Genomic DNA, 72,089 nt, shown 5'->3' on the forward strand with positions numbered 1-72,089 from the left:
CACCAACAATGGGTTAGGGTACTTTTTACTCTGGATGCCTACCAGCCAGCATTTGTTGTTTGTTGATTTCTGTAAGAAAACCATTCTAACTGGGGTGAGTTGAAACCTCATTGTCATTTTGATTTGCATTTCCCTGATAGCTAGTGATCCTGAATATTTTTTCATGTGTCTGTTGGCCATTGGATTTCCTCTTTTGAAAAATGTCTATTTAAGTCCTTTGCCCATTTCGTCACTAGGTTGTTTGTTCTGTTGTTGTGGAGTTTCTTGATCTCTTCATATATTGTTTTTTAATTAAATAATTTCTGCCATTCTATTCATTTATTCTTCACTTCCCTGAGTGTTTCTATTGAAGTACAAAAGCTTTTCAATTTGACATAATCCAATATGATAATTTTGGCTTTGATTTCCTGTGCCTCTGGGTCTTTTCCAAGAAATCTTCACCTGTGCCAATATCTTCTAGGATTTCCTGAATGTTCTCTAATAATTTGATGGTTTTGGCATCATAAATCTAGGTCTTTAATCCATTTTGCATGGATTTTTGTGTAAGGTGTAAGGTAGGGGTGTTGCTTCATATTTTTGCATGAGGAAATCCAGTTTTCCCAGCACTGTTTTTTTTGAAGACTGTTTTTGCTCTAGGGATTTGTTTTAGCTTCTTGGTCAACTATAACTTGGTTGTAGATGGTTGAATTGAATTCTGGCTTTTCCATTCTGTTCCATTAGTCAATCTATCTGTTCTTATGGCAGTACCAGGCTGTTTTGTTTATAAATGCTTTGTAGTATGTCTTGAATTCTGGTATTGTGATGCCTCCAGTTTTGTTTTTGTTATATAAGGTTGCTTTAACTATTTGAAGTCTCCATGTTTCCATATGAATTCAAGCATCATTTTTTCTATATCCATGTCTTTGGTATTTTGATTGGTATTGCATTGAATCTGTAAATTGCTTTCAGTAGTATGTATGTTTGATGATATTGCAATCAGTGAACATAGCAGATTTTTCCATTTTTTGTATCTTCTATTTCTTTAGTGTTTTATAGTTCTAGTCATAGAGATCTTTGGCATCCTTGGTTAAAATTATTCCAAGGTATTTGATTTCTTTTGTAGCTATTCTGAATGGGATTGATCTTCAAAGTTATTTCTCTGCTTTGGCATTGTCTGTATATACACAGGTTGTTGATTTTTGTGTATGGATTTTATATCTTGCTACTTTACCAAACTCTTCTAAGAGTTCCAATAGTATCTTGATAGATTCTTTTGGATTCCCCAATACATAGAATCAAGTCATCTGCAAGTAGGGATAGTTTGACTTCCTCTTTCCCAAATTGTATCCCTTTGATTTCTTTTTCTTGCCTGATGGTTCTAAAACTTCCAGGACTGTATTGAATAGCAATGGTGAGAATGGGCATCCTTGTCTAGTTCCAGATCTCAGTGGGAATGCCTCCAACTTTTCTTGATTCAATCAGACGCTGGCCATTGGTTTGTCATAAATAGCCTTAATTGTGTTTAGAAATGTTCCTTGTATACCCAATTTGCTTAGAGGTTTCATCATGAAAGGGTGATGTACTTTATGAAATACTTTCAGTGCATCTATTAAGATAATCATCAGTTTGTTAACATGATGTTATCACATTGATTGATTTGCAAATGCTGAATCATTCCTGCATTCCAGGGATAAATCCCATTAGGTTCATGTAAATGATCATTCTGATGTGTTGTTGCATTCTATTGGCCAGCATTTGTTGAGTATTTTTGCGTCTATGTTCCTCAGGGAATTTGATCTGTAGTTCTCTTTTCCTGTTGCATCTTTTCTGAATTTAAGAATTAAGGTGATGCTGGCTAGGTAGAAAGAATTTGGGAGGATTCCCTCTCTTTCAGTTGTTTTTAATAGCATGAGAAGAATTGGCATTAGTTCTTCTTTAAATGTCTGGTAGAATTCAACACTGAAGCTGTCTGGTCCTGGGCTGTTTTTGTTGGAGCGGTCTTTATTAATGATTCAATTTGTCTGGTAATGGGTCTGTTTAGGTTTTCTATGTCTTCATGTCTTAATTTAGGTAGACTGTATGCATCCAGGAATCTATGCATTTCTTCTAGGTTTCCTAGTTTGTTGGCATACAGCTCCTTGTAATAATTTTTGATGATTTTTTTTTATTTCTGTGTTGTGTACTGTTAAATTTCCTTTTTCATCTCTAATTTTATTGATTTGAGTCTGCTCTCTCCTTTTTTTTGGTTAGTTAGACCAATTGTCACAATCTAATGCTGAACTGTTGTGTTCTTTTAGGGGCGTCATTTTGTCTTCCTTATTGTTTCTTGAATTGGTGTGTTTGTTAGTCAGCATTTGTGGAGATACTTGTTGGTTTATTCTTTTTTTTTTTTTTTTTTTTTTTTTTTTTTCACTGTGGTAGCTTTTATCTTTGGACTATATCTGTGTGGATTAGTGGAGTATCTACTCTCTGGGAATGCCTAGAGGCTTGTGGTGGAACTGGCCAAGGAGCTCTGTTCAGTTCTCCAGTGTGAAGGTCATGTCTGTTGTGGTAAATCTCCTTTTAATTTTTTTTTTTTTTTTTTTTTTTTTTTTTTTTTTTTTTTATCAGAGGAGAGGTTTGTTCTTGTCTGTTGACATAGACTCAGTTGAGTTCCTCTCCTCAAAGGAGTTCAGTGCCTGGGATCTAGCCCCAATGGGTATATATATTATTGGTCTACTCTGCCACAAGGTCCACACAAAGGATCTGCGCAGTCTTCAGTATAAGCTCAGATTCTCCAAGAATGTCCCCTGCCAGGTAATGTGCGAGCCCTGATTGTGCATAGCTTCCCACAGTGGCTTTCCAGTGTCCCAGCCACACCTTGAATCCTCCGATGCAGCCTTGATGTTTTCACAATCCTGGCACACAAGCCTCTCACAGTCATGAGCACCCAGACCCCTGTCTGTCCTCCCCAGCAGACACAGATTCTCTGCTTGGCTGGTTGCTTGGTGTGGACATGAGCTGGCACAGCTGTTAAATAAGTCCAAATGGTGCCTGTTCTCTATCATGTTATTACAGGATGTAGTTGCAGGGTGATCAGAGAGAGAAAAAACGTTCCTCCACTTTGTTTTTACTCTTATAGTTTGGCAGGTACGCTATCCCCCATGGGGCTCCAAGTCAGATTCCCTTTAGGCTCTTACTTCAGCTTTTTGGCCAGTGGCTTGGTCTGATGCAGTCTGGTCTGAAAACCTTACTTTCCAATGTTGGTGTGGAGGCTCTTGGCTGCTAAGGTCCTGAGTTGTGTGCGTCCATGCCCTCCGTGTAGGTCTACTGTGTTCTCTAATTTGCATAGTTTCCTCTGCTGTAGTCTCCCTAACTCTTCCCAGAGACTGCACTCTGTACTTTTTTTAAACTGTCTTCTAGACTAGAGCAACAAGCCTCCTCCCTAACTCAACCAATCTTAATCCCCTACTAATATAGTTATTAAATTTGTCTTATTTAAATCAACATAATTGTGTACATGGGGCATGAAGTGATATTAGGATTCATTGATACTATATGGAATAACTAAATTAAAATAAATAATTTATATCAATCACCTCAAATACCTTTTGTTGTGATTACATTTGAAATTTACTGTCAATGATTTTGAAATGTACAGTGCACCATTATTAGCCTGCATTCAGACTGGAGTGAACAGGAACCCAGCTACAAAGAGATACTCTCTCAGCTCCAGGTCCTGTGTTCAGAACTTCCAGTCACAGGGTGCAGGGTTTTCTCTCTCTGCCTTGCAAGCCATCCCATCCCTGGCACCTTCCACAAGACTTCACACTATTCCCTAGTCAGAACAGAGTTTAAGTGGTCAGAGGAGAGGAACCAGTGGGGAGGAGTATGGTTCCCAGTTCTCATGGGGCAGGCCTCCTTATTTATCAGTCTTAGCAGCTTTCCATCCCAGCTGCCCTTTCATCACCGTTTGCTGAGCAGTGGGAAGTGATATGTAAGCCTGGGCTGTGGGATTGCAGATGCCCTGTTGGGCCCAGTTGGACTAGTAGGGCTCAGTCTGCACTGTGAGAATGCAGGGTTGTCTATCTTGGCTGGACTTAAAGCCAGCAAAGAGTATAGAGTTCGTTCACAGTCAGTACTGCTGGTTCATGTTGCTCTCCAGGGTCACAGTGCCACCTTATCTTTTTTATGTTCTCTTTGCTTTTGGCAAGATGGCATTCTGACCGGGAGCCAGAGAGGTAGGAGCTGCAGCTGCCAGCACCAGCAACCACAGTGGTGTATGTGTTTTATCTTCGCTGCTTTATGGTGTTTCTGTGTTGTTCCATAACTGCTTTACTGGCTTCTTTAGCTCTGATGAAGACAGCTAGGTAGGTGAGGAACTGTTCCAACTGCTGACTCTGAGGAGACTTGGAGCTTCTCACTCCGCAGTCTTCGTGCTGCCAACCAGTTCTCTACCTTATTGTGTCTCAAGTTACCATGGACTCCCTGTTAGTACATTAGTGAGAAAGACAACTGTGGAAGATACATAACATGGACACATTTGTAATAACAAAGCAAATCTATGGAGATCTTAGCTCCCTTACATAGTTTGTCCTGATCCAGATTTTGAAGGTAGCTTACATTCAAAGATGGGACCTGACTATTCTATGGGGGTCATTATGCTGGGTGATGTCTTAATAACGTTGTTCAGTATTTTTTTCAATGGTGCTTACTCTGTGCCAAGCATTGCAAAGGTGCTAAATATGCCAAAAGGAAATAATTACAGATAAACTGAGAAAAATTATAAGTATATAGCTGCAAATATATCAAGAATGGGTTTGTAATGGATATGTGCATGCCATTTTGGGTGACTAAAGGCACAAGTGACCTTTTTCAACCTGAGGTTGGAGTAGATGATCAGGAAGGAATTATATGACCTACCATCTTTAGCAATTTTGCTATACTTATTCCACTTATGTCGCTCCCCCTCTTCGTGGAGGAATGACACAGGACCCTGCGCTGTTCTTTCGTCTGCTCGGCCCTCCCCGGGTTTGCTGCTGGTTCTTCCCGGGTTGGCTACCGACCCTTCCACCTCCGTGGAAGGGCGGTTCCCCCTAGCCACTTTCCCCACTTCCGCGGGGGAGCAGCACACCGCCAGCCGGCTCTCTCGGGGGCTGCACAGGTGTTCCTTCAGATAGGTGTTCCTGGTGCATGTTGTCTCTCTCCTCCTTTATACTCCTCTTCCACCAATCCCAACTCTGCTACCCATACGCCGAGTACACTGCTCTCCTCCAATCAGGAGCAGGTCCTACAGTTTATTAGTTGAACTGGAGGCAGCTGTGTAGAAGCTGTTTCCTCCTCTCCCAGCGCCATATTGTGGGAGAGCAGATGCATAGAATAAGTCTTAATTCCAGTAACTTAGTCTAGTCCGAGTTGCTCCCAGTTGCTCCCCACAACTTAGAACAAGGTATATTTTTTCTAGTTAATATCAAATCATAGGCAAAACATCTATTATAGTTATATTTTTTGAGAAGAGTTAGCATTATCAGCAATATTACATCATGCATTTTTCCACATCATTTTAAATATGGCTTAGCTGTTGTCAGTTTCCCAAGTGCTTACAAAATGACATTTTACTACCTGAGAATGTTCAGTATAGAAGCAGTTTGAGTGTCAGGAATATCATGTAAATCTAACTACTAGCTTTTTGGCAAGTTTTGTTTCATTCCGTCACTGGTAATGATAAAAATATGCAAAATATTTTGTACTCAGTTTCCTTTATCTTTCAGTTCTTCCTGTCCTCATTTTATTTCTGTAAGGAAATACATTTTTTTTTCCAAATGTAGTTCCTTTTCTAGTGGATTGTCACAGATCTTTTTCCATCTTAGTATTGAAAGAATCCAACACATTCAATGAACAATTTAGAAATGTGAGACTTTTTAGAAATCCGGTCTTAGTAATACAGTGGGAGTTTTTGACATTTAAAGCCACTTAGAAATTATCAAAATGATTTGTGAAGTGACCATGCTATTTTTATCTGCAAAAGCCAGTTTCCTTTCCCGTTCAAATTACTTTGTGTAGTTTTTTTCATTAAGTTCATTTTAACCATTCTCTGACACCTTCCAAAGAAAATTTTACATTCCATCTAGGTCACTGGTTTCCAGAGTAATAAAAATCATTTAACTTTAAGCCTAATAATAGATTATTGAAAAGATTTTTAAACTTTATCTACTTGTTATCTTGCAAAGATAGACACTAACAAATCATGTTGCAATAGCTTATATGATTCAGAAAAACTAGATATGTATTAATGATAAAAGGAGATAAAATTTGAGTAATTTCAATTTATTTAGATCCTAAATGTAAGTTGCAGTCAGCATTATAGTAAGCACCAGAGTTCAGTTGGTGATCTAGGTCTACTGAAAACTTTGACAAAGAAAAAGAATACTTAATAGATGAATAAACATGACTGAGTAATTTATGAAAAAATGAAAGAACAAAGATAGCCTGTCTTTTGCAAAATGGAAGACAAATGGAATGGAATTGTTTTCCATATTACAGCCTTATTTATCCCGATAAACAATACTCACAGATCTTAGTACATTTTCCCTAGAAACCAGTCCTCTGGAACTGCCTCTACATTCACATGCTTGCATACCTACTGATACCCAGTCACAAACATTCGCACCCTTGTGTGGAAATTTACCTTGCTTCTTCCTACTCAAAATTATAGCCACATGAATGTCTTAAGACCACAACCTGCTCCTGGACTTTCCATATCTGAGCAATAATTGAGCACTTGTTAATGTTGGAAAATAAGCCACATGTTTTAATAAGCCGGTATGAATTTAACCTCATGTTTACTCTGTAGAGACTTTTAAAAAGCAGGCCAAATTACTGTTCTTCCTCACTGTGCTCCTTTTCCCATGCATTGTCTTTGTCTATTGTTCCTATATTTATTTTGCACTACTCATTTTTCTGAGTTTATGATAGTGTAAGGAATCAAAGCCCACTGGAAAATACTTTTTCTGAGTGATTGTTTTTAAAGATGTCATTGTGTATGAATGTGTGTTCACAATAGATTTGTCAGTTTAACTCATTTTTGGACCATTTGAATATGGCCACTGTTACTGACTTCCAGTGTCTGTCCCCCACACTCTACCTCCAGGGCTTCATGTGGGAGTATTTGGATATGGAACCTTTGCAAGGTGATTAAACTATGAGAGTGGGATCTTCTTCATTAATGGGATTAGTGTCTTTATGAATGAGATGCTATGTTGCAGATGACACTGACAGCTTGTTGGTGGAATTGCTATAGAACCTCCAAAACTGGGCCAGCGCCACAGCTCAATAGGCTAATCTTCCACCTGTGGCGCTGGCACACGGGATTCTAGTCCATGTTGGGGTGCCGGATTCTGTCCCAGTTGCTCCTCTTCCAGTCCAGCTGTCTGCTGTGGCCCGGGAGTGCAGAGGAGGATGGCCCAAGTGCTTGGGCCCTGCACCCACATGGGAGACCAGGAGAAGCACCTGGCTCCTGGCTTCAGATCAGCGCAGCTCGCCGGCTGCAGTGTGCCAGCCACAGAGGCCATTGGGGGGTGAACCAACAGCAAAAGAAGACCTTTCTCTCTGTCTCTCTTTCACTGTCCACTCTGCCTGTCAAAAAAAAAAAAAAAAGAACCCCCAAAACTGAGTCTGCTCCAGCACACTGTAAGCCAGTTGCTGACATCACAGTGGTGAGAGAAAGTAGGTATTCATTTTAAAGCACAGAACTATGAGTCAAACAAGTATTCCTTAATGCCCTGGCTCCCTGAGTGGTTAGGGATAAGGTTCTTGTAGATTGAAGTTGGTGTTAAGAGAGGCATGTTCAGCCGGCGCAGTGACTCACTAGGCTAATCCTCTCTGCCTGTGGTGCCGGCACTCAGGGTTCTGTCCTGGTTGCACTGCTACCAGTCCAGCTCTCTGCTGTGGCCCAGGAGGGCAGTGGAGGACGGCCCAGGTGCTTGGGCCCTGCACCTGCATGGGAGACCAGGAGGAAGCACCTTGCTCCTGGCTTCGGATCGGCCAGCACGCTGTAGCGGCCATTTGGGTGGTGAACCAATGGGAAGGAAGACCTTTCTCTCTCTCTCTCTCTCACACTGTCTAATTCTGCCTGTCAAAAAAAGAAAAAAAAAAGAGAGAGGCATGTTCAAATTTTGTGAGTTCCTGGTTGTTCCTCATCCTCTGATTGGTGTTCTTTAATGAATTTTGATGATGGCAAAATTGACTCTAGTTAGAATATGGACTGTTTTCAGGTGGTACTTACATACTGCTTCTAGCCTGGGGTTCCTGGAAAGGAAATCCCACCAAAAACTAAACATCAAGATGTTTTTCTTGGGGCTGGCGCTGTGGCTCACTTGGTTAATCCTCTGCCTGTGGTGCCAGCATCCCATATGGGCGCCGGGTTCTAGTCCCGGTTGCTCCTCTTTCAGTACAGCTCTCTGCTGTTGCCCAGGAGTGCAGTGGAGGATGGCCCAAGTGCTTGGGTCCTTGCATCCACGTTGGAGACCAGGAAGAAGCACCTGGCTCCTGGCTTCAGATCAGTGCAGTGCCGTGGCGCAGTAGGTTAATCTTCTGCCTGCAGCGCCAGCATCCCATATGGGTGCTCGTTCTAGTCCCGCCTGCTTCTCTTCTGATCCAGCTCTCTGCTGTGTCCTGGGAAAGCAGTAGATGCTGGCCCAAGTCTTGGGCCCCTGCACCCACATGGGAGACGGGGAAGAAGCACCTGGCTCTTGGCTTCGGATTGGAGCAGCTCCGGCCGTTGCAGCCATCAGGGGAGTGAACCAACGGAAGGAAGACCTTTCTCTATGTTTCTCCCTCTCACTGTCTGTAACTCTACCACTCAAATAAATAAATAAATAATCTTAAAGATGTTATCTTTGGGGGGGCAGATGATAAATGAAATGACGAGTTGCGAGATATAAGAGATTGTAGGGCTGGTTACATCACTCCATCAATTCAGTGAATTAATTTTAATAAAAGCAGGGCAAGGCAAATAGTAAGCTAAAGGGGAGAACACTCGGGGGCCCTGGGAAACTAGGACTTGCCTCGCTTTCTCAAGGCAATGTGTAGAGAATTAGTGATGATTGGAGAGCTCTCTAGCTATTTCCTCCATGGGTACATACAAGACATCAGCTGTCTGCATCCCTACAGTGGGCCCACACTAGAACTCAATCATTCTGACACTCTGATCTTGGGCTTCCAGCCTCCAGAACTGTGAGAAATAAAATTTCCTGTATCAACAACCCAGTCTCTGACAAATTAAAATACTAACAGCAGGAACTGATCAAACCATTAAACTAATATTTGAAAACAGCAAAATCAAGTATAAAATTGTATAGATTGATAATTTATTAGTTGAGAAACTTATGTAAAATACTTCTAGGAAGTCAACATTCTAAGGAATGTTTATGCCCAAGGGATGTGGTTAAGAAATAGTCAAATAATGATTACAATACTAAAGGTAAGATGGAATTTAAAAAATTAGATATTTTAAGCTTGTATAAACTAAAAACATAAAAGGAAAATTAAGAACTCACTGGGATACCTATGACCTCAAAGGACATTTGCTAGAAAACATGCGACTAATTTATTTCTACCATTGAGGTTTCATTTGATAGTGTTTTAGATTTCTCCTGACACATAGTACATTACTAAAACCTTAGAACTTTAAAATAATCTCATAGTTTCTCTGTGTTAGGCATCCAGGTGTGAGTTACCTGTTTTTTTTTTTTTTTTTTTTTTTCCCGCTCAGGGTGCCATATGTTGAAAACCAGATGCCTGCTAGTGCTGTGACTTCATCTACAGCTTGAAGTCCTCCTGCACACTCTGGGCTTGGGTTTTCACAGCCTTTCTTCCCTAGTTGTAGTTGGAAGGGGCTCATGTTCTTGAGACCACACACCAGGTCCCTCACATGGTCCTTTCCACCACATGGCCGTTTGATTTTTAGAACTCTTTAAACTTTTCTCTCTAGTGTCAGCTAAGGCAATTTTTACAGCATGGACTATATATCATGTACAGCAAAGGACTGACTATCCCATTACCTTCCCTGCATTCCAGTGGCTAGAATACCTTTATTGGACATCAGGGATTTACAAGCTATGACTAATACAGGGTGTACAGGGAGTGGGGAGGATGGAGGCCAAACTAGGATTCTACATAACCAGCATGCTTAACTGTAGTCTTCACAGTCTCATAATGAATCTTCAGTTTCCATCAGGATGCTTTTCATTGCAAGGAACAGAACAAATGACAGGTAAGACATGTGGCTTGAAAAAAGGGGCTCTGTTTTTGATCCAGTGCTTTTTATAAATTGAGATAAAATTCACCTAATGCAGTTACCATTGTAGTGTCCATATCGGTGTTACTCCATTTATAGTGTTGTACATGTATCACTTCTGTCTGAAGTTATTACCGTAGAAAACACTCTTGCATCTATTGCATAATCATTCACTGCCCCCCCCCATTTCCACATCCCCTGGCAACCATTTATCTGTTTTCCAGATTCTAGATTTGATTATTGTAGATATTTGTATTAGTGGAATCCTATCTTATGTGGCCTTTAGCTTCTTTATCTTGGGATAGTATTTCTGAGTTTCATCCATGTAGGAGCATGTATCAGTACTTTGGTCCTTTGCATGGCTTGTTTTCACATCAGGCTGGATGTTGTAGTGTGGGGCTGGTTAGCATAGAGCTCTAGTGTTATCAGTGTGGTTTGTCTCCACTAAAACTATTGTTGGAGTTTGATCCCTTTTTTGTGAGGCTTAAAGAGGGTGGAAAATTAAGAGGCTGCTTCTTAGAGGAGAGTCCTTTGGGAAGTGATTAACGTTAAATAATATCAGCAGGATGGGACCTCCATGCTTTTATAAGGAGAGAGAGAAGAATCAGAGAGTGGATATACCAGTGTGCTTCTTGTCTTTTTGCCTTAATTCTCAGCATCTTCCCTAAACTCTTATAGCAAGAAGATTATCACTTGGTGATTTTCAGCTTGAGGCTTGATCCTCACAGAAAGATGGTTGCAACAGCTCTGGACTTAATCCTGCATAACCACATCTAAAGGCAAAGGAGAGGTAGTTTGTTTTTCACATCTTGTAACTGGGCTGTCAAACATCTTCCCAAATGCCTCCAGAAGATTTTCTCTTTCCTTACCCTCTGCCTTCACCACCCAGAAAGTTCTTAATCCTAACCCAGTCAGTGGCCAAGAAGACTCTTGATTTTCCTGATTGTTTTAGAATAATTATAGATCAGTTCCTTAGCATGGGAGGGGCTAACTTCCTATTGCTTCACATGATAAAAACTACCAAAGGATTGAAATATAAAAAACACTAGAAGAACATTGAATATTTTTACCATAAAGAAATGATACATGTTTGACAGATAGATAGTTACCCTGATGAGACATTATGTAATGTATACATGCATTAAAACAATATATCATATCCTATATATATTACATACAATTTGTACCAATTAAAATTTTTAAACATTTTAAAATTAAAATGAGAAATGGGTCATTAGTTAACTAAATAAATATGGCTATCACAGCACTGTTTATGAAAAGCCAATACTTTCAGCACATTTTTGATTTATTGAGTTTTACTTGCAAGGCAGAATGGCATCTTCTGGTTTACTCCCCAAATGTCTACGATAGGCAAGGTTGGGTCTAGCTGAAACCAGGAGCCCAGAATATCATCTGAATCTCCTGTGTGGTTGGCAGGAATGCAAGTACTTGAACAATTGGCTGCCTCACAGGATGCACGTTAGTTGGATTGGAAGCAGATAGACCAGGGCTCCATCTGGCACTGCAATACTGCAATATGGAATGTGGGCTTCCAGAGTTGTGGCTTACTCTTCTATGCCACAACATCTGCCCCTAAAACATTTTAATTGTAATAAAACAATACATATCTAATTTTGATAGCAAATGCCTACTACTACTCTGGCATATAATGAGAAGCGACCTGGGTTACCATAGGAATGTGGAGGACAGCTAACTGGTTTATAAATCAGATCCTTTCCTGCAAGTTGAGACCCTGATTTATTGTCTACAAAGTCTTAGAAAGGAAGAGGCATGCATAGCATGAAGCTGAAGCCATGGGGATCAGATTCAGTGGCCAGGCACTGCACTCCCAGGGCACAGAGGAGACAGGTGAAGTACTCTTGGTGAGCACGTGTCTTTCACTGGGAATGAATTCCCAATTCCTTAGTGCATACCTCAACATCTTTGCTAAGTTGGCTAGTTCTTAGAGCTTCCATTGTGCTAAATCTTCACCAGCAAGTATCCTTTCAACACTGAGGAGCTGAGAGCATCGTCCTATGCTTTCCGGTTATGAAGAATGCACCCACCCGCAACTCTTCTGGAAGGAATATGAATCTAGTTTTATGAGTTTCTACTGTTGGGGACAATAAAATCTTCCAAGAGGAACCATATGCCTGTCTGGATACCAGATCTGAGCTTTCACAGGCACTGACTGCCTTCAGGGGAAGGCACAAAGAGACAATGCCAGAGCACTTCTTAGGCAGCCCTGTTCACAGAGGCAGTGGGGAGAGCTTTGGAGAGAAGACTGGCCTCATTTCTCCCTTAATTTGCTCAGGACCAGTCACCAGGATGGCACTTGTTCTAAGTGCTTTATCCATGAAAGTTGTGGGATACGGACAATCTGAGGAGATGGTTAATTATTCTTAATAATTAAAAACAATTAAAACAACATGGCATAAATTTTAGTGAGATCAGGAACTCAAATTCCTATTGGAGTCATAAAAGAGGCATGTGGGCCACAAAAATTGTTATTCATTCTCTGGTAAGAAAGTGTTCAAAAAAGTGGGTGAACCACATAAAATGTACTGTGAGAATAAGATTTCATATCTTATTAATATAAGTTAATTATATTATTTATTATATATAATTAATATATTATATAGTAATATTAATGTCATGACTTATCCACACTTATATCATATGAAGTTTTTATTCATACTTACCATTTGTATGAAAATTATTTTTAAAAAATATCTAGTCAGCTATTTGTCTATTTTAAATTTTTTTCTTAACTATTGAGTTGTAGGAATTTATTATATATTTTAAATGGTAAACCCTTGTCAGATGAATAGTTTACAAATATTTTCTTTGATTTCTTTTGTTGTTTCCTACTCTGGATTGTTGTTTGCTGTAGAGAAATTTTTAGGTTATTGTAGTCCTGCTTATGTCTTTTTACATTTGCTGTCTGTGTTTTGGTATCATCTCAGAAGTCATAGTTTCTAACACCCATGTTAGAAAACTGTCCACCTTTGTTCTAGAAGTTTATGATTTTTACATTTCAGTGTTCAATCTGTTTGGAGTTAATTTTTGCATATGAGGTAAGACACAGATCCAATTTTTATTCTTCATGTGGCCATAAGGTATATAAAAGATTCTCAACACTATTACCCATCAAGGAAATGTAAATCAAATTCAGAATGAAATAACTCCATTTATCTCTTAATATGGGTATTACATATTTATAAAAATATATATGACTAAAGATGTGGAGAAATTGAAATCCTTGCCTACTGCTGAATTTAAATTGAGATAGCTATTCTATAAAACAATATTGATTCATAAAAAATGGAACTATGGGGCCGGCGCCGCGGCTCAGTAGGCTAATCCTCCACCTAGCGGCGCCGGCACACTGGGTTCTAGTCCCGGTTGGGGAGCCGGATTCTGTCCCGGTTGCCCCTCTTCCAGGCCAGCCCTCTGCTGTGGCCAGGGAGTGCAGTGGAGGATGGCCCAGGTGCTTGGGCCCTGCACCCCATAGGAGACCAGGAAAAGCACCTGGCTCCTGGCTCCTGCCATCGGATCAGCGCGGTGCGCTGGCCGCAGCGTGCCGGCCGCAGCAGCCATTGGAGGGTGAACCAACAGCAAAGGAAGACCTTTCTCTCTGTCTCTCTCTCTCACTGTCCACTCTGCCTGTCAAAAAAACAAAAAAATGGAACTATATGCTCCTATACTACTGAGAACACATTCAAAGGAAATAAGCTAAAGATCTTGAAGACATATCCACACACCAATATTTGTTGCAGAATTCTTTATAATTTCCAAATATGGAAACAGCCCAAATGTCCATCTGCAAATGAGTGGGTATACAAAATGTGGTATATGCCTTAAATGTAATATGATTCAGTCCTATAAGAGAAAATCTTACCATTCATGAGAACATGAAAGAACCTAGATGACATGTGAAATAAACATGTCTCAGAAAGACAAACAACATATTCTGTTTATGTGAAGTTTCTAAAATACTTAAACTCATAGAAGCAGATAATAAGAGTGGCAGTTGACACTTTAAGGGACAGAGGGAATTGAAGCATCATTCAATGGTACCCAAGGTAACTTCAAGAGGTCAGTTGTGAAATATTTATGACATTTAAAATCAGCACTTATTGTGTACTTGAAAATTTAAGCGTGAGCTTTATGTTAAAGGTTTTTACTACAAAAAGGAACAAAGAAAATTTTAGAAGTGGTGGGACGGGCTTATTGGTGTGACTGTGGTGATTACATGTTTATGTGTGTTTCCAAACTCATCACATTGTGTACATTAAATACAGATTTTTATATATGAATTATATACCAATACAGTGTTTAACTGTACCAGCAGTGTCTTTTTTTAAAAAGCAAAATTTTTAAAAAAACCTAATTTTAAAAAGCTGTTTTTGAAACAGTATAGAACCTATTTGGAAGGGGGGAAGACACATATTTCATCCTACCTGCATGAACATAGCTTAAACTGTAATATTACTGCCTTCATATTTTTGTTCAAATATTTTTCTTAATGTTGACTTGAAATTTAAGATGAGACATGACACAGCAAGTGGTCAATTTTTTTTCATGTTACATGTTTTTACATTGTTGTAAAAATTGTCAGCATTTGTATTTTCCTTTGTGTTCAGAGTAAGCAGACATAACTTCTGGCATCTCAAGTTTGTTACCTCTTGTTTTTCTGAATAATTCTGGAAAATGAGATAGAGGATTGCTAGGAAGCAATGAGCTCTCAGACTGTGGGATTGTCACGGGGATATTCACTTTGAAGGGTTCTTCTGCTTTTGCAATACTCAGAATAATGCCTTAGGGACTTCAGCTTAGTTTTATGAAGTGAATCTTACATGCAATTCTTGTACAATTGAATAATACACAGTATTTATGATTATATGCATAATTCAGTTTTTGGTACTCTGCAAAGATGACTTTGAGGAAGAAAATACATAAAATTTGGCTGTTGAAATTGTGGCTGTTGGTAATCATGAAAAATCAGATGTGCTGAGTTTGCATAGAAGTTATGAGATTTTTTTGTATGTAGTTATGCACATATTATACAATAAATATTATGATTCTCATCTTAGTATCCACTATTAGAATGTGAGTACATTGTGAATGGCAGAACTTGGGTAAAAACTATTAGGTTTACCTATCCCAAATCTTAGAAAAAATAGGGAATATAATTCTCTTCTTATTAAGCATAAGATATTTGTAAAACTTCTTTTTAAACAAAGAAATTATATCTTTCCAGTGCTGAATCTGCTAAGTTGTAAATAAAATTAGTAGAAGTTTATTTCAATGCTTTATCTCTAATTAAAAATATATGTTTGGAATAAGAATTCTTGATACTGGTTGACAGTCTTCACAGACGGTGAACAGCCTAGAGAATTATGACATTAAGATATTATTCTTCCGGTAAAGCCCAAATTTCAGATTTGATCTCTAGCAACTTTCTGATATAAACTATTTACAGATCATTCATGGATTTTGCTGAAAACAGTGTCACAGTTCTTTTAAGTAAATGTTTAACTTCCCTTATTAGCCACGTCCATGGTATTGTGGGTACATTGCAGGCAAAGAGGGTTGTTCTGAGGTGTAGTAGGTCCAGTTCATTCACAGTGTTGTGCTGGTCCTCAGTGTTACCATTTCTATCTACTTGTTTTGCCAATTCCTGAAACATGCAGAAATCTCCAACTCTACCTGCAGATTCATCTATATTTATTTTTGTTCTTTTATATTTTGCTTTGTCTGCATTGAAAACTTGTTATTAGCTGTTTTCACATCTAGGGTTACTACTTTGTTCTCAAATAATTAACACTCTGTCTTTACCTTCCTCTGCTAATAACCTTTTCCTTGAATTAAACTTAGTCTCATATTTCTTCTTAAGTATTTGCGTTGTGTGCATCTTTTAGTATTTCCACTTCAACTGGATAAAGAAATTATGGTATTTGTACACTATGGAATATTGCATAGCACAAAAAATGAAATTCTGCCATTTTTAACAAAATGGGTGCAACTAGAAGCCATTATACTTAGTGAAATAAGTCAGTCCCAAGAAGACAAATATTGTATGTTCTCTCTGGTCTGTGGTAACTAATAGAATACCTAAAAGGTAATCTACAGAAGTGAATTGACACTTTGAGATGTGATGACTTTGAACAGCCCTTGTCTCTGCTGTTGAACAGGTTATTTTTCTATATACTATTTGCTGAACTCTTTACTTAGTGCAGGGTTAATCTTATGTATATGGAGTTAATTGAAAATAGATCTTAGTAAAAAAGGAGAATGGTAATAGGAGAGGGAAGAGGAAGAAGGGTGGGAATGCAGATGGAAGGTGTGGTAGGGTGGGAAGAATCACAGTGCTCTTAGATTTGTATATATAAAATGTATAAAGCCTGTATACTTAAAAAAAAATCATTCCACTTTGGACCTATTTGTTTATAAATTTCATCCCTTACAAGCTAATTACTTTTGTGTCTAAATGTTCTTTTGGATTTAATTATCTGAAAGAATGAAAGGGAGAGAGAGGGTGGGAGAGAGGAGAAAACAAACAGACAAAAAGAGCGTACTTCTGTCTGTTGGTTCACTTTCTAAATGGCCACAACAGCTGGGGATGGACTAGGTGGAAGCCAGGTGCCAGGAAATACCGCCTGATTATCGGATGTGAGTTTCAGAGTCCCAGTTACTTGGTCCATCATCTGCAGCTTTCCCAGGGACATTAGCAGGGAGCAGGATCAGAAGCAGAGCAGTTGGGGTTCAAAGTGGTGCTCCAGTATGGCATGCAGATTTTGGCAGCTTAAATTTCTGCACCACAACTCTGTTCCTTTGTGTTTAAACTTTTAAAATCGAATTTGTTTTTATTTTCCTACATGTTTTAAAGTATACAAATTTCATGCATTTCATAAATACAGATTCAGAAACATAATGATACTTCACACCCTACCCTCCCTCCTGCCCGTGCTCACACCCTTCTTTCTCCTCCCTTTCCTATTCCCACTTTTAATTTTTACAAAGACCTATTTTCAGTTTACTTTATACTCATGAGATTAACCCTACACTAAATGACGAGTTCAACAAATAGTATGAAGAAAAATACTGTTCCTTAGGTGTATAGGCAAGGGCTGTAAACCATCATCGAATCTCAAAATGTCAATTTCACACTTAGATATTACCTTTTAGCTACTCTTAGTTACTACAAATCAGGGAATGCAAATGATACTTGCCCTTGGGGACTGGCTTATTTCACTAAGTGTGATTGATGGTTTCCAGTTGCATCCATTTTTTTGCAGAGAGAGGGAGAGACAGAGAAAGGTCTTCCATCTGCTGTCTCACTGCCCAAATGGTGGCAATGGCTGGAGCTGGGCTGATCTGAAGCCAGGAGCCAGGAGCTTCTTCCAGGTCTCCTACATGGGTGCAGGGGCCCAAGCATTTGTGACATCATCTGCTGCTTTCCCGGGCCATAGCAGTCTGGATCAGAAGCAGAGCACCCGGGACTAGAACCTGTGCCCATATATGATGCCAGTGCCACAGGCAGAGGCTTAGCTTACTGTACCAGAGCACTGCTCCCCCACAATTTTTTTTAAACCATTGAAGAAATTCTTTATTCCAAAGCATACACTAGATAATATTTTTGATTATCAAAAATTATATCAGGCCGGCGCCGTGGCTCACTAGGCTAATCCTCTGCCTGTGGCGCCAGCACCCCGGGTTCTAGTCCCGGTCGGGGCGCTGGATTCTGTCCTGGTTGCTCCTCTTCCAGGCCAGCTCTCTGCTGTGGCCCAGGAAGGCAGTGGAGGATGGCCCAAGTGCTTGGGTCCTGCACCCCATGGGAGACTAGGAGGAAGCACCTGGCTCCTGGCTTCGGATCAGCGCAGCACGCTGGCTGTAGCTGCCATTTGGAGGGTGAACCAACGGAAGGAAGACCTTTCTCTCTCTCTCTCGCTCTCACTGTCTAACTCTGCCTGTCAAAAAACAAATAAACAAAAGTTATATAAAATATAATGGCTTTTAGAAGTATGAAATACTAGAAGTGTACTGATATTATAGAAGACTATAGGCCATTATCTTCAATAACTACCTTAATCTAAGAAGATTACATAAATCTATTAAAATGATATTTTAAATGTCCTTAGAAACTCAGAACTTTCTTTTTTAAAAAGATTTATTTATTTGAAAGAGTTACAGAGAGAGAGGGAGAGAGGAAGAGAGAGGAAGAGAGAGAGGAAGAGAGGAGAGGTCTTCCATCTGCTGGTTCACTCCCCAATTGATGGCAATGGCCGGAGCTGCGCCAATCCGGAGCCAGGAGCTTCTTCCGGGTCTCTCATGTGGGTGCAGGGGCCTAAGGACTTGGGCCATCTTGTACTGCTTTTCCAGTCCATAGCAGAGAGCTGGATTGGAAGAGGAGCGGCCGAGACATGAACTGGCGCCCATATGGGATGCCCGCACTGCAGGCAGTGGCTTTGCCTGCTACGCCACAGTGCCAGCCCCTCAGAACTTTCTTAATTTCGGTGGATTTAGTACTGCAATAATAAGCATGACTTTCTGTCCTTAGAAATATGTTTTTAAATTAAAAAATCTAAATTTATTTGATTGGTAGGGGGAGGCATTTGAGAAAGAAGCTGTATCGGGGCGGCGCTGTGATGTAGAGGGTAGGATCGCCGCCTGCAGTGCTGGCATCCTATATGGGCTGCTCCACTTTCAACCCAGCTCTCTGCTGTGGCCTGGGAGAGCATGGAAGATGGCCTAAGTCCTTAGGCCCCTGCACCCACATGGGAGACCTGGAAGAAGCTCCTGGCTCCTGGCTTCAGATTGGCACAGCTCCAGCCATTGTGGCCAATTGGGGAGTGAACAGACAGATGGAAGACCTTTCTCTCTGCCTCTCCCTCTCTCTCTCTGTAACTCTGACTTTCAAATAAATAAATAAATCTTTTAAAAAAAAAACACATATCAGTTGATTGACTTTTCAAATACTCTAAATGGCTGACGCTGTACTGGGGCAAGAGCCAGGATTTGGGAACTTGAACCAGGCCTCCCACATGGGTGTTAGGAACCCAATTGCTTGGGCCAACATTGCTGCTTCCCAGGTTCTGAATTATCAGGAAGCTGAGATCAGGAGCCAGAACCAGCAATCGCACCCAAAACTGATGTTGGATGAGGGCAGCTTAACTGCTTGGCTAAACTCCATTCCCAGTATAAACAATATTTAATGATCCAGCAAGCTCTATATAATGATATCTACCAAAACATGATTAATATATTTTATGTATTATCACTAATGTTCTGAAATTATTATAAAAGTATTTTGGATTATAAACCATTTACTTGAGGTGAAAAAGTCAAATTTGGACTGAGTGCTTATCTCCCAAAGCAATTAATAGGCCTTAAAATACTTGAAGAATGAGATAATTTTTTCACTGAGTAAGTCAGTTAAGAAAATCTAAAAGAAACATGTGGGGAATCCCCCAGGAGTCTAGAAAGAGTGTCACAGATCACCACTTACCTGACCAGCAGAAGGAGGTGAACTGTGGAAACGGCACAGAGAATCCTAGAGTCAAAAACTACCACTATCCACAAAGTGATAGTAAAGAAAAATGGAGTCAATCATGTCAAGCCAGAGACTGATGACATCGCTTATGCTAAGCTGATGCTTGCCAAGAAGGATGCTCTCATCAGACTGAACAGACATCCCTTGGCAGTCTGATAAACGTGTGTGCTATGGACGATAACCTCAAGTTACCGTCCTGCTCGCACGATGGTTGACTGCACCCCGAGAATGAGCTGGAAACACCCTGGCCTAGGCATTGGATTGGTGGCCCCCGAACTGAACAAGCAAGAGAGCTTCCAGGAAAACTTGGATAAAGGAGAGCCTTTGGCACTGCTCTTCATCCTCTCGAGGATCATGGCCCCGTGTGTGTGACCCTCTGGATCTCCACACATCTGGAGCTAAAGAGGCAGCCCATTACTCTGTGAGGAACAGGTGACGGCACAAGCTGACAACAGATGGCTCGGTGCGTGTGAACTTCAGCTCCTCGCACTTGGAGCTGAAGAGTTGAAAGCCAACCCCTTTGCTAAGTGACACAAAGCGACTACGGGATCAAAATTTAAGTGGAGCCGCCACCTTGATGCTCACCTGGACCTCTTATCAGCCTGCTGCCTGACGTGACAGAGAGTTGGACCAGACTTCTCAGCAGGGGACCTCTCCAACTCCTGGCCTTGCTGTCTGCCTGGGTACTCCAAGCCCACTGCCCAGAGTGACGGCCATCCCACAACTTCCTGCCTGAAAGTGACTGTTCTGAGATCCATCTCTCCGAGTGGTAACAGACTTTGGACTCTGGACTTTGAACTTTGACTTTTTGTGACTATGATATAAGCCTTGAGAACACAGCATTTATAATGATATTAGTCATGTGTAATATGAAGGAATGTGCCTCGACCCTATGATTAAGAATAATGTAGTTTGCTTTGCTGCACTTATTATAGTTGGATTGCCTTTGAGACTGCTTTGATGTTATATGTGTGTTATGATTTGTGGAGTAATGAATATAGCTATATATATTGGTATACAGAGTGGTAAAGGCTTAGAGTGAAATCCTATGAACAATAAAAAGCCTTTAATTGGAAAGAAAGTCTTGTGTCGTGTGTTCCTTCTTCCCCGTGCTCCAACACATCACCCCTAAGCCCTGTCGAGCTGTGTGACAGCAGGCACTCACGAGAAAACACAAATTAGGAAATATGAAGGAAAAATAATGAGTACCTGGATGAATATGGAAACACAGAATTAATGACCGACAATATTATTTGGACTGTGAATGATTATTTACAAAGCCAACTTTTATAAAGTTTATGGAATAATGGAACACAAACCAAATATATTTAGGGGAAAATATTTGAAATCTATGCATAGTTTTGTCCATAATACTTACTTTCTGTGATTTTTAAGGCATTTCATGAAAGAACTTAAAAAAAATTTTGGCATTACTATAAATGTTAACACAATTTTCTATATACTTTTTGAAGTATCCTCATGCATCCTGAGGGCATGTTTACTTTCAGGGTTTGGTTCTGCTGCAATTCTGAGACCACAAAGATAATTGTTAGTTAACTTGGCAGTGTAAATAGGTAATTTGCTTTTTGAGTAGAGACAAGTTGATGGAAAATTCTGAATTTTTCTTTGGTTTTGACTTTTTTTCTTGTACTTGTATAAATTTAATAACATTGTGTCCTTTTACAGAGGAAAAGCAATAATAGAAATGTGGGGTACATTTTGCTCACATTCACAATTACACAGATATACACAAATGAACTGCTAGTCATATACATATATGTGGGGAGCAACTCGGACTAGACTAAGTTACTGGAATTAAGACTTGTTCTATGCATCTGCTCTCCTACAATATGGCGCTGGGAGAGGAGTAAACAACTTCTACACAGCTGCCTCCAGTTCGACCAATAATCTGCAGGAGCTGATCCTGCTCCTGATTGGAGGAGAGCAGCGTACTCGGTGTGTGGGTAGCAGAGTTGGGATCGGTGGAAGAGGACTATAAAGGAGGAGAGAGACAACATGCACCAGGAACATCTAAGGGGAACACCTGAGGAACATCTGAGCAGCCCCCGAGAGAGCCGGCCAGCGGTGTGCCGCTCCCCCGCGGAAGTGGGGAAAGTGGCAGGGGGAGCCGCCCCTCCACGGAGGTGGAAGGATCGGCAGCCAACCCGGGAAGGACCAGCAGCAAACCCGGGAAGGGCCGAGCAGACAAAAGAACAACGCAGGGTCCTGTGTCATTCCTCCGCGAAGAGGGGGAGCGACACATATAAATGACATAAACACACATATCCATACATACACATAAATATGCCTGTATTCACATATTTTATGCATGTTGACTATATAGTAAATCATTTGTGCAGTATATGGAAAATGTTAATTACTAAAATAGAATTGTCAAACCTCTTATCAAGATATTTATCAAGATATTTTCAATTCATTTAATTGGAAAAGAATTTTGAAACATTTTAGAACACACATTAAATCCTTATATCATAAAACAATTTTTGACATCTGACATTAGAAACCTACAATTGTAGCAAAACTGTAATATTTCAAAATGGAACCACACAATATTGCCTCCAGTAAGCAATTTAATCCATCAGTGACATTTTGGAAATATACTTACTCTTGTAGAATAAAAATTAAATTGATTTCTTACATTGTGTGTATTTCTTTACTACTTAGGCTTGCCACATTCTTTGCATTCAGTTAGAATTGACAGAGTTTATGGACATTTATTGAGCATCTACTTATCATTAATTTGTTCATTTTGAAAGCTAGATTAGGCGAGCACCGTGGCTCACTAGGCTAATCCTCCACCTGTGGCACTGGCACCCCGTGTTCTAGTCCCAGTTGGGGCACTGGATTCTGTCCCAGTTGCTCCTCTTCCAGTCCAGCTCTCTGCTGTGTCCTGGGAGTGCAGTGGAGGCTGGCCCAAGTGCTTGGGCCGTGCACCTGCATGGGAGACCAGGAGAAGCACCTGGCTCCTGGCTTTGGATCGGCATAGTTCCTGCCATAGCGGCCATTTGGGGGTGAACCAACGGAAGGAAGACCTTTCTCTCTGTCTTCTCTCTCTCTCACTGTCTAACTCTGCCTGTCAAAAAAAAAAAAAAAAAGCTAGATTAATGCTCAGTTCCAAAGAACTCTATTAGAGAATATGATGAGGAAGGCAGGGAAGTGCCTTGCTCTGTTTGGGTTTGTGCTAGTGGTTGATATAGGAAAAAAACAAGAAAGCCGGTGAAATACAAATTAAATTTGTTATTACTGACAATAAAGGGAACCAAAAGACGAGAGAGAAATTAACCAAAATTAAGAATGATCAGGGAAAAATTGTGTGAGACGTAAATTTAAAGAGGAAAATCACATTTGAGTTGGAGGATAGTATATACTGACATCTCAGAATGGGAATAAACATGGCTTTTAGAACAACAGCAGGACGAGAGAATACAATGAGAACAGGGAGAATGGCACGGTGCACAGTGGAATGCTGGGAAAGAGTGATTATTTGGGAGCTTGGAGGCCCAAGTTTTAGGAACTCTGAAGGAGCTTAGCTGAATGGGTGGAGATACGATCTATGTTCTGTTAAAGGAAACACGCTTTGCTATAGTATGAAGAATTGATTGAAGTCAGACAAAAACAGATCCCTGGCAAGAGCCATTTGCAATAATTTAAGCAAAAAATCAGGCTAACAGAATGAAAATGTTGAATGTGGAGATAGAAGAGTGTAGGATGTGAGGATTTGTAAAGCATAAGGGAGTTTGGATGTTTGTTGGATGTTTGAGTTTCTGGTCTGGGTATCCTGGTAGGTGGTGGTCCTATTTTGTGAGTTAAGAAGGCTAGGATTTGATAGAACTTTGGAAGAACAGAGATGAATCTTACTTTATTCATAGAATTATGGGTTTTCTCCCCCTTGGCGTGTGTGTGTGTGTGTGTGTGTGTGTGTATTAGTATTTAGTATTACTTTTTAGTAATACTTTTAGTATTACTTTTGGTACTTAGAATTACTTTATATATATATTTCTAAAAATAGTAGCATATGTTAAGTGTGGATGTCAGAAGGACATGCTGGTTTGTGATTGTTCTGGCAGAGGTAGTGTATGGATCTGTGGGAACTAATTAAGTCATCCAGATAGCAAACATACAGATGAGGAATACCAAGATCCCACTGGGCAATGGACAATGCACAGCATTAAAAAAGAAAAGAAAAAGCAGAAATCATGTGGGGGGAGACAGTGATAAATCAGTGAGGAAGAAGGAAAACCTGGAAGACGGTGTGCCATTAATAAGAAATAACAGGACTGAAAGGAACAAGTTAGCCCTTGATATGATTGCTTTTGAGGATAAAAGGAGATGAGGACAGGGAAGCTTTGTTGACAACCTTGACAAAAGTTGTTTCAATGACATGATGACAGCAAATTACTTTTATCAGGAGATAACAGTTAAGAGAGTTAGAAAAGACGGGAGTAATTTTGCTGTGATATCGAAGAAAAAGACATACTCCAATTAAAAGTTGTGTAGGTTTTTCTTTGAAATACATACTTTTAGATTTTTTATAAAATATGCTTTCCTATAGGATGTATAAAGATATAGAGTTGCTCTTCCATTTACTGTAATTATGTCCAGATAAATTGATTATAAGCTCAAATACTAAGTTGAAAATGCATTGAAGTCGTCTAGCCTGCCAAACATCAGGGTAGCAACACAGTTGTGTCTCCTTATGGTAGTGTGGCTAACTGGGAGCTGCAGGTCACTGTTGCTATTGCTGCTGTCTGGCCTTACAAGAGAATATCACATCACATATTGCTAATCTGGAGAACGTCAACACTCAAAAATCAAAGTGCATTTTTCCTCCATCTACTTTGCTTTTGGATCAAGGTAAAGTTGAAAAATCAATAAATTCAACCACTGTAAGTCAGGTACTTTGTTTGAAACAATAAAATGGTTTAAAATGATTTTTTAAATTACATATTTCTCAGATTTGAGCCTCATTTTTCCCCATTAGAGAACCTGGGAAAAATGTCATCTGCCACAGTCATGGGTTTCATTCAAGATGAGAACAAAGAGCCTCAAGGTGCTTGATGTTTCTGGAAAAAGTCTTGGGATTCCTGAACAGTAGTTAGAAATTCCTCTGGACTTCAATTTTTACAGTCCCTGAAACAATCACATTAAATAGCTATTGGACCCAAGTGTGTGTTTGCTTCTGTATCTCCTCAATATAATGTGAGCTTTGCCAGAACAGGGACATAATTTTGTCTTTGCAACGTGAGTTACATGTGACTCATAACAAACACAAAGATATGGACGGATGTGTTGCAGGATGGAAGGAAGAGATGATATATTGTATGGAAACTGAAAGATAGGTGTGAACATAGCCTGCGGGAATTAATGCAGTGAGCAGGAGAGAGTTACACTCTGGGGAAACAGCCTGACAAAATCGTATGACATGTAAAGTGAAATGGGAGAGGGAGAGTATGGTTCAGAAAACTGCAGAAAAAAAATGGTAAAAGCAACACTGAGGAAGGCTTTGAATGTTCTCAATCAAACATAGGCAGTCAAAACTTTTAAACAGTGCCATAAACTGAAAGGATTTGTATTTAGGACAATAACATAAGCAGTAATTGGATATAGTCAAAAACTCCCATCAGGATAATCAATAGTGAGCTGATATTTAAGCTTGAATACTGACAGACACCATTTGAGAAAGAAGACAAGATTTGAGGTTTTATTATTTTCAGTTTGATGTTCATCTGAAACAGTATCAGCAGTTCTGACATGACTCAATTTTAGAAAAGATGTGAATAATATATGTAATTAGAGTATGCATGATTTTCTCTGGGTGTGTGGAGCGTTCTAGTAAGTACAGTTTCAAAAACTAAAAAGATGTCTGAAACAGAACATTTAGCCAAGAGATAGATATCAACAATGCCTTTAAAAGTTAAATATAAGGAGCTGGTGAGAGTTAAACCACTGCCTGTAACACCAGCATCCCATATAGGCACCTGTTACTGTCCCGGATGCGCCCTTTCTAATCCAGCTCCCTGCTGATGGCCTGGGAATCAGCAGCAGATGGCCCAAGTGCTGGGCCCTTACACCCATGTTGTAGATGCAGATGAAGCTCCTGGCTTCTGCCTGGCCCAAACTTGTCCATTTACAGGAGTGAACCAGTAGATGGAATATCCCTCTCTCTCTTTCAACTATGACTTTTAAATAAATAAATACATCTTTTAAAAATTTAGTGTAAGATGACAACAAAGTTAAAATAATTGAATAAGGAGTCCTGATATGGTCAGATCTACAGGGAGAAGAAGGAAAAACAAACGGTAATGATTAGGATGAAGACTCTGAGCTCTCCAAGACACATAAGAACATTTATTGAGTATTGTCTATCTGGAGGCCAATTTGATGCATGCTTTTTCTTCTAATTGTTGTATTAAACTTGATAATAATTTCTCATTTTAATAGCGCCCCAGAGAAATTTAAAAAAAATCTATCTTAAGTTATAGTTTCTGTCTGACAGTAAGTAATTTAACCCCCATCTGTCTGTATCCTAAGCCTGAGAGAGTAAGATATTGGAATCAGCAGCTAATGTTGATCAAGGCACCCAAAATTAGTGCCCTCCATGTGATCTTGCTAGTGATAATTACAGAACAGCAAACTATATAAATCTGAGTGTTCAATCACTTAAAGTCATATTCTTTTAAAAACATTTTGCCAATTACTATGCTTCTACTAGATAATAGAAATAAACATGTTTAAAATGAGGACTTGGTAATGAGACTCAAAAATGACAGCCCTATATATATGCTTTCATGTGCGTGTATAGATACTCACAACGTTGGGCCATTCAAACCCTGCCTCAGAATATTAGAGCTCTATGACTAATTAGCTTAAAAAATTCTGAAGTAACTGAAATGACACTTATGAGAAAAAATAAGAGGAACAGAATTTTCAAAACAGGAAATAGACATAAATATGTGGCCCCAGAGATGCCTAGGATGATGGAATTGAAATCTACGACTTCGTGTTGACCGCCTTCTCTGGTTTGTTTCCTGAGTTGGGAACTAGATCCAGCAAACATCATTTCCAGTACCTTAGTACCATTGTGAAATCATCACACAGTTTTTGGGGCTCGCTGTTTTTGAGAAACCCTCTGTGGCCTACAGTCTGCACTGGCTTTTGTGAAGAAAACGGGCCCTAGGTCATGATTGTCCTTATGTTAGGTCATGCTTCTTTTTTAGTGTTAATGTCATTTCCAATACCATGAACATAACATAGGCCTTTAAGGGGCCAAATGGCATTTGATTTTTTTTAAGATCTGATAATGGTTTATCTTTATTAGTGCTAGAAATTTTATGATTATAATTTTTTCACACTAATTGAAATGGGGGGGTGGCATAATTTTGTTTTAAATATTGCTAACCTGATGGGAAGTATATTTATAATTCATGATAAAGCAGTTCAATTAACCTTTTGCACATGCTGTGTGTTGGTATAAGCTGCTTATTTCTGCCATCTGCTTCACTTGAGACATTTAATTCTCTGATGCTACTGTCAAATAGAAGGGTTTGGATAATGCTTGATTTATTTGGTGTTTTTATACATAAATGGTTATGTGTGTGTCATTGTGACTATAATTTATAAGGCAAGGATATTGCAGAAGGACACAATTTTTACTTATGAGATAATGCATATTTCAAATTCATCATGATAAATTCACTTAAATTTTTTAAACGCATTTATTTAAAGGGCAGAGACACAGAGATGAAGAGATTGTCCATCTGCTGGTTCCCTCCTCAAATAACTGTAATGGCCGTGGCTGGGCCAGGCTGAAGATGGAAACTGGAACTCCAGCTAAGTCTCCTATGTGGCTGACAGGGGTCCAGGCACTTGAATCATCTTCTGCTTTACCAGGTGTAGTAGCAGGGATCTGAATTGGAAGTGGAGCAGCTGGGACCCAAACTGGCACTAATATTGCATGCTAGTGTTAAAGGCAGCAGCTTAACCTGTGCACCACAATGTCGTCCCCTTAACTTTTTTAAAAAAATGAGTCCTATTGAAGTCTTACTTCCCTTATCAGTGCTTCTCAACTGTTTCATTAAGGAACTATCTAGCTAGAGGCTAAGAACCTCTAATGATGAAATACTGCCTTAGGCTAGAACTTTTTTCTGGCAAACTGTTAGCTACCTTGATTTGAGGAGGCCCCACTAAAAAAATCTTCAGAAGTACTTGTTCATGTCTTCAGAAGTACTTGTTCATGGGGCTGGTGCTTTAGTATTGTAGATTAAACTTCCACTTGTGGCACCAGCATCCCATATGGGTAACAGTTCGTGTCCAGGCTGCTCCACTTGTGATCTAGCTCTCTGAATGGCCTGGGAAACAGTAGAAGATGGTCCAAGTATTTGGGAGACCCAGAAGAAGCTCCTGGCTTTAGATCAGCCTAGCTCTGGCCATTGCCGCCATTTGGGAAGTGAACCAGTGGATGGAAGACCTTTCTCTCTCTCTCTCCTTCTCTCTGTAACTACCTCTCAAAAAAAAATCTTAAAGTACTTGTTCATTAAAGATACCCTAAAACTAGTGGTTAGCACAATGTCTAGTATATAATAAGTTCTTTTTGGTAGATAGCATAGAATCATAGATCTTTAAAAATCTGTATTTATATATTTGAAGATGGAGGAAGGGAGAGAGAGATCTTTCATTTGCTGATTCACTCCCCAAATGACAGAAACAGCAAGAACTGCGCCAGGCTAAAACCAGGAGCCAGGAATTCCATCGAAGTCTCCTACATAGGTGTCAGTGGCCCAAAGACTTGAGCCATCATCTACTTTCCCAGGCACGTTAATAAGAAGTTGGATTGGAAGTAGAGCAGCTGGGAACTGAACCAACACTCCAATTTGGGATGCCTGTGTCACAAGTAAAAGCGTAACTGCTGTACCTCAATGACAAGCCCAGAATTATAGTTGGTTTGGTAGATACCATGTCATTAAAATATTCTAGTCTAAAGGAATAAAAATCCAGTGACCAAATCAATTAGGAAACTACATATCTTTATGGTCCTTCTTACCTTTTTGAATAGCCTAGCCCCCTCTAGCTTCTCCTTAGGCCAGTTTCTGCTTTTTGAGCATGTTCATAGGTTAGTGCCCACTCTTCTGTCTGCAGCTTGTGGACTGATGACTCTTTTCATGTGGTGGAAGGCCTGCTTACCAGAGCCAAGTCCACAGAGATGCTTTCTAGTGTAACAGCTAAGGCAAACCCCGGAACTAACTCTGTGATGAAGTATGAAGCAGATGAGCACACAAGAAGGCAGTTTTAGGGGAAAAAATTTATTAGGAAAGATAGGAAACTCCTGTTCATATATTCAGGATGGGAAAGAGTTCTCCTGGTGTCTAGTGCTAGGGGATTATATATGTAAAACAAGAATCATTTCTCCCACATCAAAGAAAAAGCTCTATTTTTTGGCTTGTTGGGGGACCTGTTTATCTTCACTGTACTCCCTAGGCTGGTCACAGACACTTGCAGTCACCTGGCCTTGGATGTGGCCTCGAATGCAGAGCCTACTTACTAATTTACTAATGAGCAAAACTCTTTAAGTCTCCTTCATTATCAGACCTGCTTCCTAGCTCAGACTGGTTTCCCAGCGAGATTAAGAAAACTCTTCACATTACTGGAGGGGCCCTCTGTCCTCTCTGACTTCCTACCCTTTCCCATTCTAACAAGACTCCTTCATTTCAGTTGGGAAGGATTTTAACAATGAGAATCCTATGCTTTGGAATAGAACATAATTAGGCAGAATGTGTGCATTTTTGCAGTATTTTCAGATTGCCTATTCTATGAGTTTTGCCGATTTTAATAACCATCCCCATGAATGTATTTGTCTGATGTTGTGCTGGTCCTGAGAGGAGTTCCTGTGTATATAATATAACTACATGCCAAAGGTCATTGAATTAATGAGAAAAATACCATCAAGGTGAAATTAGAAAACACTGTACCTGATTAGCAGAAAAGCAGAACTCTTGTTTGTACAAGATGGCACTGGAATTCCATATGGGCAGTTGTTCAAGTCCTGACTACTCCACTTCTGATCCAGTGCCCTGCTAATGCACCTGGGAAAGCATAATAAGATGGCCATGTACTTGGACCCCTGCATCCATGTGGGAGACCTGGAGTAAACTCCTGGTTCCAGTCTTTGGATCTGTCTAGCCCCAGGTGTTGGCATTCATTTGGGAAGTGAACCAGTGAATGGAAGATTGTGTATAACTCTGCCTTTCAAATGAATATTTTTTAAATTCACATTCAATCGTAAAATTTTGGAGACTGTAGGCTGAATAAATCCAGGAAATGCTTTATCTGATACCAATTTCCTTTCACACTACATCTTTGTTAGGTTATCTTTGTTAGAGGCTGATACAAATTAGTTTCTCTCACTGAAAGAACACATGAAGAGAGTGTTTTTAGGTATGTAGATACTTAGAATACTACTGGATTTTCTTGTCTTGAGGCCTTGACATTTTTGGGAAAATTTTCATTCTAGATAATTTCATATTGTTAATGCTTTTATGTAAAGTGATATTTGTTACCCATTTATAGTAATATATTTGTACACTTAAATAGAAGATACATAATTTTCCAAATTATAGAATAAAGCTTAAATAGAACTTTAAAATGGTGTAGACAGTTTTAACTGTGAAATGCAAGATGATAAGATTTTTGGTAAATCTTGAAACAATTTAGAAGTGTGTTCATGGAGATTGAATGTTTGTATTATCTATTCCAGTAATTAGAACCTAGAAGGTAATTAGACCGAAGACTTTATAAAGTCATTATGATTTTTTTTTCTTTTTTACTTCAAGCAATCGATTACTTTAATAGATATCATCATCTGTAAAAATTGTAATGCCTGGGGGAGGTTTCTGCATATTATAAAAGGAATTCAACATTCAGATGATCTCATACTAATCTTCCAGTTTTCTTGTGTCCTTTAACTTAAGTGATTGAAAGAGTTTCATTTTATAACAAGGAGCACAAGATTTCATGTTGACTGTAGAGATTTACTTAATAATAAATTTGTACTGTATATTTTCTGGACTTCATGTGTTTTGGTGAGTGTAAAATAAACAAAACTAGCCTGGGGGTTTATCATGGCCAAAAAGATACATTTCCTGCACCCGAAAGCATGCATTTTGCAAATGTGCCAATGTGTCTGGTGCCTATGGCTGTAAATGTACTAAGTCATAAGCTGGTAAATGAATTTGGAAATTAGTTGGAGGTTAATTCTCTGCCTCATTGACCCCTAAAAGTAGACAAACTATAATTGATTTTGATAGCATTTGTGAATAACTTTTTTCTATTTAATAATGGAGGTGTGTTTGAGAAGCATCCTCTGGATACTGCACAATTAAATGGATAGCAATGAGATGTCATTGAGAATTCTTATTTCTGTATAACACAAACTCTACTTTCAGCATTTTTTTAATTTTCAATTAACTTTATACACAGAAGCCCAATTCTATGCTAAGTAAAGATTTCAACAATTTGCACACACACACACACACACACAAAACTGTTTGAGACAAGTTTTACAGTTAACACTCATAATACAATTCATTGAGGACAGAAGCCCTGCATGGGAAGTTAGTGCACAGTGACTCCTGTTGTTAATTTAACAATTAACACTCTTATATATGACATAAGTGACACCTGAGGCTATTAACGTGAGCTACTTAGGCTCTTTTTGAACCCACAAATTCCATCAGAGTTTATGCAAGGCCATGAGCAAAGTAGAAGATCTACTCCGTTCAGAGAGAAGTATCTCCTTTGATGGTCATTTCTTTCTGCTAGGGTCTCACTCAAGAGATCCTTCATGTAGAACATTTTTTTGCCATAGTGTCTCGGGTTCCATGCCTGAAATACTCTCATGGGATTTTTCAGCCAAAACAGGATGACTTAAGGGCTGAATCCAAGGTCAGACTGCTACTTAAAGTGATTGTCATTCTATGAGTCTGCTGTGTGGACTGCTTCCCATGTTGGAACACTCTCTTCTTTTTAATTCTATTATTATTAACAGACAGTTGATTCTATTTATATAATCACTTTAACACTTAATCCTATCTATATGTTCACCTTAACACTTAACATGGGCATTCTAACACTTAAAATGACACTTTCACCATCCAGCTTAATGAGATTTGAAGTCCTTTGGCAAGTTTTCAAAACCACCCTCAGAAGTAAGTGCATAAGAACGTTTGCAGAACTATAAAGCTTAACAGTTACAAACTTCCTCCTTTCTCTCTATTCTTACTCTTATTTTTTACTGAGATCTATTTTAAATTGACTTTATATACATATGATTAACTCTGTTAATGAGTTCAACAAATACTATGAAAAAAACTGTTCCTCAACAGTCAAGACAAGGGCTGTTCAAGTAATTGCTTCTCGAAGTGTCAATTTAACTTCTTTTTTTTTTTTTTTTTTTTTTTGACAGGAAGAGTGGACAGTGAGAGAGAGAGACAGAGAGAAAGGTCTTCCTTTTGCCGTTGGTTCACCCTCCAATGGCCGCCGCGGCCGGCGCGTTGCAGCCGGCGCACCGCGCTGATCCGATGGCAGGAGCCAGGATCCAGGTGCTTTTCCTGGTCTCCCATGGGGTGCAGGGCCCAAGCACCTGGGCCATCCTCCACTGCACTCCCTGGCCACAGCAGAGGGCTGGCCTGGAAGAGGGGCAACCGGGACAGAATCCGGCGCCCCGACCGGGACTAGAACCCGGTGTGCCGGCGCCGCTAGGCGGAGGATTAGCCTAGTGAGCCGCGGCGCCGGCCCAATTTAACTTCTATAGATTTCCTTTTTAGGTACTCTTAGATATCATACGTCAGGGAGGACGTATGATATTTGTCCCTTTCAGAGTGGCTTATTTCACTAAGTATCATGTTTTTCAGATTTATCCATTTTGTTACAAAGCACTGTATTTTATTTTTTATACCACTGTGCAGTATTTCATTATATACAAGTCTCATAATTTCTTTATCCAATCAACCCAGAATACTATTTAGGTTGATTCCATGTCTTACCTATTGTGAACTGAGCTGCAATAAACATAGGGGTGCAGATAAATCTTTAATTTACTCATTTCATTTCTCTTGGGTATATTCTCAGGAGTGGGATGGCTGGGTCATATGGTAAGTTTCTATGCTGATTTCTGAGGTATCTCATACTGTGTTCCAAAGTGGCTTTAGCACTTTACATTCCCACCAACAGTAGATTAGGATACCTTTTTCCCTCCATTTTCATCAGCATTTGCTGTTTGTTGATTTCTGTATGAAAGACATTCTAACTAGGGTGAGGTGAAACCTCATTGTGGTTTTGATTTGAATTTCCCTGATGGCTAGTGATTCTGAACATTTTTTCATGTGTTTGTTGGCCACTGGATTTCTTCTTTTGAAAAATGTCTGTTTAAATCCTTAGCCCATTTCTTCACTGGGTTGGTTGTTTTGTTGTTATTGAGTTTCTTGATATCTTTATATATTCTGGTTGTTAATCCTTTATCAGTTGAATAGTTTGCAAATAATTTCTCTTATTCTGTCAGTTGCCTCCTCACATTCCTGAATGTTTCTATTGCAGTACAAAAGCTTCTCAATTTGATGTAATTCCATTTAATAATTTTGGCTATGATTGCCTGTGCTTATAGGTCTATTCCAAGAACTCTTTGCCAAGGCCAATAACCTGCAGGTTTTCATCAATGTTCTCTAATAATTTGATGTTAAGTCTTACACTTAGGTCTTTTTTAAAAAAAGAATTTATTTATTTAAGAGGTAGAGTTACAGACAGTGAGAGGGAGAGACAGAGAGAAAGTCTTCCTTCCATTGGTTCACTCCCCAGATGGCCGCAACAACTGGAGCTGCATCAATCCGAAGCCAGGAGCCAGGTGCTTCTTCCTGGTCTCCCATGTGGGTTCAGGGGCCCAAGGGCTTGGGCCATCTTCTACTGCTTTCCCAGGCCACAGTAGAGAGCTGGATTGGAAGAGAGGCAGCTGGGACTAAAACCAGCAGCCATATGGGATGCTGGCACCGCAGGCGGAGGATTAACCTACTGCACCACAGAGCCAGCCCCTAGACTTAGGTCTTATATACCAAATTTGCTCAGAATTTTCATTATGAAAGCATGTTGAATTTTATCAAATGGTTTCTCTACATCTGTTGTTCTTAGTTTGTTAATATGACATATCACATTGATTTTGTGAATACTGAACCACCCCTGCATACCAGGGCTAAATCCCAATTGGTCTGGGTGAATGATCTTTCTGATGTGTTGTTGGATTTGACTGGCTTTTTTTTTTTTAATTTTGTTGACGATTATTGTGTCTATGTTTGTTATAGAAATTGGTCTGTAGTTTTCTTTCTCTGTTGGATCTTTTTCAGGTTTAGGGATTAAGGTGATGCTGTCCTCATAGGAAGAATTTGGGATAATTCCCTCCCTTTCAATTGTTTTGAATAAGTTGAGAAGTGCAGTTAGTTCTTTAAATTTCTGGTAGAATTCAGCAGTGAAGCCATCCAGTCCTTGGCTTTTCTTTGTTGGGAGTTTCTTTATTACTAATTCAATTTCTTTCTTGGTTATGGGTCTGTTTAGATTTTCTGTCTTCCTGACTCAATTTAGGTAGGTTGTATGTGTCCAGGAATCTATGCATTTCTTTTAGGCTTCCCAGTTTGTTAGCATACGGCTCCTTGTAGTAATTTCTGATGATTCTTTTTATTTCTTTGGTGTCTGTTGCTGTCTAATTTTATTGATTGGGGACTTTTGTTTTTTTGGTTAGTTGATCCAATGGTCTGTCAATTTTGTTTTTTTTTTTTTTTTCAAAAAAAACAGCTCTTTGTTTTGCTGGGGTTTTTTGTATTTTTTTTGTTTCAATTTTGTTGATTTCTTTAGTTTTTTAAAAGATTTATTTATTTATTTAAGAGTCAGAGTTACACAGAGAGAAGGAGAGGCAGAGAGAGAGAAAAAAAGGCCTTTCATCTGCTGGTTCACTCCTCAATTGGCTGCAATGGCTGGAGCTGCACTGATCCGGAACCAGGAGCTTCTTCAGGGTTTCCCAAGTGGGTGAAGGGGCCCAAGGATGTGGGCCATCTTCTACTGTCTTCCAAGGCCATAGCAGAGTTGGCTCAGAAGTAGAGCAGCCAAGACTCAAACCTGAGCCCATATGGGATGACACTGCAGATGGTGGTTTTATCTGCTACGCCACAGTGCTGGCCCCTCTTCCCTAGTTTTAATTATTTCTTTTTTTCTGGTTGAGTTTGGTTTGCTGTTTTCTAAGATCTTTGAGAAGCATTGATAGCTTATTTATTTGGTGCCTTTCCAATTTCTGGATGTAGGAACCAATTGCTATAAATTTTTAACATTACAAATTGTAACGTGTGAAAATGGTCTAGTTTTCCAGATAACTTTTTCATTTAATTCAAATATCAACAAAGAGCACTAATAATCTCTCAGTACATAGTTTTACACAAAGAAGTAGCAACAGCCATGTATATCCATTTATATGTAAGAGATCACAGAATTAAGAAGTCAGAACAATCCTCTGGAAGAGCTGTAGTCTAAAGTGAAACTTGAGTAGATGGTAAATTGATTAGCTACATGTTCATCCTCATAAATTTTGTTCAACAGTTACATTGAAAGTCAAAGTCAACATTTTCCATGTAAATGAATTCTAATGTCTCAATAGCAAATTATTTGTATATATATTTTATGTATATGTACATTTTTGTTTGTAAAATTGAGTTTGTAAAATTGAGACTTTTTAAAATTTATTTTAATTATTAGTTTTTAACAGAATCAAGGTACTTTGTGGATAGAATTCTAAGAACATAATATTCCTTTCCTCCCTTTATCTTTCAGTTCTCCTCTCCCCCTCTCCTCCTCCTTCTTTCTCCATTTCTATTTTTTTTTTAGTCCTTGAGATATTTTAAATTTACATTACAGTAAGAATGCTTCATACTTCACTGAATAAAAAATATAACAAGTAAAAACATCCTTCTGTACTAGGAATATAGACAATAGTTATAAACAGCAGTGAATGGAAAAATTATTTTACCCATATAAAACATTAAAGTAATTACATACATATTTAATTACTTACAGTATTAAGTCATTCTATATACTATACGAGTCCATACAGTATCAAACATTCTAAACCACTGGTTTGACAAAGGGATAACACAAAGTTTTACAAAACAATATTTGCAGAAATACTGACACACAAACATTTCTTGTTTCTTTTTTTTTAAAAAAAACTTTAGCTCCTACATATAAGGGAGAACATGGAGTATTTGCCTTTCTGGGTCTAGTTTGTTTCCCTCAACATGTCCTCCAGTGGTCTCCATTTTGCTGCAAATCATAGAATTTCATTTTTATGGCTGAATAATAGTCTATTATGTATATATACCACATTTTCTTTATCAATGAATGTGATAATGGACACCTTGGTAGAGTCCCAATTTTGGCTGTTGTGAATAGTTCTGGTATGAACATGATGATGCAGGTATCACTTTGATACGTTTTGTTTAAGTCTCTTGGAAATATAACCAATAGCGGGATTGGATTTAATTTTCGATGAAATTTCCACACTGTTTTCCACAGTGGCTGCACTATGTACATTCCCACCTACAGTATGTAAGTGTTCAAATTTGTGTACATCTTTGTCTGCATTTGTTACTGTCTGCTTTTTAGATTTTTAGCTCTTCTGAAAGGGGTTAGGTGATATTTCATTATGGTTTTGATTTGCGTTTTCCTGATCAGTAGTGACATTGAGCATTTTTGCATGTATTCAGTGGCCATTTATGTTTCTCTTGAGAACTGTCTATTAAAGACCTCTGCCAATTTCTCAACTAGAATATTAGTTCAATTTAAAAGTTGATGGTATATTTAGGATAGTATTCCTTTGTCAGATGGTTTGCAAATTTTTTTTCCCTTTCTATTGGATGTGTCTTAACTTTATTGATCGTTTCCTTTGCTTGGCAAAAACCTCTGAGTCTGATATAGTCCTATTTAATTAGTTTTAATTTTGTCGCCTGTGCTTCAGGGGTCTTGCCTATGAAGTTGTAAGCTATACAAATGTCTTGGAGTGTTTCCCCTACATTTTTCTTCCAACAACTTTATAGTCATAGTCTCAGTTCTTAAATTTAGTTCTTTGATTTATCTTGAGTTGATTTTTCCATATGGTGAGAGTTATGGATCTAATTTCATTCTTCTACCTGTATACATCCAATTTTTCCAGCACTATTTGTTGACGAGACTATTGTTAGTCTATTATATGGTCTTGTCACTTCTGTCAACAATCAGTTGCCTATATTTATATGGTTTAATCTCTGAGCTCTCTATTATGCTCCATTGATGTTACGTATTGCTTTTTATACCAGCGCCATACAATTATTATAGCTTAGTAGCATGCTTTGAAGTCAAGTTTTATGATACTTCCAGCTTGATTTTTCTTGTTTAGTGTTGCTTTGGCTGTTCTTTTTTTTTGTGATTTCATTTGATTTTAGGATTGCATTTTCTAGTTCTGTAAAGAATATCTTTGGTATTTTAGTAGGGATTGCATTGGACTTTAGATTGCTTTAGGTAGGATAGACATATTAACGATAATGATTCATCCAATCTATGAGTAAGGAATATCTTTACATTGTTTTATTTGTCCTTACTGATTAATTCATCAATGTTATAAAATTTTCATTGCAGAGTTCTTTCACTTCTTTCACTAAATTTATTCCTAGATATTTGATTGTTTGTGTAGTTATTGTGACTGGGGTTGTTCTGTTGAATTCTCAGAGTTCATTATTAACATACAAAAAAGCAAAGTTTTTAAAATATTTTTTAAAAGATTTTATTTACTTTATTTGGGAGGTAGAGTTACAGACAATGAGAGGGAGAGACAGAGAAAAAGGTCTTCCTTCTGTTGGTTCACTCCCCAGTTGGCCGCAATGGCCGGAGCTGCGTGGATCCGAAGCCAGGAGCTTCTTCCTGCTCTCCCATGAGGGTACAAGAGGCCAAAGACCTGGGCCATCTTCCACTGCTTTCCCAGGCCATAGCAGAGAGCTGGACTGGAAGTGGAGCAGCTAGGACTGGAACCAGCATCTATGGGATGCCGGTGCCACAGGCAGAGGATTAACCTACTGCGCCATGGAGCCGGCCCCAAAAGCTACGCCTTTACGTTTGTTTTGTAACCTTCAACTTTACTGAATTGGTTTATCAATTATAATAGCTTTTTGGTGGAATGTTTAGGTTTTTACATGCACAATATCATATGGTCTGCAAATGTGAACAGTTTGACTTCTTCCTTTTCAATATTGATGCCTTTTTTTTCTTTCTCCTCCCTAAGTGCTCTTGCTAAATCTTCCAGCATTTTATTAACAGTGGCAAAAGTGGACATCTTTGTCTTGTTTCAGATCTGAAGGGAAATGCTTTCAGCATTTGCCCATTCAGTATGATATTAATTATTGGTCTGACATATACAGACTTTATAATTTTGAGGAATGTTCCTTCTATACCCAATTTGTAGAGGCTTTCCATCATGAAGGGATGTTGAATCTTTTTTAATAATTTCTCTGCGTCAAGAACTTCCATTTTGACCATGGCCTTGTCTAAAAATTATCAGAGTCAGTGAACTCAGGGGGCTTCCATAGCCTTGGCAGCTCATGACAAGAGCCTAGGTTGATTACTGAGGCCATAAACAAGAGTGTCAATTTGTTAAATCAACAACAGGAGTCACTGTGCACCTACTCCTCATGTAGGATCTTTGTCCTTAGTGTGCTGTACATAAAAAAAATAAAAAAAAAAATTCTCTGCGTCTTTCGAGGTGAACATGCAGTTTTGTTCTTCATTCTATTAATGTGATTTATGATGTTTGTAGATTGATACTTGTTGAACTAGCCTTGTATTTCTGGGATAAATCCCACTTATTTGTGATGTATGATATTTTTGATGTGGTTTTGCATTCAGTTTGCTAGTACTCTGTTGAGAATCTTGGCATCTATGTTCACTAAGGATGTAGATCTGTAGTTTTCTTTTTGTGTCTTTGGTTTTGATATCAAAGTAATGGTGGCCTCATAAAAAGAATTTGGCAGAGTTCTATTCTGTTCAATATTGTGAAATAGTTTGAAGAGTATTGGAATTTATTCCTCTGTGAATGATTTGTAGAATTCTGTATTAAAGCCATCAGATCCCAGATTTTTCCTTAATGAAATACTTTGATTACTGCTACAATTTCATTGCTTGCTATGGGCCTATTTAGGTTTTCTATATCTTTTTAAGTTAATCTTGGTAAGTTATGAGTCCAGTAATTTATCCATTTCTTGAAGGTTTTCCAGTTTATTACCATGTAATTCTTCGTAGAAGCTTCTTATGATCCTTTGTATTTCAGTGGTGTCAGTTGTAATGTCTACTTTTTCATTTCTGATTTTATTTGATTTTTTTTTCTTTTTTACATTGTTAGTCTGGCTATAGTTTTATCTATTTATCTTCAAAAAAAAAAACCCAACTATGTGTTGTGTTGATCTTTTTTTTTTTTTTTACTTTTAACTTCATTGATTTCTGCTCTGATCCTTATTTCTTGCCTCCTGCTTGTTTATGGTCTGGTTTGTTCTTGTTTTTCTAAGTTTTCTAGGTGGATTATTAGATCTTTGAGACATTTCTTTTTTCTAATGTTAGCCCTTTATGTTATAAACTTCTCTCAATACTGTTTGTGCTGTATCTCAGATTTTAACATGCTGTTTTTTCATGTTCATTTGATATTTCAAGAAAGTTTTTCATATCCTTTTTATCCTTTTATCCTTTCTCGAATGACCCATTGATTATTCAGTAGCATGTTTAATTTCCAAGTATTGATGAGTGTTCCATTGTTGTTCTTGTTGATTGCTAGTTTTATTCCTCTATTGTCTGAGAAGATACCTGGTGTGATTTCAGTCTTTTTAAATTTGCTGAGACTTGATTTGTGGCCTAATAAGTGGTCTATCTTAGACAGTGTTCAATGTGGTGATGAGAAGAATGTGTATTTGGTAGCTGTTGGGTGAAATGCCCTATAAATGTCTGGCAGATCCATTTGCTCAAAAGTGTGTTTCCTCTCCAATGTATCTTTATTGATGTTCCATTCATTGATGATAGTGGGTGTTGAAGTCACACACTGTTGTTGTATTGGAGTCTATTTTTGCCTTTATGTCTAATAGTATTTTCTGTATATACCTGGTGGTCTTGTGTTGGGTGCATATATATTTACGTTGCATCTTGCTGAATAGAACCTTTGATCAAAATGTAATGTCCTTCTTTATCTCTTTTTTACAGTTTTTACTTTAAAGTATATCTGATATCAGTATGGCTATACATGCTCACTTCTGTTTTCCATTTGCCTGGTATATCTTTGTCCAACTATTCACTTTCAGTTTGTGTGTATCTTTGTTTTTGAAATGAGTTTTTTACAGGAAGCATTCAGTGGGGTCCTGGTTTTTATCCATTCAGCCAACCTAAATCTTTTGTGTGGTGAGTTTAATCAATTTACATAAGAACTAAGACCTGACATTTTGCTGATTGGATAATGATTCTACTGCTCTTGTAGTGAATATGGTAGTGAAACACATTTCATGTTTACTTCTAATGCAGGACAACCTTTAGTACTTCTTGTAAGTCTGGTATGGTGGTGGTTAATTTTCTCAGTATTTGCTTGTTTGTAAAGTAATTTATTTCTCCTTTACTTTTAAAGGATAGCTTGCTGGATATAATATTCTTGGTTATAAGTTTTTCTTTTAAGACCTTGAAAATATCAACCCACTTTCTTCTAACCTGTAGGGTTTCTGCTAAGAAGTCTGATGTTAATCTAATTGACTTTCCGTTACATGTAACTTGATGGTTTTCTTACTGTCTTTAGAATTCTTTCCTTGTCTTTAACTTTTGACAATTTTACTACAGTAGGCCTTCGAGAAGACATTTTTTGGTTAAAGCTACTTGGGGTTCTTTGAGTTTCTTGTACCTGGATGTCCATGTTTCTCTTAAGAACTGGGAAATTTTCAACTGTGTTTTCATTTAGCAGGTTCTCAATGCCTTCTTCTTTATCTTCAATTTCAGAAATACCTGTAATCCAAATACTTGTTCATTTAATAGTATCCCATATTTTTGTATACTTTCTTCATTCTTTTTAATTATTTTCTCTTTATTTTTGTCTGGATAACTTCGAAATTCCTGTTCTGCAGTCAGAAATTCTTTACTAAGTCTTTTTTGTTAAAGCTCTCAAACATATTTTTCTTTTTTCTTTTTCTTTTTTTTTTTTTTTTTGGACAGGCAGAGTTAGACAGTGAGAGAGAGACAGAGAGAAAGGTCTTCCTTCCATTGGTTCACCCCCCAAATGGCCACTACAGCCAGCACGCTACGCCCATTTGAAGCCAGGAACCAGGTGCTTCTCCTGGTCTCCCATGCAGGTGCAGGGCCCAAGCACTTGGGCCAGCCTCCACTGCACTCCCGGGCCACAGCAGAGAGCTGGACTGGAAGAGGAGCAACTGGGACAGAATCCAGCGCCCCGACAGGGACTAGAACCCAGGGTGCCGGTGCCACAGGCGGAGGATTAGCCTAGTGAGCCGCGGCACTGGCCAATCATATTTTTCTTTATTTAATGTTTGGAAACGTCATCTCCAAAATTTCTGCTTAGTATTCAATGAGTTCTATCTCCTTAGTTATGTTTTCATTCACATCACTCGTTGGTTTCCTCATTTCTTTAATCTGTCTATATTGTCTTTCATCTTGTCGAGTTTCCTTACAGTCATTATTTTGAATTCTATAACCGTCATTTCATAGATTTTCTTCAGTTTGGGATCTAATTCTGGAGGCATACTGTGTTCTTTTGGAGGCATCAGGTTACCTTGTTCCTGTCTCATGTGTCCCTATATTGATGTCTGCCCATCTGGTGTGCTCGTCTCCTACATGGAATAAGTTTTATTGGAAAAGAGTACGTATGTGGTTTAGTGAGAATGCAGGGTGTATCTTGTCTTATTGCTTTGGCTTTGGTTCTAAGGAGCCCAGGAGTTTAGTCTCTGAGTGATTTTTTTGTCTTTATATCAGCTGTGTATATAAGTGATACAGTGATCTAGTCTGCTGCAGTTCATAGGGATAGAAGTATGGTTTTGGGATGAATACAGTTTTCCTTGGATGTGTATCTTTTTCCCACATAGAGTTCAGTGTCAAGCTCCCTGAGGACTGTGACAGCCCAAGGCCTTGTTCTTGGTACTGAGGGAAACACACATGGCTGCCCTTTTCCCCTATTGAGAAGCCTGAGTGATGCCAGGGGTTGTGGCACCAATTGGTTTGGCTCTAGCTTTGTGTGATAAGGATGGACCTTTCCTCAGGTCCTGCTGGGAAAGTCCATCTGGTTCTATGGCCTATAAGAACAATCCCAGTCCTAGAACTGGAGGATGTATACTGGACCCTGTTTCAGTCCTACAGGGTAACTAGAAGGTATATACTATATATTATATATACTATACTATATATAATATATATAGTATAGGAGACTTTAGTCTGGAGGGCATGAGTCCAGAGAGGTAGAATACTGGGAAGTTCTTCCCTATGTCCACTGGCTGGATTCCAGTGGCACTGACAAATTTAGAACAAATTGTTATAGTCTTAGTATTGCAGGGTATAGTGGTCATTACCTACATCTCCCAGGGTGGGAGTGGATTTTTTTTATGGACTATTTCTAGTGTTAGTCCTCAGCAGCTTAAACGAATCCTCCTGGCTCAGATAGAGTGCATGAGTGTAGCTCTGATGCCAGTGCCCCCAAACTCCCACAGTTGGAGGATACGGGAGGTCTGTCCTTAGCTTCACACATTGCCCTGACTGTGATGCTGGTGGGAGCAGAAAAGGGTCGCTCTGCAAGGCCTCTTGCTTCCTGGGATGGCACTCTGCTCAGATTGGGGAAGGGGGAAAGGAAAGCAATGTGGCTTCCTTGCTCCAAGCTCAGAAGTCACTCAGACGCTAACCAGCTCTCCAGGCACATTAGCAGACATCTGGATAGAAAGTGGAACAGCCAGAACTTGAACCAGTGCCCATAGAGGTTGCCAGCATTGCATGCAGCAGCTTAACCTGTTGAGCACATTCAAGTCCCCAAGAAATTCTTAATTCAATATGGGCTACGTAATCCCTCAAGTCCACCTGCATGACAGGTTTGTTGCAATGTACTCTCTTTTTATTTATGTAGTTTTTGTTTACAGCCTGAATCTTTTATTTGGTGAAGGATTATTTATGTGATGTGGAATGATCACTGGAGTCAAACATCTATAATATGTTATTTTTCAGACCATTAATTTTTGTTCTGTTAATACTTTTTACCATTAGTGTAGGGTTAAATGTGGTAATGTCCATAATGAAGCTAGGAGAGTGCCAGGAACTCAGTGAATAGAGCTGAAATTATTCTTGAGTTACCATAATGAAATACTGTAGATAGGATGGCTTAAATAATAACAATATATTTTCTAAATATTCTGGAAACTTTGGGGTGCTGGCTGATTGTTTCCTCAGAATGGGTTCTTTTTATGGCTTTTTGAATGGCTGCCCTCTTTGTGTGTCCTCAAGTGGTGGAGAGAGTCATCTCTTAGTCCTAGAGATGAGGAATGGATTAAGACTTCTGTATCTTTCCTCATTTAACCCCAACTACTTCTTAAAGGCCCTGACACATTGAGAGTTAAAGTCTAAGCATACAAACTTAGCACAACTACTTTTAGTATTAAAGTACTTAAAGTACTTTAAGTATTAAAGTATAAAAGTACTTATTAGTATAAACTCTAATTGTTTATCAGTAATGGAAATAGTATGATCATCTGTTTAAAATCTAACCATCTGAGTTGGCCTGTTTAAATTCAGTGTCCTAGCTCTGAGTTTATTTATGAGGTAGCAAATGAAACATTTTTTTCCTTTTGAGGTTTTAACTCTGAACTCTATTTGAAATAGAGACTGAGTAGAAACACAGCCTGCACAACTGGGTATGATGGCTGTGTTATAATAGCTTTTGACTTTTATGGCTTTAGTAGAGACTGTAACTGCTTTATCAAGGCTACTTCAGAGTCAGCTGCCTAAATAATTGAAATTTGCTCAAAATAGCCTTTACTGAAAATTTCCTTCTTTGTAATTTGGGCTGCTGCCTCATGCACTCAGCTGTTCTTTTAGGTTTTTGATTGCTGTTGGACTGTGCTGCTGCTCTTTCAGAGAGGCTACAAACATCAAGTATGGTTTTATTCCTCAATTGGCTGCTTCATCACAAGGGATGCATCTTCACAAATGAAATATTGGAGACATTTATCAGTTACAAGTAATAAAGCAAATGTAAATTCTATATAAAACACAATATCTGAAATACTAAAATTCCTAGGTGAATTAAACACCCCCAGCAGAAGATGAAATAAATGAAAGGAAAGATTAGGCCTTGAGACCTATTTGAATGAAAAGAGATAGAAAAACCAAGATATTGTGTGTGTGTGTGTGTGTGTGTGTACGAAAGAGAAGAAATGAAGTGGGAAATATTGAAGAGAAAGATAATGAGTAGAAAATATATTAATATACACAAAGCCCAGAAGTAACCAAGCTAGTAAAACATACTAAATCTCAGATTTCAGAAGTGCTACAAAAACAAGGATGAAAAATGCAGTGAGAGTGACAGCTAGACACATCAGAATGAAATTGCTGGCAAATGCAGAGAGAAACGTGAAATCAGGAGAAAAGAGACACCTTTCCATCTGGGGAATAACAGTAATTCCAAGATCTTCTCCACTGAAACAGCGAGAGACAGAGATAATTGGGTGCTATGTACTATTCAAAAACAAACAAACAAACAAACAAAAAAATGTTTCCAGATCTTAACACAACTGTTTTACCTACCTAAGTCAAAATACCATTTTTGGTAGACAAAATCTGAGAGAATTCATTGTCCACAAACAAACATATGTATTAGATTTCCTCAGGCAGAAAAATTCTCAGGAAACCACACAGAAGTATCACAAAGAATAAACAGCCAAAGAACAAGTATGTGGATCAATATGTTGACTTTATAAAGCAGTACATAAAACATATACATATAAAACAGAAGCATGTTTTGATATATAATTACATATAAATATACTTAGATTAGGTCTATGTAAAAATAACAATTTCATAAATAAGTATAAATGTTCTAGTTTATATAGCATGAACCGATGTTGTGAATGTCTGATTTCCCCAGTGTATAGAGTCAACACAATCCCCAATCAAAAATCAAGCATATTTTTCAACTTTCCTTGTGAAGGTTAATATTAGATGCAATGATAGGTGAAAGGAATCTTACACTAAAAATCAAAGTGAATGTCTTACATTAATAGATTTCAAAGTCTACTAAAGAGCACTAGAAAGTTCTGCTACATGGGAACAAAGTAAGACAAATGGAAAATCGGAACTGAGTTTTTAAAGTCCAGCCAAGTTCCAGAGACATGCACTAACACCTGGTTTGCAGAAAAAACAAATCAGTAGGAAGTGATGGTTCATTCAGAGGGCAGTACAAGTTCAGTTACACATCTGTGTGTTAAAAAGTTTTGATCCTTACCCTGTTTCCTAGAAAACAATAAATAATATTATAGGTGTAAAAGTTTAAATAGTATATTAAAAAGAAATGACCTTTTTTGATATGGTATTAGCCAAATTTTTTTTTGTTTTAATGTTTTTATTTATTTTAGAGGTAGAATTGCAGAAAGAGATACAGAAAAAAAGGTCTTCCACCCACTGGTTCACTCCTCAGATGGCTACAATGGCCGGAGCTGTGCCGATCAGGAGCCAGGAGCCCTTCTGGTCTTTGCACGAGAGTGTAGGGGCCCAATTACTTGAGCAATCCCCTACTGTTTCCCAGGATGTAACAGAGAGCTGCATTGGGAGAGGAGCAACCTGGACTAGAACTGGTGTCCACATGGATGCTGGCACCCCAGGTGTAGGCTTAGCCTAATATGCCACAGTGTCACCCCCCAATTTCTTAAATCCAATTTAAAAATTGCTAACACATAAAGTTTTTAATCATTAGATTACATTAAAATTAAAATTTTCTGTTTAAGGCACTATTATAAGCTAGAAAAGCAAAGTTACACAGTAAGATACCTACAGTGTGTACATTTTAATTAAAATGATGAGACTGCAAAAAGATTTACAAATCAACAAAGTAGAAAACTCAGCACAAAACTAGATAAAACATCTGAACAAGGATGAGACAAAAAGAATCCAAATGACCAAAAAGATAAAAACTCATTAGTAATCAGGTAAATATGTTATAACTTGATAGCAGTTAAACGCCATAAAAAAGCTATAGCTCAATAGCAGTAAAACGCCATAAAAATTGGCTGAAGCTAAAAAAAAAAGTCAAAATAGAAATTTGGTATTGAATTCAATAAAATGGTTGTAAATTAAATGTAGCTCATTTGCAGTATTTGGAAAAACATTGTTTCCAATTATTTAGTAACTTTTTATTGATGTTTACTATAGTTCAGTATATATTCATGCTCTGCAACCAGCAGTTTTCTCTTATCAGTACACCGACAGAACTGTGTATGTAAGTTAATCAAAAGAAACATTCAGAAATGTTTACAGCCAAGTCATTAATAGAGCTTGTAAGGGGAGATTGTCAAAATGTACATCAAGGGCTGGCACTATGATTTTGTGGGTATAGCTGCCGCCTGCAGTGCTGGCATCCCATATGGGTGCTGATTCAAGTTTCAGCTGTTCCACTTCCTGTCCAGCTCTGTACCGTGGCCTGGGAAAGCAGCAGAAGATGGTCCAAGTCCTTGGGCCCCTGCACCTGCATGGGAAACTAGGAAGAAGTTCCTGGTTCCTGGCTTCGGATTATGGATCCTTGTAGCTTCGGTTGTTGTGGCCATCTCAGGTATGAACCAGCAGGTTGAAGACCTCTCTCTCTCTCTCTCTCTCTCTCTCTCTCTCTGCCTTTGCCTCCCTGAAATTCTGGCTTTAAAATAAATAAATCTTATAAAAAAGTACAAAAAATGAAAAAATTGTTAAATACATTACAGTGGGTGACTGCAACACCATTGTGAATGAACAGATTACCAGTACACAGAACAACATTACATGCATAAAGATGAGAACAAGAAATTAGGTTTAGAACAATGGATATTGTGTTACTTATGTCACTGGAAAGTGGAGTTTGTCCCTGGGGGGTGGCATGGTTATAAATGGAAAAAGGGTGGTGGGAGATCTGTGGGTGCTGACGATGTTCTGTGCTTGGATCACAGTGCTGTTCACGTGGATCATTCACTTTCTGAGCGTTTACTGACTTGCACACTTAGATATAGCTTCCTACCTACACATGAATAAAGAAACACACCAGGAACCAATGTACTGGATGATAGAAAGCTGTGACTTAATAAAAGAAAAAAAGCCATTAACCAGTTGTAGAACAGGTGTTTCTACCACTCAACGATGAGTATCTTGGTAAATACATAGAATACCCCTGAAAGCTTATGTGATTTTCATTTCTCAACTATGGACCCTTTTGACAAAGTGACTTTACCATATTTCTGACATATCCACATATTTTGATCTCAATAATAGTTCCAAGATTGCTATCATTCTCTCATAACGTCTACAGCTAAAAAAACAGGCAGCTTGTGTTAGGTCATTTTTTTTTATCAGTTACTGAACTAGTTTGAAATTTATTCAGATACGTTATTAACAACAAAGTTTTAGTTAAATATGTATTGTATAGCTATAATTTATTTGTTCTTAGATCTACTCTTAAATAATTTTGCCATTATCAATGTTATCTTTTCTAAAAATATTTTTTGAAAGGCAGAGTTAGGGCTGGTGCTGTGGATCACTTGGCTAATCCTCCGCCTGCGGCACCGGCACCCCCCGAGTTCTAGTCCTGGTTTCGTCTCTTCCAGTCCAGTTCTCTGCTGTGGCCCAGGAGGGCATTGGAGGATAGGAAACTGGGAGGAAGCACTCGGCTCCTGGCTTCAGACCGGTGCAGCGCCGGCCGTGGAGGCCATTAGGGGAGTGAACCAATGGAAGGAAGACCTTTCTCTCTCTCTCTCTCTCACTGTCTATAACTCTCTCTCTGTCTCTCTCTCTCTCACTGTCTAACTCTGCCTGTCAAAAAGTTAAAAAAAGAAAAGAAAAAAAAAAGAAAAAGAAAAGGCAGATTTAGAGGGAGAGAGGACTTCTATCTGCTGGTTCTGTTTCTAAATGGCTGCAACAGCTGAGGCAAGGCTAGGCTAAAGCCAGGAGATTCATTTTGGTCTCCCATGTGGGTGCCAGGGGCCTAGGCACGTGGGCCATCTTCCAAGTGCATTAACTAGGAACTGGATTGGAAGTGGAGCAGCTGGGTCTTGGACCAGCACCCATATGTGATACCTGTGATGCAGGTGGAGGCTTAACATGATACACCACCATGCTGGCCTCTCAATCTTTTCTTTTGACCTACACTAGTATATCCAATGTGTTACATAAACCAAAATATGTTGAAGGTTTAATACTTTCTAATTAATTAAAATTTGTTTCTACCTAAGTTACTTAAAATTCCACTTTTGGAAATCATACATAAAATCAATTTTAATTGAGTACTTAATGATATCTGCTTATTCAGTTAATCATGAAATTAACAAATCATATTGAATATGGTACTAAAATATATGGAAAATTAACTTCTTACCATTTGATACCATATCTTGGATCATACCATGTTTGATATTTGACAAAACAAAAAAGATGCACAGAGTAGGAACCTGGATTACTCTATTAAACATAGATTATCCATACAAAGATTTCTCAGTTTTGAATAAGGTATTATCCTGAGACTAATGGACTATTTTGAACTTTTTATTTCATAGTAAATAGACAGCATGTTAAGTAGAACTATATTCTTGTGTTAGAACATATCTGATTTGGATAAAATACACTGTTTAAAAATTTGACAGTAAAACCGATGAATGAATAAATGAAACTGATGAATAAGTACAGAAAAGGATGCCTATGTGCATCTTGTGAATTAACTAATATAAACTTAATAGATAAAATTATCAAATTCATAAAACAACTGTCATCTGAGGAACCTAAAAATAACATTACAACATTAGTATATACTCTTGTAGTCATGTAAATAGAATTAATTGAGGTCAATCTCATTACATTCATTTTGCAGAGGGCAGACATACAATGAGTACTTGTTCCCAGGATGGAAAATTCATGTGGCAGGGGATATTATTTCCTATTTTATGTTTGTTTTTTATTTTATATGCAAATTCCATTTAATGTATGAACAGGATGCTGTAATGAAATGTTTCCTAATGAAAAGTAGCTTTTATTATAGAAGTGACCTGTGGGTCACCATGGATAGGTATAATTAGATTACATTAAGAGAAATAAATTCTACTGAATCTGTTTCCTATCAGCTTAGGGTTATAGAACATTCAAATTTTTCAAAACCCTCACTCTCTCTTGAAAATTTGTGTTTCACACATACCAACTCACTGTGCTCTTTTATTCCAGTCTTCCTAGACTTTCCCTGTCTCAGAAGCATCTTTGATAGTGCTTTCTCATGGTCATATCCATTTGCTGCCACTTCCGCCTGTTTCTGTTAAAATCAAACATGTGATCCCTGAGATTCCCACCTAAAAGCCATACTTTATCTCTCTCTCTTTGCACTATTGATCTGAAGAAGAGGCACTTGTGTTTCATACTATCCTTTATGAAATGCTGTTTTACTTCCTGTTGTAACCTCTCTGCCCACACACGCTCTCCAGAGGACCCCAGGTTCCTGGGCCCAGCAGGCACTCAGCACTGTGAGGGACCTTCCTACTTAGCTCCAGGTCTTGAGGCTTCTCAGTGACTTCAGCAAAACTTGTCTTCCAGACCTACCAAAGGTAGTTCTGTTCCCTAAACCACTTATCACACCAGATGTGACAGCATCAGACAAGAGCTCAAATGGTGTGTTCATTGATATCACACCTTTCACTGAAAAGGAAATTTGTGTAGACAATATGAAGCAGTTTAGGAAAAGATGCATTTTTGTGAGTTCTTTTATGCATTGTGATTGGAACTTCTAATGCTTTCCTAAAATTAAGCTTTTAACTGAAAGAGAAGAAGCCTCTGGGCCTCATCTCCATTTCAATAACAGGCTGACTTAGTTAATCTACTCTTTTATCTCTTTTATTGAGTTCTTTAAGTAAGAAGATGTTTTTGTTTCCCCTGAATGTAATAAACACTAAAAATAGTTCAGGATCAGAATTATTTTAACCTTTTTTTTTTAACTTCCTTATTTTGTGTATGTTACACTGAATAAGTAGTTTGTATTTCAGGGAGAAAGCACAGGATACTTCCTTAATTGTGCTTTCATTGCATTTTACTCAAATAATTCAAGGCAATCACAAGTTCAATTGTAATATAAAAACATTTTGAAACATGACTCTACCTTATTTAGCATTAAAACATTGATGCATTCTAATTTATTGAACTAAAATATTAGATAAGTGAATGTGTCCATGCATACTAATTGAGTAGTTTATTCATAGCTTAAGCCACAGGAAACACAACAGTAGTCAAAATTATTTTTTGTTCAGTTTGTTTACAGACTATTTTTGTTTACCTACTGTGTGTATAGAATTCTGATGGGAATTTTGGAGAACTGAGGGATTCTTAAAATGTATTTTTATATACTGTGACAAGAATGTACAATTGCTCTCTGGAACTGAGCCTTTGTAGTCTCAGAGAAGCCCTCCTGTCTCCTCAGCAATTCCATAATAAACTAATCTACTCCTTTACTCCGTTTCTTCAATGAAAAGACAGCTTTGTTTACCTTAGCATTAATAATCCCTGTAAAAGCGAGTTGAGAGCCAGAATTAATTTTTTTCTTCCTCAACTCTTTATTTTTGATAGGCTGTTACTATTAGTCTATATTTTATAGATAACGTTGTTCTCAAATGTCTTAGGACATTTTTCATAATAATTTATCATGCCCAGTTCAGTTGTCCCCAAAGACCACCAAGGAGCCGGTACCACTGTAAAGCACACGAGAGGAGAGTTTTATTGCAGGTCCAGGCCTGGACTCTCAGTCAACACCGACACAGCCGGACTGAATTGAGAGCCCTGACCCTTCAGTTAACAGGGTTTTTATAGGGTTTTCAGAGACATTCCATACATCATGGTACCATTTAGCAAATCATCTCATCCCGTGGGAAATTCAAAGGACATCTCTTAGAATTGATTAGTGCATCCAGTGGCGGGAACGGACCTACTAAAGGTGGTTGGATGGCTTTGGGGCTGATGCCTTTTTAATTGATTGGCTGAAGCATAGGGTCCAAGCTGCTGGGTGTATGTGCCAAACTGCAGGGTCTTAGGAAGCTATCAATCACCTTATTTGCCCTGAGAAGACACCAGGAACTCTAGGTATTTCTCTGTTCTCTGCTAATCGGCTGTTGCTAGGAGAGTTTATCGCAAGGGGAGTTCATTTATTTTCTTTTAGGAGCTTCTGGCTTAGGGCTCAGGGCCTGGTCAGGCCCAAGTTACAAGATGGAGGCCTAATTTAAATTAGTTACACCTTGATCCAGGCTCAGGTCTCACAATTTCAAGTCATGTTCAAAGCTACAAATGATTGGAATGTGAAAAATATTAATATTTTCAGTTTTTATTACATATATAATTCAGTTTTAGATTTCCAGTAGTCTTTTGGTAAAGATTGGGTTAATTCAATATGTAGATACCGAGCAATTGTTGATGCCCTCATAGTTTTGGTAATAGCAAGAGAGAGGAAAGATCTTTGGCAAGTTATTTCAATAATCTAGAAAAGACATAGTGAAGATCTAAAGTAGATCAGTATCAAAAGCATTTAATTTAGTTTTTTAAAATACATTTATTCATTTTTTTTTAATGGCAGTGAGGGAGAGAGAAATCTTCCCTGTGTTAGCTCACTCTCCAAATGGCTAAAATGACCTGTACTGGGCCACTCCAAAGCCAAGAGCCAGAAACTCCATTTACATCTCCCATGTGTGTGGCATGTGTCCAAGCTCTTGGGCCATTCTCCATTGCCTTCCTTAGTGCATTAGTAGGGAGCTGGATAGGAAGCTGAGAAGCTGGGATTTCAACTGTCAGTTTGATAGGGACTTTTGGCATTGTAGGAGGCAGCTTAACCTGTTGTGCCAAAACGCAGGCCCCAAGAGTTGAATTTTCAAAGAGAGGTTTGTGTTTTTCAATCTGGTAACCATAGAATTCTGAAAATTTCATGGAATAAGGTGTGACTTAAGCATTGTATCAAAACTGTATAAACATGGCAGCCTTCCTACACACACATATACTTTATAAAAACTTTTTTTATTTCTTAATAGTGATAATGAACAAGATATTTGAAAATATTACAGAATTCATAATTTTATCTGTATTGTAGATTAATAGTTAATACAAGTTATCCTATTTTAGTCCTCTAAAATTTGAAGAATATATTCCTATTTGCAATATCACAAATACATATTTATATTGATGTCAAGTTTATTCTGATGCATGCAGGTGAATGGATGATGGTGTCCTTTGAGGACCATGGACATACAGGAAAAGTAGAAAGATAATGTGTTCAGATACAGATGCTGATCTTCTAATTTTTAAATATTTTATAAGTATACCTCCACATTTTTTTTAACTTTTATTTAATGAATATAAATTTCCAAAGTACAGCTTAGGGATTACAATGGCTTCCCCCACATACCGTCCCTCCCACCCACTACCCTCCCCTTTCCCACTCCCTCTCCCCTTCCATTCACATCAAGATTCATTTTCGATTATCTTAATATACAGAAGATCAGCTTAGTATATCTTAAGTAAGGATTTCAACAGTTTGCTCCCACACAGAAACATAAAGTGAAAAATAATAGATGATTTTTTTTAAGTGATGATGAAATCAGATCAGACCTATTGTCATGTTTAATCCCAGTGAGAGTCAAGTTGGGAGTTGATAATTTTTTTTTTTTTACAGAGGATCAGTTTAGTATGCATTAAGTAAGGATTTCAACAGTTTGCACCCCCATGAAAACACAAAGTGAAATATATTGTTTGAGTACTCGTTATAGCACTAAATCTCAATACACAGCACATTAAGGACAGAGATCCTACATGAGGAGTAAGTGCACAGTGACTCCTGTTGTTGACTTTACCAATTGACACTCCTGTCTATGGCATCAGTAGTCTCCCTATGCTCCGGTCATGAGTTTCCAAGGCTATGGAAGCCCTCTGAGTTCTCCGATTCTTATCTTGTTTAGACAAGGTCATAGTCAAAGTGGAGGTTCTCTCCTCCCTTCAGAGAAAGGTACCTCCTTCTTTGAAGACCTGTTCTTTCCACTGGGATCTCACTCGCAGAGGTCTTTTGCCAGAGTGTCTTGGCTTTCCATGCCTGAAATACTCTCATGGGCTTTTCAGCCAGATCCGAATGCCTTTAGGGCTGATTCTGAGGCCAGAGTGCTATTTAGGACATCTGCCATTCTATGAGTCTGCTGAGTATCTCACTTCCCATGTTGGATCACTCTCCCCTTTATTTATTCCATCGGTTAGTGTTAGCAGGTACTAGACTTGTTTATGTGCTCCCTTTGACTCTTAGTCCTTTCATTATGATCAATTGTGAACTGAAATTGATCACTTGGAATAGTGAGGTGGCATTGGTACATGCCACCTTGATGGGATTGAATTGGAATCCCCTGGTATGTTTTTAACTCTACCATTTGGGGCAAGTCAGCTTGAGCATGTCCCAAATTATACATCTCTTCCCTCTCTTATTCCCACTCTTATGTTTAACAGGGATCACATTTCAGTTAATTTTTAACACTTAAGAATAATTGTGTATTAATTACAGAATTAAACCAGTCATATTAAGTAGAACAGACAAAAAAACTACTAAGAGGGATAATGTATTAAGTTGTTCATTAACAGTCAGGGCTATGCTGATCAAGTCACCGTTTCCCATAGTGTCCGTTTCACTTCAGGAGGTTTCCTTTTTGGTGTTCAGTCAGTTGTCACCGATCAGGGAGAACATATGGTATTTGTCCCTTTGGGACTGGCTTATTTCACTCAGCATGATGTGTTCCAGATTCCTCCATTTTGTTGCAAATGACTGGATTTCGTTGTTTCTTACTGCGGTATAGTATTCTAAAGAGTACATATCCCATAATTTCTTTATCCAGTCTACCGTTGATGGGCATTTAGGTTGGTTCCAAGTCTTAGCTATTGTGAATTGAGCTGCAATAAACATTAGGGTGCAGACCGCTTTTTTGTTTGCCAATTTAAATTCCTTTGGGTAGATTCCAAGGAGTGGGATGGCTGGGTCGAACGGTAGGGTTATTTTCAGGTTTCTGAGGAATCTCCAGACTGACTTCCATAGTGGCTTGACCAGTTTGCATTCCCACCCACAGTGGGTTAGTGTCCCTTTTTCCCCACATCCTCGCCAGCATCTGTTGTTGGTAGATTTCTGAATGTGAGCCATTCTAACCGGGGTGAGGTGAAACCTCATTGTGGTTTTGATTTGCATTTCCCTGATTGCTAATGACCTTGAACATTTTTTCATGTGCCTGTTGGCCATTTGGATTTCCTCTTTTGAAAAATGTCTATTGATATACCTCCAGATTTTTATGGGATACAATACAGTATTTCCACACATGTATACACCATTAACTGATTGAGTTAGGAAATTAGATTTCCATGTCCTTATCTTTTCTCTATGTTGGGAACCTACCAGGTCAACTCTTCCAGTTCTTTTTATAAAATAAAATGTTATTGGATGCAGATTTTGAAGTATTTAGAGAATTGTCCCAGGAGGTAGTTACAGGTGCAGGAGCGACTTATTCCTAGAAAAGTCTTTGATAGCCAAATTTGGGTCTATCATTCTATCCAACCAACTACCCAGCTAATGAATACTAAACCCTCAGATAGGGGAAGTGAGTGGAGAGAGGTGGTAGAGTATGAAGTCCTTAAAACAGAATTCTTGAAAACACAGCCACTAGTGGTACTAATTAAAGGGAGAACTGCAAGATGGAGAAAGTTATCTGAACATCAAAGGAAGAAAAGAATATTAAATTCTCTCAATATTTTTCTAAGCTCTGAGGTGACCATAATTTAGTTCATAATAGCAAAATTCAATTAGAATTGCCACTCAAATTGTACTTATATGTAATTATATAAGTGTTTTCTTTTAAATAAGATTATGCAATCAGTCATCATTTTTAATGAACTTAAGATAAAGTGTCACATTGACTATGCTTTAACTGTTACATATAATATGACATCTGACATGTGAATATGTGATCCAGTTTCATGACATACAGGAACACAGAATAATTTGCTACAATCTCACTTCCATTATTTTCAGAATGTCAGGCAAAAGTTTGCAGTATGAGTACTCCCTCAGGACAATACAAGGTTTTATTGTCTCAATAACCCATAGTTAGCACAAATTGCTCATAGAATATTGCTTAATAAGGCTAACTTGTATTCCATTTATTGGAAATCCAGTTTTCAGTGGGTTGAGCCCATTTGTACTATACATTCAAATATTGATAAGTAATTGATGAACAGTTGCTCAGCATCTACAACACACATCCAACATTTTGACAGGTGCAATTTTAAAGTGATTCAAGTTGATTTAATTTTAAAATATAACCTTGTGGAGCTTTGTGTTTTTTATTTGGCTTGCCGAAGAAAAAAAAATCCTGGAAATAAAATGTTACCGAATGTGTGTATAAAAATCATGAATGATCTTATCCTTAAATCTTTAATCAGCTTTAATTTGCTTTTGGAAACGAACTTATTGATAAAGCTATCCTCACAATTGTGTCAGGACATGAAAGCAGACAGGCGTTGTGGAGCAGCAGGTTAAGGGCTACTTGTGACATCTGCATCTCATGTCAGAGTGTTGGTTTGAATCCTTGTTAGTCTATACTTCTGATTCAACTCCCTGCTGAGGCATTTGGGAGGCATTGGATGGTGGCTTAGGTGCTTGGGCCCCTTCTTCTTTTGTGGGAAATCCAGATGGAATTGTGGGCTCCTGGCCTCAACCTAGTCCAACTATGGCTGTTGTAGGTGTATTGGGGAGAGCGAACCAGCAGGTAGAAGATCTCTCAGTCTCTACCTATGTTGCTTGACCTTTCAAGTAGAGGGGGCGGGGGAAGAACCCTATGTGCTTGTCTATGGATGAATGGATAAATAAATATTATCATTATAATATGTGTATTGTATATATCCATCTATATGAAATGAGACATCATTCAGCCTTTACAAAGGAGATTCATGTCTCAACATGGGTGAATCTGAAAGATATTAGGCTGAGTGAAATAGAGAAAGGAAGAAAAACATACATGATCGTACTGTGAAATTCAAAAAAAGTCTAACACATAGCAATACACAGTACAACTATGGTTACTATTTTTGAGAACTTGGGGTGGTTAGGGAAATGTAGATCAAAGGTACAAAGGTGCAGCTCTGTGGAATGAGTAAATCTGGAGACTAATAAATACATGGCATGGGAGTTAAAGGTAAGGATACTGCATTGTATACTGGGAATTTGCTGGGAGAAAATGTAGAGTTTAGATGCTCTCACCACACATTTGAGGTGATGATTATGTTAATTTGCTTGAATATAGTGACCATTTCACTGTGTATATGTAAATGAAAACATGGTGCTTTGCACCTTATGTATATAAAACAAAGAAAAAAGAAAATAAAGCGACACAGACATTTTCTCCAGACACTAGTTTATCAACTTTTTGAAGAACTTCTCAAAATTGTTCCAAGGAGTAAAATTAACTTTGTTCTTGACTTTTGTCACTTAAACATCAGTGACTAAGTAAAAGCTTTTCATTTTCCTTATGTCAACCCTGACAGCTCCCTGAGGTCTAAATGACCAATTAGTGCCAAAACTGAAGACACTTCAGTTACTTGATTTAGCCCCTGAGCTGCGCTGAGCTTAACACTGTTAAAAGGCTGGGAATTAAAATTCTTTTTGAATGTAAGCTAAACCTTGAGCAAGATCCTGGAGTTTTCTTAATATCATTCAGTTTTCTATAGTTAAGTCCAATTTAACTGTTTTCCTTTCATTCCCTTTTTCTTTATTATATTATCATTTACAATGTAAATTAGTGCCACAAAGAACAAAAAAACACATTGAAAAGTACTGAAAATAGGTGACATTTTTAGCAATTACCTGTGCATTTTATAAATTACAATTTGAGCTGATATATCTAAAGTAATATTTAATTTAACTGCTTAGGTTTTCAACTTACAATTTTTATCTTATCTGAAGCAATACATTAAGATGCTATATTTTCATATGGCTTTACTTTTCCATTTCACATTCACATTGCTTTATTTTTCATTTTATATGTTCAATAGCAGAATTAATTCTTAGTTGTGCCTTGAATATTGCAAGCCCTGAAAGTAAATGTTGCATACATTAATGAAGTTGATAATTGTGAAGTATTTAGAATAGAACAATATAAGAACAATTTGTATTTTTAAATCATTATGTACTCGCGCTACTTTATGACACATTTAAAATATGACTATGAATTCGTTTTGAATGTTTTTGTATTTCTAAATTTTGATTCCACAACAAGTATTTTATACTTAATGTTACCATTTTTATTTAAAGATTTTTATTGGGGGCCGGGCACAGCCCCGGGGATGCCTGGTGTGCGGGAGCACGGTGGGCGCCCAGCTCCGCGCTAGGCCGCAGGTGCGGCCGGGGGTGTGTCTGCTGGTGACCGGCTGGCCCAGTGGCATGTGCGCAGCTCGGTGACAAGAGGGCCAGGGCGGGAGGGCGGGTGCGCGGCCGCCAACCCCCACCCCCACCCCGCACAAAGCCCAGCCTGGGGTGGGGGTGGGGGTGGGGGGTTGGGGGGTGGGGGCTCTGGCAGCGCTGGGAGGCTCCGCCCGGGGAAGGCTGCGCGCTCAGAGCCCTGCCTTCCAGGGCCGCTGCCCCCCTACAGGACGGAGGGCACAAGCAGAAGGCCATGGGGACCTGAGGGAAAGCCACGTCCCAGAGCTTCGTGGAGTTTGGAGATGTGGCCCTAGGTTTCTCCCAGGAGGAGTGGGAGTGGCTGAACCCCGCTCAGAGGACGCTGTACGGTATGTGATGTTGGAGAACTACAGGAACCTGGCATCGCTGGGACTTCGCGGTTCCAAGCCCGCTGTGATCTCCTCTTTGGAACAAGGGAAAGAGCCTTGGGCAGTGAAGAGAAAGATGGCAAGAAGCTGGAGCCTAGACTTGAAGACTGTGGAGGAAAGTAAGAAGTTTCCCAAAGAGGGACTTTTGTGAAGAAAGGTTTCCCAGGCAGTGAGGACAGAGAGACTCAGAAACTGCAGTCTGGAATACTCTATGTTGGGGGACGATGATGCTCTGTTTGAGACACGGCCGGGCTTGGGGAGTGTCACGGTTATGGCCTTAGACTCCTCCCAGCAACCGGACCCAGCGCAGAGGAGCCTCTGGAAGCGTGTAGTGTGGGAGAACCACAGTGACCTGGGAGCCTCAGAACATTGTGTTTCCAAGCCCGATTTCGTCTCGTTATTGGAGGAAGGGAAGGAGCCCTGGATGGGGAGGAGAGATGTGACAGGAGGCCTGTTCTCACTTGAGTGTGCGAGAGCCTGGTGTGGAAAAGCCAGTGCAGGCCAGCAATCTGTCAGTGAGACTCAGGAATTATTTCCAAAGCAGGACTCACGTGCTGACGAGATAAAGGGCAGGACTTCACACACTAAACTTGGGTGGTCCAATTTCAGAGAAAATTAGGATTCTGAGTGTGTGTTTGGAAAGAAGTAAGTCAAGAGACACAATTCAGGCAAGGGACCATTACTCATAACAAAACCCACTCTAAGGAGAGTGTGTGTAACAAATCTGAAAAGTGTTTCCACTTGGACAATTCAGAAGAGAGACTTCATAATCACAACTCAATTGAAATTTTCCCAAAAAGTTCAGCAGTAATAAAGCAAACAGGAATCTATGCAGGAAAGAAGTTTTCAAATGTAATGAATGTAAGAAAACTTTTACTCAGAGCTCATCCCTTAGTGTTCACCAGAGAATTTGTACTGGAGAGAAGCCCTATAAATGTAATGACTGTAAGAAAGGCCTTTTGTGATGGTTCTTCCTTCGCACACCGTAAGAGATGTCACACTGGCAAGAAGCCCTATGAATGAAGTGAATGTGGGAAGGCTTTTATACAGAACACATCCCTTAGCCGTCACCGGAGATACTGTCACACTGGGGAGAAACCTTTTGACTGCATTGTTTGTGGGCTTAATCAACATAGGAGAATTCATACTGGAGAGAAACCTTACACATGTGATGTTTGTCATAAGTCCTTTAGGTATGGCTCATCCCTTACTGTACATCAGAGGATTCACACCGGGGAAAAACTGTATGAATGTGATGTGTGCAGAAAAGCCTTCAGCCATCATGCGTCTCTCACTCAACATCAAAGAGTACATTCTGGAGAAAAGCCTTTTAGGTGTAAAGAATGTGGGAAGCCTTTGAGGCAGAATATACACCTTGCTAGTCATTTAAGGGTTCATACTGGGGAGAAACCTTCTGAATGTGGGGAGTGTGGGAAGTCCTTCAGCATCAGTTCACAGCTTGCCACTCCTCAGAGGACTCATACTGCAGAGAAGCCCTATGAATGTAAGGTTTGCAGTAAAGCATTTACGCAGAAGGCTCACCTTGCACAGCATCAGGAAACTCATACAGGAGAGAAACCCTGTGAATGTAAGGAGTGTGGTAAAGTCTTCATCCAGCCCACACACCTCATTCAACATCAGAGAGAGAAACTGTATAAATGTATGGGATATGGGAAGGCCTTTGGTGATAACTCATCATGTACTCAACATCAAAGACTCCACACCATCCAAAGACCTTATGAATGTATTGAATGTGGAAAGGCCTTCAAGACAGAGTCATCCGTTATTTGTCATCGCAGGAGTCACACTGGAGAGAAACAATATGAATGTAGTGCATGTGGCAAGGCCTTCAGCCATCGCCAGTCCCTTAGTGTGCCTCAGAGAATCATTCTGGAAAGAAACCGTATGAATGTAAGGAATGTAGGATTGGGCACCTCAATCAACATAAGAGATTTCATACTGGAGAGAGATCCTACAACTATAGCAAAAGTCAAAGAGCCTTTAGGCAAACCATGCACTTTGCTCACCATCAGCGAATGCACACTGGAGAGTCCTCGACGCGCCCTTCTTTACCTTCCACATCAAGTTCTGTGGATCTGTTTCCCAAATTTCTCTGGAATCCATCCTCACTTCCATCGGCATAGTCTGAAGACTGCATCATTTCAGCCAGACAATCCAATAGTTTGGAAACTGATCTCCCTGCGCTTTTGTTTTATTTTACTTTTGTCCCTTACATTGCAGGCAGATTGACTTTTTAGATGTAATTATATTAAATTCACTCATAAAAATACTTGTGTTGAAATCCTTTAAATTGCTTAGTGCATAAGATTTGCTTAACATGATTACTGGGCCATACTAGGTGTTCAGTAAAGTTAACTCTTCAAAAATAGTATTGTTTAGAGCATTAAAAAGTGAGCATAGTCAGCTCTGATTTTTTAAAAAAAATGATGTAATAGGATGAGGCAAGGAGAAACCAGATTTGAGATCAAGAACTGGAGTTTTTGAGGTAGTTGTTAAGCTTTTGCCATGTTGTCTTAAGATTTGATTCCATAGCACTGAGTTAATATTAGCCCTTTCCATCGGATCTTCATGAACATAAACTGATATGAACTTGGTGGTGAGAAAATTCAACTTTACTATATACATTTGATGGCAGTCTTAAAAACTCTAGTGAACACAAATGAGTAGGCCACTAGGACAAATGAATTAAAACAATCAGAAATATGCAAGGTTTATAACTACTGACATGCTACTGAAGAAGTAGAAAAGTTGTCAAGATTTGATCTCTTTGAAGTCACTTGGCTTTTGAATAAATTATATTAAACTTTTGAGGAATCATTAACTTTGAGGTACACTGATTTAGGTTAGCAAACTGACTTGTGACTAAAGTCTCACTGGCTGTTCTTGTATAGTTCATGACGAATTTTTTTTATTTTATTTTTTTTATTTGACAGAGTTAGATAGTGAGAGAGAGAGAGAGAGAGAGACAGAGAGAAAGGTCTTCCTTCCGTTGGTTCACCCCCCAAATGGCTCTCACAGCCGGCACTATGCCGATCTGAAGCCAGGAGCCATGTGCTTCTTCCTTGTCTCCCATGTGGGTGCAGGGGCCCAAGCACTTGGGCCATCCTCCATTGCCTTCCTGGGCCACAGCAGAGAGCTGGACTGGAAGAGCAGCAACCGGGACCAGAACCTGGTGCCCATATTGGATGCTGGTGCCACAGGCAGAGGATTAACCAAGTGAGCCACAGCGCCGGACGATCATTTTCAACATAATTATATGAAGTTTAATTCTGTTCGTATTTAAATAAAATTTTATCAACATAGAACCACACATTTCATTTACATATCATCTACATCTTGCTTGCAGGTCAAAATGACAAAGTTGAGCTGTTCTGAAATAGACTATGTGGCCCAGAAACCAAAAATGTCTACTGTCTCTGATCCTTTTCAGTAAGATGCTGCCATTCCCTGCTGTAGACCACAGGTCAACAGACTAAAGATACAGGGCCAAGCCGGCGCCGTGGCTCAATAGGCTAATCCTCCACCTTGCGGCGCCGGCACACCGGGTTCTAGTCCCGGTTGGGGCACCGGATTCTGTCCCGGTTGCCCCTCTTCCAGGCCAGCTCTCTGCTATGGCCAGGGAGTGCAGTGGAGGATGGCCCAGGTGCTTGGGCCCTGCACCCCATGGGAGACCAGGAAAAGCACCTGGCTCCTGGCTCCTGCCAGGATCAGCGCGGTGCGCCGGCTGCAGCGGCGGCCATTGGAGGGTGAACCAGCGGCAAAAGGAAGACCTTTCTCTCTCTGTCTCTCTCTCTCACTGTCCACTCTGCCTGTCAAAAAAAAAAAAAAAAAAAAAAAAAAAAAAAAAAAAAAAAAAAGATACAGGGCCAAATTCTGTCTACCACCTGGTTTTGTAAATGGAGTTTCCTGAGCTACAGCCATGATCATTTGTTTACCTATTGTCTGTGGCTGTTTAGGCCACTGTGACAAAGTTGAATAGTTGCAACAGAGACTGTGTGGCCTGCAATATTTACTATTCGTTCATAGAATATTTGCCAACTTCTACTCTGGAGTAGAGGAGAATATACAAATAGTTCTAATTTTATGGTGATAATAAGTCTCTGACATTAAAAGAAGACAAATTAAGCAATTTATGAATAGAGGTTAAAGAAGACTATTAAGCTATATTGAAAGATAAAAAATATGCCCCAAAAGGGAAATGATATTTTTCTAGAAGAAATGTTCAATACTATTAATGTTTGTACACTGTTATTCCAGAGTCACAGTAGAATATGTTTACTTTGATGGTTTTATTTGAAACAACGTAATGAAGATTAATTGGACAAGAATAGCAAGGAAATGTTTGATCATTTTCTTTGCATATGAGATTTGGTATCACAGTATTAGCATTTTAGTGTTGAGGAGACAGTGGAGTTACCTACCTCCCTTCACTGAAAAAAAAGTAGAAGCACATTTGTACCTTACAGAAAATATAGGAGAATTGCATTAAATGTCTCTAATCATGAAATAATACGTTGGAAGCAAACATAGGAAAGAGGAAGCTTTAATCAAACAGCATGTGGGGTTCTAAAAGTATAAAAGAAGAGAGTAAGTGACCCTACAAAGTAAAAATCTCTGACCTGGTGATGAGTACCAAAACCACAACAGCTGACAGGAAATGCTTGCAACTTGCATAAAAGAATATACCATTTAGGAAAGGTATATCACATACAAAGCAGTGGGGAGGAATGGGGCTGCATATTAAAAGTTATGTCACAGCTAAAGAATTCAAGTGAAGAAGGATGATTTATGAAGTTTTGAACTTCATTGATCAGAAAAATATCAATTAAAACAAATTTTCTTGGTTTCCTGGTGGCTTAAAATCTAAAATTTTATTTTAAGATCAAGTTCTGGTGTCAGTGTGGGGGGAACAAGCATTTATTTATTGTTAGCAGTGTAAATTTTTCTTCTACATTTTTGTCTGACAATATGGCATGTTTTGCCATGCATTCCTTTTGAAACAGTAATTTCAGATTGAGAAACTTTATTCCACTGGAATAAATATATATAATTGTTTATTAAAGAATTATTCTAATTAAAAGTAAGAATTTAGTGTTCTGCCAAGCAGCTTGCTTAAACTGTGATTATTCAACACTGTATTATGCAATTAGTAGAAAGAATTTAATCTCTGAATATGTATCTGTGGACAGTTGTCCACAATGTATGAAATGAAATATGTGATTTTCTGAAAAAAATTATTTTATTTAATTGAGAGTAAAAGTTATAGACAGTGAGAGGGAAAGAGAGAAAAGTCTTTGATATGCTGGTTCATTCCCCAAATGGCCGCAACGGCTGGAGCTGGGTTGATCTAAAGTCAGGAGCCAGGAGCTTTTTCCAAGTCTCCCACGTGGGTGCAGGGGCCCAAGACCTTGGGCCATCTTCCACTGCTTTCCCAGGCCATAGCAGAGAGCTGGATAGGAAGAGGAGCCGCCGGGAGTAGAACTTGTGCCTACATGGGATGCCAATGCTGCAGATGGAGGATTAACCTACTGCACCACAGCACTCACCCTGATGTTACCATTTTATTAAATTCAATTCATTAAAATTTTTTCTTATTTTCATCTTTTTTTGAAAAGCAAAGAGAGATTTTCTGTCTACTGGTTCACCTCCAAATGCTTACATTAGCCAGTGCTGGGCTAGGTTGAAGGCAGAAGCCTGGATCTCCATTTGAGTCTCTCAAATGAGTTGCAATGACTCAGATCCTTGAATCATTATCTGTTGCCTCCTAGGGTTTACATTAACTGGAAACTGGTCCAGAGAGCAGAAACAGGACTTGAACACAGGTACTCCAACAAGGGATGTGAACATCCCTGGTGGTGTCTTAACTGTTGTAGCAAATACCCACCTCCAAATTAATTTTGAAGGGTTTAATTTGTCTTAATTTTAATTGAATTTAATTTACGTGAGTACATTTTCTGAGAGATTTTCCTGGAAGTCCTGATTAAATTATATACCATTTTTAAAGTTTCTTTTCTCTTTACTTTTGGAGAAGCTTTCAATGGAAGCAATACTTCAGATTCACCAGAATTGTACAGCCAAACCTGATCTTGTTTTGAGTGTAAAATCCTTCACTTTGCAGTATAGTCTTTTTACCATTAATATGTCTCTGTGAGTTTGGTTTGTTCTCAAACTTCTTAGGTAAAACACATTCAGCATTGGTAACTCAATCTTGTGTTTTTTGCTTTTGTTTTTGTTTGTTTGTTTGTTTGTTTTTGGTCTGTGTTTGTAAATTCTCTGTCTCAGTCTGCTTGGTAACCCACCTTATCCTACTCCACTGTGTTTAGGGAAGTGGGGCCTTTGTTTGTCCAAATCCTAAAACTCAAAGGAGTCCAGGCTGGATCTAACCCAGTCTTGTCTGTCATGTTCAATTGGGGAATTAACATATGATGAAAGCTCTCTGCCTTTCAAATAAACTGGATAATAAATTAGATTTCTAAATATTAACACCATCAAAAATAGCTAAATAAAATCACCAATACATAAAACAAATGTAATTGAATAAATTCACAAAACATGTTGGGAGGTATTGCTCATTTTCCTCCTTCCTACAGAAAATTATTTTTTGACTTGGATGCCTTCTTCTGGTCTACACAGAGAAGAGGATGTATGTTTCCAGCCCTGAAGGATGACTTTGTATCTTTTGTTTTCCTGCATAGGAATAAGTCTGCTGGCTTTGCTGTTAAGGTGTTTTTTTAAATTATGTTGAATCTTTCATAATAAAAAACAATATAAATGCAGTGTAATCTATTTTTAGAAACTTAGAGAATAAAAAAATTAATTTTAAAAGATTGAGTACCAGAACTAAGAAGTACAAATTCTTTTTTCCCTATGAATCTTTCTTCACCTCTAGTGATACTTTACTTGTTTAGAAATGTTTAATTTACATCAATAAAGGCACACAAGTACATACATGAACATATAAACACAAATTTTCATGAAATAAATATCACCTAAGAATCAAAAACAGGAAGCCACTTTATTCTTTTCCTTCTAAACTTTTCAAAATACATGGCACAGGAGTTAGCCTTCCCATTCCCTAGGATCAAAGTTTGTCAGAAGCCTAAATTTCCAAGTAGTTAAAAATTCTGGAAGTCACTAAGTACAAGATTACTAATTAAAGTTTCCAGTTCAGAGCATGATGAGATCAGTGAAAGTTAATATTGCCTGTAGGGATCGAATAAATAAAGGCAAACAAATTACTGAAACATATAATTGAAAGCCTCAGAATTGTAGGATCAATAAGGGCTTTCAAAGTTTTCACAAAGGAAGCTTACCCAGGAAGATGAGACCATAGGAGAAGGGTTTTGTGCTGTCAGTCTCTCCTCCTACACCATGGTTACCATCCAAAACTAGGTGATCAGAAGACCCGAGAGCTGGAATAAGAAGACAAAAGGTCAAAACCAGATTTTTCCGAGGTCTTAGCATTTGATATAAGGTAACTTCTAGAGAGGACACAGAGACAATCAGAAGCATTTTAGTTGTCTTGTATTACAACAAACTTTGATTTAAAACATCCACATCTATAATCTAATAGCTCTGTGGGCTGGGGAACTGGGTGAACTCAGTTGGATTCTCTGCCTTGAGTCTTACAAGGCTGATTTCAAGATGGCAGCTAGCTGGGCCCTTGCTTTGAGGGTCTGGGAAAGATCAACCTTATTTATCTTGTTCATAGAATCCACTTCCACATGGTTGTAAGACTTGGGTCTCTTTTACTTGCTCGTTGTTGAGTTGGTACCACATCCAAAAGGTCACCAACAACCTTTTTTAAAGAAAGGGTTTGGTGGGACTAGGTAGGGACAGAAATCTTTCCATGGGAATAAAACATCAACTCTGTTCATTTATACACAATCTTCAACATATCCAATTTAAGAAATACATGCAAATACAATAATGTGACCACAGGAATAATAAAGTAAAGCAATATGAGAGTACCTCAAAAATTTGAGGGGAAAGGGAAGTGGAAGACAAGCATATTTTGGTGCAGAAACTTTTGTAATCTATGCATAGCTTTTCTCATAATATACATCCTCTGAACTTTTTGAAGATCCCTCCTCTAAGTAGACACAGGCAGTGCAGATTTTACGGTTTGTTCACAGAAACTATAAAGGAAAGAACAAATGAATGATGAGAAATGATCACAGCATTGAAAGCTAGAGGAAACTGAAAAAGTTGACAAAGTGATATTTTCTGGAAAGCTTTGCAGGTCAATTTGGGGAAGCAACGGAATATTGAATGGATGTATCTCACAAGCTGCTATTAATAAGTGATTATGAGAGGTAAGTGTTTAGTCTGAACAAAGAATAAACCTCTGTAATGTAAGGAAAATAAATGTCAGAAAATATATTTTGGAGAATTTTTAAAATAAATTTTATAGCTAATATGATAGAAAACAAAGAAAATAAAAGAAAAATCAGCATATAAATCATACAGAAAAGGAAGTTGAAGGGAGAAAAGGAATATAAAAGAATTAAAAGAAAAATGTACAGGTTCCCAGGTTTGGCTGTGATGTTCTCTATAGGACAATGAGGAGGTTGATGGAGGAAGCAAGCAAAGAAAAACATGTCCTCTTACTCTAAGAAGGAGAAAGATTTTCTAAGGCAGGCTCCTCTTACAGTGGAGCCTTTGAAATGCTTGTCCAAGAATTTTATTAAAGGTTTATGTCAAAAAAATAATTTATGTCCTTTTAAAGTCTGACTGAATCAGAAGTCTAAGATTGTGGATTGTGGCCTAAGCTCTGTAATTGCAGCAAGTTTTATTCCTATGGGCACTAAATTTGGGGGCGGACATTTGCATGAAAAAAAAAATAGTGTTAGAAGAACCATTTCACAAGGGAAAGTTGTCCTGCCTTTCAAATGATTATGTGGTAGGAACTCGGCCAGTAATTCAACTGATGATGGACCCTCTGGACATATTTGAGGCTTTTGATTTTAGTGACTGCAAAGTCTTGAAAATGTTAGGAAGTGCTCAGAAGGGCAGAACAGATTCCCTGTGTGGTCCTTGGGAAAGAGCTTCTGATCTCTGACTCCTGTGGGTATATCATTTGCCTGCTAACTACCTCCAACTTCGTTCAGCTGTGCGGAATTACTTCCCTTTTGAATCAAAAAAAAGAAAGAGAGAGAGAGAGATCTACCACGCCTAATCTGGGAGTGTCACCTTCGGCACACCAAACAGAGCTCTCAGGCCACACGCATCTCAAGCCTCTAAGGCTCCATCAAAAACAGACAGTCCACTTAATCTAGAGTCATAGTATAACAAGAAAAAGCACCACAGTGAAGAAACCAAATATCTCCAATATGCCAAATAACAAACGCAAAAACCGAGGTAATAAAAACAAGGAAGTCACCATGACGCCCCCAAATGAAAAAGATACCCCAATTCAAGATTATGAAGATGATGAGATAAAAGAAATGCAAGAAGCAGATCTCAAAAAATTGGTAAGAACATTAAGAATTCTCAAAAACAAATTCTGAAACTACAGAAATCCTTAATGGACAAGATAGAAAATCTCTCTCATGAAAATGAAATATTAAGGAGAAATCAAAATGAAACGAAACAACTAGTACAACAGGAAACTGTGATAGTGACAAGAAATCATAATGAAGTGAAGAATTCAATAGATCAAATGAAAAACACAATAGAGAGCCTTACAAACAGAATGGGTGAAGCAGAAGAGAGAATATCGGACTTAGAAGACAGAGAACAGGAAAGGATACAGTCAGATCAAAGAAAAGAAGAGGAAATTAGAAATCTAAAACATATTGTCGGGAATCTTCAGGATACTATTAAAAAAAACCAACATTTGGGTTCTAAGAGTTCCTGAAGGCGTGGAGAGGGAGAAAGGATTAGAAGGCCTTTTTAGTGAGATATTAGCAGAAAATTTCCCAGGTTTGGAGAAGGACAGAGAAATCCTAGTACAGGAAGCTCACAGAACCCCTAATAAACACAACCAAAAGAGATCCTCACCACGACACGTTGTAATTAAACTCTCCACAGTGAAACATAAAGAAAAGATCCTAAAATGTGCAAGAGAGAAACGTCAGATTACTCTCAGAGGATCTCCAATCAAACTCAGAGCTGACTTCTCATCAGAAACCCTACAAGCTAGGAGGGAATGGCGAGATATAGCCCAGGTACTAAGAGAGAACAACTGCCAGCCCAGAATATTATATCCTGCAAAGCTATCATTTGTGAATGAAGGTGAAATAAAGACTTTTCATAGCAAACAGAAATTGAAAGAATTTGTCGCCACTCGTCCAGCCCTGCAAAAGATGCTTAAAGATGTGTTACACACAGAAACACAGAAACACGGTCATCAATATGAAAGAAGGTAAAGGAAGGAAACCTCACAACAGAAGATCACAGGGAATTCAAAGCATGTATTAGAACTTATCTTTGGCAAATGGCAGGGCAAAGTTACCCCTTATCATTAGTCACATTGAACGTTAATGGCCTGAACTGTCCAGTTAAAAGACACAGATTGGCTGATTGGGTTAAGGAACAAAACCCATCTATTTGCTGCTTACAAGAAACACATCTTTCCAACAAAGACCCGTACAGACTGAAAGTGAAATGCTGGAAAAAGATATACCATGCCAACAGAAATGAAAAAAGAGCGGGCGTAGCCATCTTAATATCAGACAACATAAACTTTACCACAAAAACTGTTAAGAGAGACAAAGAGGGACACTATATGATTAAGGGATCAATACAACAAGAAGATATAACAATTATCAATGTATATGCACCTAACTACAGGGCACCGGTTTATCTAAAAGATTTGTTAAGGGACTTAAAGGGAGACTTAGACCCCAATACAATAGTACTGGGGGACTTCAATACTCCACTCTCAGAAATAGACAGATCAACAGGACAGAAATTCAACAAGGATACAGTAGATTTAAATGACACTATAGCCCAAATGGAGCTAACAGATATATACAGAACTTTCCATCCTACAGCTAAAGATTTTACATTCTTCTCAGCAGTACATGGAACCTTCTCTAGGATTGACCACATACTAGGCCATAAAGCAAGTCTCAGCAAATTCAAAAGAATTAAAATCATACCATGCAGCTTCTCAGACCATAAAGGAATGAAGTTGGAAATTAGCAACTCAGGAATCCCTAGAGCATATGCAAACACATGGAGATTGAACAACATGCTCCTGAATGAACAATGGGTCATAGAAGAAATTAAAAGAGAAATCAAAAACTATCTGGAAGTAAATGAGGATAACAGCACAACATACCAAAACTTATGGGACACAGCAAAAGCAGTGTTAAGAGGAAAGTTTATATCAATAGGTGCCTACATCAAGAAATTGGAAAGGCACCAAATAGATGAGCCTTCACTTCATCTCAAGGATCTAGAAAATCTGCAGCAAACCAGGCCCAAATCTAGGAGGAGAAGAGAAATAATTGAAATCAGAGAAGAAATCAATAGGATTGCATCCAAAAAAACATTACAAAAAATCAGCCAAACAAGGAGCTGGTTTTTTGAAAAAATAAACAAAATTGACACCCCATTGGCCCAACTAACTAAAAAAAGAAGAGAAAAGACCCAAATCAATAAAATCAGACATGAAAAAGGAAACGTAACAACAGACACCAAGAAATTAAAAGAATCATCAGAAATTACTACAAGGACTCGTATGCCAGCAAACAGGGACACCTATCAGAAATGGATAGATTCCTGGACACATGCAACCTACCTAAATTGAACCAGGAAGACATCGAAAACCTAAATAGACCCATAACTGAAACAGAAATTGAAACAGTAATAAAGGCCCTCCCAACAAAGAAAAGCCCAGGACCAGATGGATTCACTGCTGAATTCTACCAGACATTTAAAGAAGAACTAATCCCATTTCTTCTCAAACAATTCAGAACAATCGAAAAAGAGGGAGTCCTCCCAAATTCTTTCTATGAAGCCAGCATCACCTTAATTCCTAAGCCGGAAAAAGATGCAGCATTGAAAGAGAATTACAGACCAATATCCCTGATGAACATAGACACAAAAATCCTCAATAAAATTCTCGCCAATAGAATGCAACAACACATCAGAAAGATCATCCACCCAGACCAAGTGGGATTTATCCCTGGTATGCAGGGATGGTTTAATGTTCGCAAAACAATCAAGGTGATACACCACATTAACAGACTGCAGAAGAAAAACCATATGATTATCTCAATAGACGCCGAGAAAGCATTTGATAAAATACAACACCCGTTCATGATGAAAACTCTAAGCAAACTGGGTTTGGAAGGAACATTCCTCAATACAATCAAAGCAATCTATGAAAAACCCACAGCCAACATCCTATTGAATGGGGAAAAGTTGGAAGCATTTCCACTGAGATCTGGAACCAGACAGGGATGCCCACTCTCACCACTGCTATTCAATATAGTTCTGGAAGTTTTAGCCAGAGCTATTAGGCAAGAAAAAGAAATTAAAGGGATACAAATTGGGAAGGAAGAAGTCAAACTATCCCTATTTGCAGATGATATGATTCTTTATTTAGGGGACCCAAAGAACTCTACTAAGAGACTATTGGAACTCATAGAAGATTTTGGTAAAGTAGCAGGGTATAAAATCAATGCACAAAAATCAACAGCCTTTGTATACACAGACAATGCCATGGCTGAGGAAGAACTTCTAAGATCAATCCCATTCACAATAGCTACAAAAACAATCAAATACCTTGGAATAAACTTAACCAAGGACGTTAAAGATCTCTACGATGAAAATTACAAAACCTTAAAGAAAGAAATAGAAGAGGATACCAAAAAATGGAAAAATCTTCCATGCTCATGGATTGGATGAATCAACATCATCAAAATGTCCATTCTCCCAAAAGCAATTTATAGATTCAATGCAATACCAATCAAGATACTGAAGACCTTCTTCTCAGATCTGGAAAAAATGATGCTGAAATTTATATGGAGGCACAAGAGACCTTGAATAGCTAAAGCAATCTTGCACAACAAAAACAAAGCCAGAGGCATCACAATACCAGATTTCAGGACATACTACAGGGCAGTTATAATCAAAACAGCATGTTAATGGTATAGAAACAGATGGATAGACCAATGGAACAGAATTGAAACACCAGAAATCAATCCAAACATCTACAGCCAACTTATATTTGATCAAGGATCTAAAACCAATTCCTGGACCAAGGACAGTCTATTCAATAAATGGTGCTGGGAAAACTGGATTTCCACGTGCAGAAGCATGAAGCAAGACCCCTACCTTACACCTTACACAAAAATCCACTCAACATGGATTAAAGACCTAAATCTACGAACTGACACCATCAAGTTGTTAGAGAACATTGGAGAAACCCTTCATGATATTGGCACAGGCAAAGAATTTCTGGAAAAGACCCGGGAGGCACAGGCAGTCAAAGCTAAAATCCACTATTGGGATTGCATCAAATTGAGAAGTTTCTGTACTGCAAAAGAAACAGTCAGGAGAGTGAAGAGACTACCGACAGAATGGGAAAAAATATTTGCTAACTATGCAACAGATAAAGGGTTAATCACCAGAATCTACAAAGAGATCAAGAAACTCCACAAAAACAAAACCAACAACCCACTTAAGAGATGGGCCAAGGACCTCAATAGACATTTTTCAAAAGAGGAAATCCAAATGGCCAACAGACACATGAAAAAATGTTCAGGATAACTAGCAATCAGGGAAATGCAAATCAAAACCACAATGAGGTTTCATCTCACCCCGGTTAGAATGGCTCACATACAGAAATCTACCAACAACAGATGTTGGCGAGGATGTGGGGAAAAAGGGACACTAACCCACTGTTGGTGGGAATGCAAACTGGTCAAGCCACTATGGAAGTCAGTCTGGAGATTCCTCAGAAACCTGAAGATAACCCTACCGTTCGACCCAGCCATCCCACTTCTTGGAATTTACCCAAAGGAATTTAAATTGGCAAACAAAAAAGCGGTCTGCACCCTAATGTTTATTGCAGCAAAATTCACAATAGCCAAGACCTGGAACCAACCTAAATGCCCATCAACGGTAGACTGGATA

At 38.6% G+C, this 72,089-nt stretch overlaps 1 pseudogene; it reads left to right on the top strand.

Annotated features, from left to right (window-relative positions):
- The first annotated feature begins 20,018 nt into the window (after positions 1–20,018).
- On the top strand, positions 20,019–60,124 carry LOC100344058 (uncharacterized; annotated as a pseudogene).
- Positions 60,125–72,089: the final 11,965 nt, after the last annotated feature.

This window comes from Oryctolagus cuniculus, chromosome 3, assembly GCF_051225735.1.
Source record: "Oryctolagus cuniculus isolate XC-2025 breed Fujian yellow rabbit chromosome 3, ASM5122573v1, whole genome shotgun sequence".
Taxonomy (NCBI): Eukaryota; Metazoa; Chordata; class Mammalia; order Lagomorpha; family Leporidae; genus Oryctolagus; species Oryctolagus cuniculus.